This window comes from Erinaceus europaeus, chromosome 6 (genome assembly GCF_950295315.1).
Source record: "Erinaceus europaeus chromosome 6, mEriEur2.1, whole genome shotgun sequence".
Classification (NCBI taxonomy): domain Eukaryota; kingdom Metazoa; phylum Chordata; class Mammalia; order Eulipotyphla; family Erinaceidae; genus Erinaceus; species Erinaceus europaeus.
The window spans coordinates 4,866,414-4,921,212 of record NC_080167.1 but is presented as its reverse complement, the minus strand read 5'-3'; the positions used below and the strand labels follow the sequence as shown (position 1 = coordinate 4,921,212).

The following is a 54,799-nucleotide window of genomic DNA, read 5'->3' as shown; positions in this document are numbered from 1 at the left end:
AAGCAGGTCTGCAGGTGTCTATCTTTCTCTCCCCCTCTCTGTCTTCCCCTCCTCTCTCCAGTTCTCTCTGTCCTATCCAACAATGACAACCTCAATAACAACAACAACAATAAAAAACAAAGGCAACAAAAGGGAAAATAAAATAAATAAATATAAAAAACAAAAAAATTAAATAAATAAATGGGGGATGGGATAGGTAGCATAATGGTTATGCAAAGAGACTCTCATGCCTGAGGCTCCAAAGTCCCGGGTTCAATTCTCCACACCATCATAAGTCAGCTGAGCAGCGCTCTGATAAAAATAATAATAATAATAAAATAAAAATTAAAACTAAATGGGGTGAGGGAGACATGGATCGAGCCCAGTGTGTCAGAATACAGGACTTGCATGTCTGAGGCGCTAGAGTTTCCAAGTTCAGTCCCCAGCCCCACCAAAAGCCAGAGCTGAGTGATGCTGTGATCTTTCTCTTCCTCTCCTTTCCCCAAAGCCGCTCATAAACAAACAAACTGATCCGTTTTTAAATAAGCATATTTGGAAACAACAGAGATCAAGTCATATGCAGACGACCTCCGAAGGAGGGAGCTGGGTTTGATGAATGAAGCAAAAATGCACCTGGACATCCCTGGAAAAGGTGTGGCTTCTATTAGGGTAGCGCTTGCGCCTGCCACCTGATTGGCTGTTTACTGTGAGTGGGCGGGATTTATGCAAATCCAAGCATTGGGCTCTTCTCTCAGCTGGTGCAGGGATGGGCCTTGGTCAGACATCAGGACAGGGAGAGGGCAGCTCATGATAGACATCCAGTTTCCTCTGGTGTGCGGTCAGTTTCCCTGACGACAGGGAGACAGACGCCTCGGTGTCCAGACACACCCCAGGTTCGGAGAACACTCGGGTGAGATCAGCCACCTCTCAGGTCTCCTGTCCAGTACCCCAGAGTAAAGTTCTGCAAGTGGTTTTGGTGTGACTGCTTCCTGGAGCAAAGCTGCTAGGTGGGAGTGTTTTTGCATTACTGTCATAAAGCATTTTCATTTAACTGTTGCCGCCAGGCTTTCGCTGGGGCTTCACACCTGTAGGATTCCAGGACTCTGAATAGACTCTCGTCTTGTTTTCGGTAGAGGGTGAGAGACAGAGAGAGAGAGAGAGAGAGAGAGAGAGAGAGAGAAACAGCAGGATGAGACAAAGAAGGTGAGAGGCACCACAGCTCCACTCCACTGTTTGTGAAGCTTCCCCTATGCAGGGGGCTCCTACATAGTGGCCAGGGGTTCAAGGCCAGGTCCTTGTACATGGTAAAGTGTGTTCTCTCCTGGTGAGCCATCTCCTGGTCTCTACCATAAAGACTTTGACAAGTCATTTCCTGCAGTCAACTTCTACCTGAATTTAAGATTACAAGATAAGCATTTTGTTTGTCTTTTTGACCAGAGCCCTGCTCAGCTCTGGATTATGTTGGTGCTGGGGATTGAACCTGGGAACTCAGAGCTTCTGGTGGGAAAGTCTATTGTATTATCTATTATTCTTTTTTTCTTTTTTTATTGTTATAGTTATTATTGTTGTTGATGTCGTCGTTGTTGGATAGGACAGAGAGAAATGGAGAGAGGAGGGGAAGACAGAGAAGGAGAGAGAAAGACAGACACCTGCAGACCTGCTTCACCGCCTGTGAAGCGACTCCCCTGCAGGTGGGGAGCCGGGCCTCGAACTGAGATCCTTACTCTGGTCCTTGCACTTTGTGCTGCCTGCACTTAATCTGCTGTGCTACCACCCGACTCCCATTATCTAGTATTCTATCTCCCCCTCAAAATAATAACTGTGCTGAACCACCCTCTGCCAAAAAAAAAAAAAAAAGCAGAATTACACATTTTGACAGCAGGCACTTAAGGCAGCATTAGAAGTCTCTTCCTCATGAACCACTTTTGTTAGTCTCTGAGTGAAAGCCATTTGGAAGGTGGCCGGGCGAGCCCAGCCCTGCTGTGCTCTTCCCTCTCTTTCTGCACTGGTGTCTCGTTTCCAAAGTGACTGTAGCTGCCCAGGACCCCTGGGCCTCCTGTGGAGTCTCTACACAGGAGATGCTCAGAGAAGGCGGGTCATTGGGCTTTTCCTCCACGTTGTTTCCTAGGTTCTTGGTTGGTCATTTAGAAAGCAAGGAAGCACATGGCACAAAGCGCAAGGACCGGCATAAGGACCCCAGTTCGAGCCCCCAGCTCCCCACCTGCAGGGGAGTCACTTCACAGACGGTGAAGCAGGTCTGCAGGTGTCTGTCTTTCTCTCCCCCTCTCTGTCTTCCCCTCCTCTCTCCATGTCTCTCTGTTCTATCCAACTATGACAACAATATTAACAATAACAACTACAACAACAATTAAAAAAACAAGGGCAACAAAAGGGAAAATAAATAAATATAATAAAAAAAAATTTTTAAAAAAGAAAGAAAGAAAGAAAGACTCCAACCTTAGGGTGTTTTTACCATGCTCCTGTCCCTCTGAGTTAGGATCACTCAGGTTAGCCATGACAACACAGATCCTCAGGCCAGCATTGCCCGTGGCCCTGTCATGGTTCTCACAGAACAACTCCATTCTGCCTCTGACTGAATCAGGCACCAGATAGAGCAGAAGTTCCCACAGTGGCTGGACTAGCAGGCTGGGTTCTGCGTCTGTGTGTGTGTGTGTGTGTGTGTTCGTTCACATTTTATTTATTCATTTGTTGGATAGAAACAAACTAAGATGGAAGGGGGAGATAGAGAGGGAAAGAAAAAGAGAGAGACTTGCAGCACCATTTCACCACTTGTGAAGCTTTCCTCCTGCAGTTGGGGAACCAGGGGCTTGAACCTGGGTCCTTGCACATGGGAATATGTCCACCTAAACAGGTGCTCCAGCACCGGGCCCCTATGCCTGTGCTACTATGAGATGGAGAACAAACGAGACTTCTCACAGGCCGTTTCCTAGGTACTTGAGACTCTGTTGGACACACTTTGCATTTTCTTGGCTTCTGACTTTGTTTTCCCAGTGACAGAGCCAAGAAGTCCCTCTAAGGGCAGGTTAAGAAGATGTCAGCTCTAGTTGATGGTGGTGTGGGGGATTGAACCTGGCACTTCAGAGCCTCAGGTGTGAGAGAGTATCTTTGCAGAACTATTATGCTGTCTCCCCAACCCACCTGCTTCTCTTCTAATCCCACTTTTAACTGAGTTTTTAAGGGAGTGTGTGCAGAGGGAAATGATTCTAGTCCTCTGAATTAACTCCATCAGAGCCTCCTAGACCACTGTGAGCCCTAGAACGTAATGGGAGATTGTCACCTGAATTCTGATTTCTAACCTGGAATTCTCCATGTTTTAAATCCAGGTGGCCGGGAGTTGGGCAGTGGTTTAGCTGATTAAGCGCACGTGGCACAAAGCACAGGGACCTGCAGAAGGATCCCCGTTCGAGCCCGGCTCCCCACCTGCGGGGAGGTGGCTTCACAGGCGGTAAAGCAGGTCTGCAGGTGTCTGTCTTTCTCTCTCCTTCTCTCTCTTCCCCTCCTCTCTCCATTTCTCTCTGTCCTATCCAGCAACAATGACATCAGTGGCAACAACAGTGATGGCCACAACAACAAGGACAACAAAAGGGAATAAATAAGTAAATAAATAAATATTAAACAAACAAACAAACAAAAATCCAGGTGACCTAGCATGATGATATTTTAAAGTGTCTTTAATGTATGAATAATAATTGTGTTATTTTAAGTGACGTCAAGGCACATATAAGCCACAGTATTTCTCTCTCTCTCTCTCTCTCTCTCTCTCTCTCACACACACACACACACACAGTGGGGGTGAGCAGGAGGTGAGGTGTGGCTGAATGAAAACACTGATGATTCCCAAATGGTGGCAATGTGGATATCTTTTATAATTATTCTTGCATTTCTCCTGGGTGTCTGAAATATGCAATTCTTTTCTAGTCAGATCAGCAAGGGGGAGAGAAGGAGAGAGAGAGGCTACCATTTTCAAGTACCATGTCCCTGCAGTACATTTAATAGCTGCCCTTCTCCTCCTCCTCCTCCTCCTCCTCCTCCATCTTATCATGAATCATTCAGGGCTCTGAGCACTTTCAGAGATGGGGCTCTTTCCTTCCTGCATGTGAGTCCCACCCCACAGGTGCTGCCCTACCTCCTCCCCCTCTCTGCAGGGAGTTATGGGCCCCTCTGGCCACAGTGTCCAGGGGCCCGTGCTCAAAATCTCTGGCCTTTTGAGGAGTGAGTGTTTTTTTTTTTTCCAGTCAGTTTCTCTGTCCCGAGTGAAGAATGTAGCCTTTTCTCTGTTAGCTGTTCAGTGCAGGCCCAGTGTGTTTCTATGGGAAACACCCTGAAACACCAGCAGTGATCTTGATATATATAAAATCTTTATTTATTTATTGGATAGAGACAGCCAGAAATCGAGAGGGAAGGGGGTGATAGAGAGAGAGATAGGGAGAGAGAAAGGGAAAATGTACAGCCCTGCTTTGCCACTTGCAAAGCTTTCCCCCTGCAGGTGGGGACCAGGAGCCTGAACCCAGGTCCTTGCACACTGTAACATGTGCACTCAATCAGGTGTGCCACCACCCGGCCCCAGCAGTGATCTTTTGTATGTTGGTATGACAAAAAAAAAAAAAAAGAAAAAAAGAAAAAAGAAAAACCTGAATAGTGTAATGGGTCTTTTGGACTCCACCTTTCCGGGAGATGGAAAAGGCAGGGGGTGGGGGAGGGTGCTCGATGTAGGACACAGGGCTGGCATGTCTGAGGTGCCAGGTTCAATCCTGAGCACTACACATGCCGGAACAGAGTTTCTCTGCTCTCTTATAGAAAATAAAAACATGGATAAATACAACAAAGGCAACAAAAGGGAATGAATAAATATTTTTTGAAAAGCATGGATAAACAAATAAGACTGGCTAGGTAGCTCACCTTGGAGTGTACCTGCTTTGCCATGCACAGCACCCACTGTATGGGGAGAACTGCGTGCCGTGGTTCCCGCCCCCCTCTCGTTGTGTCTCTCCACCTAAAAGGGTCTGCCAGGAGAGCTGAAGTTTGAGGATGACAGAAAGAGTTTTTTGTCTAATCCAGGTCCAATACCCAACTTTGGCCAAGCCTTTGCAAGATTCCCAGGCTATGAACTGTTGTTTATTCCAGGGTAAGGAGCCAAGGGAGGCTGATATTTGCCTCAATGCAATAATAATTAATAATAACCTCTGAAAAATTCATCCACGGGGAGTCAGGCGATAGTTCAGTGGGTTAAGCGCACATGGCGTGAAGTGCAAGGACCAGCTTAAGGTTCCTAGTTCGAGCCCCCGGCTCCCCACCTGCAGGGGGGTCGCTTCACAAGCGATGAAGCAGGTCTGCAGGTGTTTATCTTTCTCTCCCCCTCTCTGTCTTCCCCTCCTCTCTCCATTTCCCTCTGTCCCATCCAACAACGACATCAATAATAACAATAATAATAACCACAACAATGATTTTTTAAAAAACAAGGGCAACAAAAAGGGGGGAAAATAGCCTCCAGGAGCAGAGGATTCCTGGTGTAGGCACAGAGCCCAGCAGTAACCCTGGAGGCAAAAAAAAAAATTTTTTTAATATATTTATTTATTTTGTTGCCCTTGTTTTTATTGTTGTAGTTATTATTGATGTCATTGTTGTCGGATAGGACAGAGAGAAATGGAGAGAGGAGGGGAAGACAGAGAGGGGGAGAGAAAGACAGACACCTGCAGACCTGCTTCACCGCCTGTGAAGCAACCCGCTTCAGGTGGGGAGCTGGGGGCTCGAACCGGGATCCTTCCGCTGGTCCTTGTGCTTAGCGCCACCTGCGCTTAACCCGCTGCGCTACTGCCCGACTCCCCCAAAAAATTTTTTTTAAATAATTTATCTATGAACTCAGGGAAATGGGACTTGAAGAAAGGCTGAGCATATGAATGTCCTCATTTAGGGACCTCACGGTGGCACACCCAGTAGAGCGCATTCATTGCACATGTTACCATGCTCAAAGACGCAGGTTCAAGTCCCCGGTCCCCACCTGCAGGGCAGAAGTCTCACGACCAGTGAAGCAGTATTCTAGGTGTTTCTTTTTCTTTGAAATAGAAATCAAATGGCTGCCAGGAGCAGTGAGTTTGTAGTGCAGGCCCCGATCCCCAGTGACAACCCCTGGTGGCAATAAAATAATGATGACAGTCAGGAATCTAAGCATTGGCAACCCCATGGATGGACCTTGAGAAATAAGCGACATCGGAACACATAGCCTAGGACCTTGCTTTTGGGTAGAAGCTAAAAACATCACATACAGGACGTGCATGACACCTGCCTCAGCCCAGGGCTGTGTTCCCAGCACAGTTAGCACAAGACTGCTAACAATACTTAGTCTTCTTTATGTGTTGTAAAGTTGCTATGATTATATCCAGAAAGTTCTTCTCATTAGAAAAACAAAACACTACAAAGGCATGGACATGAGTGATTCACAGTGACAGTCACCACCTACAAAAATTATTTGAGAAATTCTGTCTGCCAACTACCAGCCAATTTTTTCCCCCACCGGGGTTATTACTGGGGTTCTGTGCCAGCACTGCGAAACCATCGTTCCCAGGGGCCTTTTTTTCCCTTCCCCTTTCTATTCGTTATTTGATCAGACAGAGAGAGATTGAGAGAGAAGGGTAGGGACAGAGACAGAGAGAGAGAGAGACCTGCAAATCTGTTTCACTGATCATGAAGTGTCCTCACTGCAGGTGGGGAGCGGGGCCTTGAATCTGAGTCCTTGCACATGGTAATGTGTGTGTTTAACCAAATAGGCCACTGCCTGGCCTCCTACCAACTAACTTTTTAAAGAATGTGTATAGGAACCATTAACTCCAAAGATCTTTTTTTTCTGAAGTGAATTTCCCTCCTCCTTATTGGGAAGCAGGGAGAGACGCTGAGTCCTTGTCTCGGACACTTCTCACTTTTCCCTTCTTGCCAAGAGTCCTGCCTTGTGAGCATACATCCCTTTTCCATCTGCATCTCCCCCAGGCAGCTCCAACTCTGAACTGTTCTAATTTTCACCAAGAGGCCACCCAGAACTCCCCTGGGGTAATTTAGAAGTGTGGATCTGTTTGTTGATATTCATAATTACACCCGTTCAGGAGTGATTAAAAGGTTGATGTTGGATAATAAAACGCCAGCTGCCCTCTTGTCCTGGAGGGAGAGGCATTATTCTTCACTGCAGCTGCTGGCCGTCCATACTGGGCCCATCAGAAGACCCCCAGCCTGCCGTGTTGGACTCCACAGCTCTGCTCTAGTCCTTTTCAGCTCTGAGTGGAAAACATCAGATTTGCTGTTCGGCTTAGCCTTCAGCTGCCAAGAGCCTCTCAGACCTGGGGATGGTCCCCTCGAAAGGCTTCCTGGAGAGCCAGCCTGTCCCTCCTGAGTGTCCAGTTCTATGCAGGCAAACAGCTGCCTGCAGCCAGCTTGGCTGATTTCTGGTGTGTGTGACCCGATCTCCCAGCATGGCCAGGCAGAAGCCAAGCCACTGGGTGATGGAGACCTTGATGAAGAATGGAGAGCTGACGGGTGGCTTCGGGAAGGGGTCTGCTTGGGATTCCACTTGACTTCTCTTGATGCCTGTGGGTTTTTAATGCCACTGGTTTAGAAGCTGGCTTCCTAAGGAAAAGAAAAATGGGGCTGGGAGTCGGGAGGTAGCGCAGCAAGTTAAGCGCATGTGGCGCAAAGCGCAAGGACCGGCGTGAGGATCCTGGTTCAAGCCCCTGCCTCCCCACCTGCAGGGGAGTCGCTTCACAGGCGGTGAAGCAGGTCCTCAGGTGTCTAACTTTCTCTCCCCCTCTCTGTCTTCCCCTCCTCTCTCCATTTCTCTCTGTCCTATCCAACAACGACGACATCAACAGCAATCATAACTACAACAATAAAACAAGGACAACAAAAAGGAAATAAATAAGTAAATATTAAAAAAAAAAAAAAAGAAAAATGGGGCCAAAAGAAGGAAGCTTTTCTTATCCAACTGGCCAGCTTAGTCTGGAAAAGCCCAGAGAGGCCGGGCAGTAGCACACCCAGTTAAGCACACACAGTATACTAAGTGCAAGGACCCACGCAAGGATCCAGGTTTGAGTCCCTAGGCTTCACCTGCATGGGGGAAGAAGCTTCACAAGAGGTGAAGTAGGTTTGCAGATGTCTCTCTTTCTCTCTCCTTCTCTGTCTCCCCCTCCCCTCTCAATTTCTCTCTGTCCACCAGGAGTGGTGGATTTGTAGTGCCAGCACCAAAGCCAGGTGATAAACTTGGAGGCAAAAGAAAAGTCCAGAGAGCAGATCCACTCACTGGGCTCTGCGGCCACACTGTGTTGTTCCAGAACAACTCGTCTCTTTCCTCAGTACAGCAGCCTCAGACTTAGACTTTGTAATGTCAACTCCATGTCACATTCTCATATCACAAAATATTATTGTCTGCCCCCCTTCCAGGGCCAAATAGATAGCTCATCAGGTAATGCACCTGCCATGCCGAGCACACAGTATAGGTGTGAGTCCCCGCGCCACGTGGCAAGTGCTGCTGCACCAGAGGAACTTCAGTGCAATCTCTCTCCCTCTCTCCTTCCCTCTCTCTCTGAAAAAGCAGCCTGGGGCAGTGATTTGCACATGTACAAGGACCTGCCCCCCCAACACACACACACAGACACAAGTGCAAACCCAAATAAATAAGTAAGCATAGGAAAACCAAAACTGTCAGACCATCCTGACCCGCCAGGGGAGCCTTCAGGTGTCCGCTACTCCTCCACCAGGATCCAAACATTGATTTTCTTTTAAAAAAAATAGCTATTTATTTATTTATTCCTTTTCGTTGCCTTTGTTGTTTTATTGTTGTAGTTATTATTGTTGTTGGATAGGACAGAGAGAAATGGAAGGGGGGAGACAGAGAGGGGGGAGAGAAAGACAGACACCTGCAGACCTGCTTCACTGCCTGTGAAGTGACTCCCCTGCAGGTGGGGAGCCGGGGGCGGGAACCGGGATCCTTCCGCCGGTCCTTGTGCTTTGCGCCACCTGCGCTTAACCCGCTGCGCTACCGCCCGACTCCCCAAACGCTGATTTTTTTTTAAGCTTCTGCAACTGGCCTCCTGCCACTCTAGCTCTGTTGTGTGTGTACCAAACTCTCTCCCTGTGACCTCACACCTGGAGACCCTTTGCTGTGACCTGCTGTGGTTAGACTCAGAAGCAGGTGAGCCACTGGCGCGGCTGGGATCATGGCCCAATGACTTGGGTTGCTTTGGAGAATCCATGAAACCCCAGGCCTTCTGTTCTCTCTGACCTTCTAGAAGCATCACCTCGGGCGTATACTCTGTGTGCCAGTGCAGAGCATGCTGCTAGAAGTGTCTTCAGTCTTCGTGATGTACTCTGGGAGTTCAACTGGAGAGGCTTCCAAGATCACCTGTCCCATGGCACTTTAAGAAAGAAACCTATCAGGAGTCAGGCAGTAGCGCAGTGGGTTAAGCACATGTGGCGCAAAGCGCAAGGACCGGCGTAAGCACCCCAGTTCGAGCCCCCCGGCTCCCCACCTGCAGGGGAGTCTCTTCACAGGGGGTGAAGCAGGTCTGCAGGTGTCTGTCTTTCTCTCCCCCTCTCTGTCTTCTCCTCCTCGCTCCATTTCTTTCTGTCCTATCCAACAACGACAACATCAGTAACAATAATAATAACTACAACAATAAAACAACAAGGGCAACAAAAGGGAAAATAAATAAATATTTTTTTAAAATAAAAGAAAGACACCTCTCAGGGAGTCGGGCTGTAGCGCAGCGGGTTAAGCGCAGGTGGTGCAAAGCACAAGGACCGGCATAAGGATCCCGGTTCGAACCCCGGCTCCCCACCTGCAGGGGAGTCGCTTCACAGGCGGTGAAGCAGGTCTGCAGGTGTCTATCTTTCTCTCCTCCTCTCTGTCTTCCCCTCCTCTCTCCATTTCTCTCTGTCCTATCTAACAACGATGACAACAATAATAACTACAACAATAAAACAACAAGGGCAACAAAAGGGAATAAATAAATAAAATAAATATTAAAAAAAAAGAAACCTCTCATGTGACACGTTTAACCCTGTTGAGAACAGCTCAGAAAAACGCACAGCAGATCACCAGTCCAGACTGTCCCCAGTCATTGGTGTCTGTGACCTTAGAACCTGGTTGTTTTCTTGTTTGCTTGTTTACTTTTATATTTGTGATTTAGTATTGATTTACAAAATTATAATAAGTGTGTGATTCCACACCGTTCCTACCACCAGGGTTCTGTGTCCCCATTCCCTCCATCTGAAACTGCAATAGTTCTCCCAAGGTCACAGACATGGGCTGACTCTCTATCATTATCTATATCTATTTAAACTTTTTGCCCATTTTTTATGCATTCGTGCCTTCACTTCCTTTCTGAGACACCCCTACACCTATTACTGCTTCTGAGCACCCCTCCTTTTTCCCATTTCTCTCTCAGATAAGAGAAACAATGCCTGGCTTCCTCTGGTGTTTTCCATACTTCCCTTTCAGTGGTGGGATAAAAACTAGATTCCTGGTGACGCACACTACAGGTCCTGGTGGAACTGGGGTTCAGAGCCCTCTGGTCATCTTCCCCCTACCATTTACCCCTCTGGGGATACGGACCCAAATTCTTCATGGGGATGCAGAAGGTGGAAGGTCTGACTTTTGTAATTGCTTTCCCGCTGAACATGGGCGTTGACAGGTAGATCCACAGCCCCAGCCTGTTTCTGTCTTTCCCTAATGGGGCAGGGCTCTGGGGAGGGGAGGTTCCAGGACACACTGGTGAGGTCCTCTGGTGTCTGAAGGGCAGTAGAGCCTGGGTGTCTAGATGAACATTCAGGAGGTGCCCGTCCCACCCAGCACTAGTTGGCACATGTGCTCTCTGGCCAAGGCAACAAATCTCTCCCTAGCTCTTAGAGCAGAACCAGGCCTGGGTGCTGTGCCCAGGAGGGTGGGGCAGAGGGCCGGGAGGCTGCCCCCACAGTAGCCCAACCACAGCCAGTTTCTGGCCTGAGCCCAGACGGTTAGGCAGCTCCTGGCTCCTCCTCGGGAACCTGACAGGCGATTGTGTTATGAAAGCTGACACGCTGAATGGGTCCCTTTTCACGAGATTCTTCACCTGTCTCTTTATGTTAAAGTGGGAAGGAGCCAGGGGCTCGCGGGAGGATAGAGCCGCCAGGCCCGGGGAGGGGGTGGCCGTGGCAGGTGGGGTCAATATGGGGGCGGTTTCACGGGCTGGGCTGATGGAGACTTCGCCCTGAAGAAAGGGTCGCACAGAACAAATCTCTTTTGTTCCCTGTCATCTTTAAATGAGTGTCAGAGTAGGCAGGGGGCTGTGACCGTTAACCGCACAATCTCGCCTGTCTGTTGTGTGCCGTCGGCCCCACCTCTGAGGAGTTTCTCAGATTAGAAAGGGGGGCCCCTCCCGGCCCCCTCGAAACAGGCCATCTCTTGTCCTTTGTGTGCAGACTGCCCAGTGTGAAATCCGCAGTGACGCTAAATGTTTTCTAATGAATAATTGCTGAAAGGAAATGGAGGAGTAGACGTGTAATGGATTGTAGCACATTAGAGAGTTTTATCTCGCGCACAAAAATGTTGTCCTTCACAAGCCCCGTTGAATGTCGCCAGAGGCCTTTTGTGGCGGCCCCGGCTCAATGGGTCCCCTGAGAGCGCTTCCATCCCCGAGGGGAAATCAAAGGCCGCTTTTGGGGTTTCAAGATGGCAGCCATGACACGCATTGAGTGCTCCGAGGTGCGGGGTGTAAAGGGCCGTTTGAACCCGGGCAGATTTTCTCACTTACTCTCCCCACTTCTGATTTGGGAACGTGAGGCAGCTCCCCCCCCCACCTCTGTCCTGCTCCATCAGAGGCCCTCGCAGACGGCTGAGAAATACACAGGGGTCCCAGGGAGGGGTGGCCAAATCTATCACCCCGGGGCTCCCCTCCACCCTGAGAGTGGCTTCATCTGTGGCTGCAGGGACTTAGAAATGTCACCTTGTTGCGAACTTTCAAAGGGTTTCCCAGCGGGTCTGGCGGAGGGAGGTGCTGGGGACTCAGGTGGCTTTTTGGTGGGGAAGAAGGGCTGAGTCCGGAGGGTTTCTGGCCCAGCGCTGCTGGGGTTTATGCCAAAACAAATGGGAGTAGGGTGGGGGTGCCTGAAAGGACACGGAGAGATCAGCCCCAGACTTCAGTGCTGTAGCAACTCTCTCTCTCTCTCCCTTAATTACAGCGGGGTGCTAGAGTCCAGGACACCTTGGTGTGCTAACAGGTATAGACCAAACCTTCTAACACAAAGAACAGTGGCCTTCATGGGGTCTGGGGTACTGTGCTTGTCCCCCCAGGGCAAATCTCTTTAGTCCTCAGACCACAGGCCCCCCCCCACTCCTGTCCTTTTTGCTAGGGACAGTCACACTGAAGTCGGAGTCCAAGGACCAACCACACAGCTGAGTCCATCCAGGCTTGGTGCCCCATCCCCAGGCCATTCTCGGTTTGTTTATCCTGTCTGCCTGTGCTCCCCACATGGAAGCTGCTCCAGGGGAAGCCAAACCTTTCCAGTCCTCACAGGAATCAGTGGGAAGGTCTGGCAACACAGCTCACGTGGGCAGTGGGCCGCTTTGCCACGTCAACACTCCAGGTCCAGCACAGAGGAGTTGTCATGCTGTGGTGCCTGTCTCTGTCTGTCTGTCTGTCTGTCTGAAAAAGCCTGGAGCAGCGTAGTTCTTGTGAACTGGACCCCATGCAGGTGGGGAGAGGAGGCTTGAACCTTGGCCCTTGCACTAGGTAATGTGTGTGTTCACCCATGTGTGCCACCATTAGGACCCCCGCTGCAAGTTCATGTATGACCTGTTCTTAGATCACCCATTCAAATGAAATCAGTTTAGAAAATGAGACTGGGGGGGGGGGCGGTAGTGCACCGGGTTAAGCACACATTGTACTGACTGCAAGCATCTGCACAAGGATCCAGTTTCGAGCCCCCAGCTCCCCAGTCACAGCGGGGGAGGGGGGACATTTCACAGGTGACAAAGCAGGTCTATAGGTGTCTCTCTGGATCTCTCCCTCTCTATCTTCCCCTCCTCTCTTGGCCCTACCCAATAAAATAGGGGAGAAATGGCTTCCAGGAGCAGTGGATTTGTAGTGCCAGTACCAAGCCCCAGTAATAACTCTGGGGGCAAAGAAGGGGGGGGAGAGAGAAATAGAGAGAGAGAGAGAGAGCCAGCAGTCAGAGGTGCTTACTGTCAGCCATCAAAGGCTCTGCAATTCTGTCAGCACAACTAATAACTCTTCAGTGGAAGAATTACAGGAGACTGGGGCTTGGTGGTGGTGTACCTGGTTAACTGCACAAGGACCCAGGTTCAGGACCCAGGTCCCCACCTGCAGGGGAAAGCTTCACAAGCATTGACACAGGGATGCAGGAGTCTCTCTCATTCTATCTCCTTTTCCTCTCTGTTTCTCTCTGTCTCATCAATGTCTTTAAAAATCATTAATATAGGGGTCAGGTGGTAGCACAGTGGGTTAAGCGCACGTGGTGCAAAGCACAAGGACCAGCATTGGATCCCCGTTCGAGCCCCCGGCTCCCCACCTGCAGGGGAGTCGCTTCACAGGCGGTGAAGCAGGTCTGCAGGTGTCTGTCTTTATCTTCCCCCTTCTGTCTTCCCCTCCTCTCTCCATTTCTCTCTGTCCTATCCAACAACGAATGACATCAACAACAACAATAACCATGACAAGGATACAACAACAAGGGCAACAAAAGGGGGGGGCAGAAGGGCCTCCAGGAGCGGTGGATTCATGGTGCAGGCACCGAGCTCCAGCAATAACCCTGGAGGCAAAAATAATAATTAATATAGGGGCCAGGTGATGGTGCACCTGGTTAAGCGCACACATTACAGTGTGCAAGATCCCACGTTCGAGCCCCCAGTCCCCACCTGCAGGGAGAAAGCTTTTTGAGTGGTGAAGTAGGGCTGTACATGTCTCTCTGTTTCTCTCCCTCTCTGTCTCCCCTTTTCTTCACCATTTCTGGTTGTCTCTATCCAATACATAAATAAATATGATTGAAAAATAATAATGGGGGGCTGGGCTGTAACACAGTGGGTTAAACACATGGATCCCAGTTCGAGCTCCTGGCTCCCCACTTGCAGGGGAGTCGTTTCGCAGGCAGTGAAGCAGGTCTGCAGGTGTCTGTCTTTCTCTCCCCCTCTCTGTCTTCCCTTCCTCTCTCCATTACTCTCTGTCCTATCCAACAACAATAATAACTACAAAAAAAAAATCAAAGACAACAAAAGGGAATAAATAAATAAATCTTTTTTTAAAAAGTAAGAAGAAGCAAAGAAGAGAAAGAAAAAGCATCCTTATATTCGATGAAGGGCTTTTCAACTTGAGCTTGAATTTGAGAACTTCATTTTTTTTCTCTCCTTGGTTTATTTTATTTCAAATGATTTATTGGACAGAAGCGGAAATCAAGCAGGCAGAAGGAGGAAATAGGGGAAGAGACAGGGAGACAACTGCAGCTCTGCTTCACTGCTTGTGAAGCTTCCTGACTAAAGGTAGGGGCAGGGAAGGGAGCTTGAACCCCAGTCCTTGCACACTATAACACATGTGCTTAAATAGGTGTGCCCCATCCAGCTGCGTTCCCCTACAGTTCCCACCTGTCTGGCTATCTCCTCTTATAACAAACCCAAGATCCAGAAATATATATACATATATAATTTTTTTCCTAGTGGAGCTAAGACAAGGAATCCAGAACTGAAATACTGAAGCAAAGGGAAGCCCAGACCGAAACCAACACCTCAGACGCTGGCCCCTGCAGACCAGGCCCTGGTAGCCTCCCACCTGTAGGACTCTGCCAGAGAGCTCTGGGCTGCAGAAGACCCAGGACGACCACAGGGCTCACTGGCTACTGACAGGCCATGTTCAGTGTGTTCAGTGACACTGAGGAGGACAGGCACGAGGGCTTGAGGTGCTGTCACCGTGCTGGTTCTAAGTGTCTCCTCCTCCTCCTCCTTTTTTTTTGCCTCCAGCGTTTTCGCTGGGGCTTGGCTGGCACTATATATCCACTACTACTGGTGGCCATTTTTCCATTTTATCTGCTAGGACAGAGAGAAATTGAGAGGGGATCAGGAACAAGAGAGGGAGAGAGCATCCCCCTGCAGGTGGGGAGCCAGGGACTTGAACCCAGGCCCTTGCACTTAGTACTATGTGTGCTTAAATGGGTGTGCCACCACCCGGCCCCTGGTTCAAAGTGTTTCCCACGGTTCTGTACACATCAGCAGCCTGGTGGTGTGGGTACAATGACAATTCCATCTCACTGCCACAAGGCAGAGCCTTGGAGAGAATTTTCCACAGGCCGTACTGCCAGAAAGTGAGAGAGTGGGGGGTTTGAATCTGCTCAGGCTTGTGTACAAAGTCCTGGTGTCTAATCATTGTGCCACACTGCCCTGTTGCACAAAACAAAAGCAGATACAAACAGCAAGCCTTCCTACGGACACAGCGGAGCCCCCAACCCATCCAGCGGCAGCCTGGGAGAGCAGGGCCTTCCCGGTGTGGGGAGAGAATGTTGGTCACCTGCTACCCAGCTCCTTCTTAAGAAAAAAATGCCAAATAGATGCACAGTGCAGATGCCACTGGAGTCTTTGCATTTTCAAATAAAATCCACATCTATTGAAATCCCTATGAAATCTTAGGACCTCGCCTTGACAGACCCACACCCCTGGGTAATTCCCAGTCCCAGAAAGTCCCAGAAGCAGCCCTCCCCCAGGGTCACCTCCACTGAGTGACAATTATCATGATTTTCCACTGTCAATTAGCTGGGCTTGTCCCCAGATTTTCTGTCAGCGGATGCCTCCAGCCTGTGTGCTTTTGTGTCTGGATTCTCTCCTGGGCACAATGTCCCTGCCAGCTCAGGGGGGACTACTCCACTGTGGCGCTGCTGCCCGTCCCTTCTCCCGCTGAGAGAAAGTTGGACGGCTTCCAGTGCGGAGACATTTCTGAATACGCGGAGCCTAAGCCCCCATGTCCTCGTCTTTCTGCAGGCTGCTGTTTACATTTCGCTTGTGTAAATACCGGAGAATGGCATTGACGGACCCGAGGGTGGAGACAGGGTTAACTTCATTAGAAAATGCCAGGCCAGGGGGGCGTGTGGGGGTGCGTCGGATTAAGCACACATAGTATAAAGTGCAAAGATCCCGGTTCAAGCCACCGGCTCCCCACCTGCATGGGGGGGAGGTCGCTTCACAAGCGGTGAAACAGGTCTGCAGGTATCTTTCTCTCCCCCTCTCTGTCTCCCCCTCCTCTCTCGATTTCTCTCTGTCCTATCCAACAACAACAATAATAATATCAACGACGCTAAACAACAAGGGTGACAAAAAGGAAAAAAATGGCCTCCAGGAGCAGTGGATTCATAGTGCAGGCACTGAGTCCCAGCAATAACCCTGGAGGCAAAAAATAATAATAAAGAAACTGCCAGGCCATCTCCCCCCACCACCACCCCGTGTCCCTTCCAGTACCACTGGTCGGTCACCAGTGAGAATCCTGTGCTCTGCTTGGCCCGTCTGGTATGTGGCATGGTCAGCCTTTCTCACTGGCATAGTTCCATTGGCATCCACACCCCTGGCAACCAGCAATGCCAACACTTATCTCCGTGCCTCTGGGCTGTCTGTCCACCAGTCATCTCTTTCGATGACTTTATTCAAGGTTCCTGGCCCGTTTCAGTTGACTTTTCTCCCTCCCTTGAGCTTCAGGAGTATTTCATTCAGGACAAAAATGCTTTGAGCATCTATACTTCATAAATATCTTGTGGTGTGGCTTAAAAAAAAAAAGAGAGGGGAGTCGGGCGGTAGCGCAGCAGGTTAAGCGCACATGACACGAAGTGCAAGGACCGGCTTAAGGACCCCGGTTCGAGCCCCCGGCTCCCCACCTGCAGGGGAGTCGCTTCACAGGCGGTGAAGCAGGTCTGCAGGTGTCTATATTTCTCTCCTCCTCTCTGTCTTCCCCTCTCCTCTCCATTTCTCTCTGTCCTATCGAACAACAATGACATCAATAACAACAACAAGAACTACAACAAGAAAACAAGGGCAACAAAAGGGAATAAATAAATAAATATTTTTTAAAAAAAGAGAGAGACAGGTTTGATAAAAGAATGGGTCCTGAGGGGCTGGGCAGTGGTGCACCCAGTTGATTATATGTGTTACAGTGCTCAAGGATCCAGGTTCAAGCCCCACCTCCCCACCTGCAGGGGGGAAGCTTCACAGGCAGTGAGTGAAAGAGGACTGCAAGTGTCTCTCTGTCTCTTTACCTCTCTTTTAAAAAATATATTTTTTAATTTATTTATTATTGGATAGCGACCGAGAGGAATTGAGAGGAGAGGAGGAGATAGAGAGGGGAGGAGACAGAGAGACACCTGCAGCCTTGCTTCGCTATAGCTTTCGCCCTGCAGATGGGGACTAGAAGCTTGAACCCAGGTCCTTGTGCACTGTACATTACAGTGTGCTCAACCAGGGGCACTACCACCTGGCTCTTTCTCTTTCTATCTCCCCGTCCCCTCTCAATTTCTTTCTTTCTCTATCCAATACATATACTAATTAATTAATTATTTTGAAATCATGTGTCCAGAACACTGCTGTGGCATAGGTAAAACTGAGGCTCCAGTTTGGTAGGAGCACACAAATCCTGCACCCCAGCTCCTCAGCGGCTCTCTGAGAGATTCTGTATTTGCTGAGACCCTCTTTCTCTTTCTGGTGTGGGTGGTGTTTGGGGCTCGGACTTCACTACCCAGACTGACTTTTGCAGATAGAAACAGAGGAGAAAGTGAAGGACCCCACAGCACCAAAGCCTCTCCTCCTCCAATCCCCTCTCACTGGTGCAGTGAGTCGGGGGCCAGGATCTGGCTGGGGTCTCGTGCATGACAATGCAGACAACCACAGTCTCATTTGCTCAGTCCGTGTCCTAAGAAAACTTTGCAGGGGCCGGGCGGTGGCACACCCAGTTAAGTGCACATAGTACGAAGCACAAGGACTCGCACAAGGATCCGGGTTTGAGCCCCCAGCTCCCTACCTGCAGGGGGAGATGCTTCACAAACTGTGAAGGAGGTCTGCAGGTCTCTCTCTTTCTCTCTCCTTCTCTATCTCCCCCTCTCCTCTCAATTTATCTCTGTCCTATCCAGTTAAGAAAAAAAGGAAAAAAATGGTCTCCAGGAGCTATGCTGGCACCAAGCCCCAGTGATGACCCTGAAGGCAAAACTTTGCTTTTCTCTGGATGAAGATGTTTTCCTGTTTTCTGTTGCTTTATAGACATTTCATTTACATACAAGGTTTAAGTTCCATCTCAAGTATGTCTGCATAGGTATTATATATGCAGAGGTACTGTGTATTTTTTAAAATTTCTTTATTGGGGATTAGTGATTTACAGTCAACAGTAAAAAACAATCGTTTGTACATGCGTAACATTTCCCAGTTTTTCACATAAGAATACAACCCCCACTAGGTCCCCCTCTGCCATCATATTCCAGGACCTGAGCCCTCCCCCCCCACCCCAGAGTCTTTGACTTTGATGCAATACACCAGCTCCAGTCCTGGTTCTCCTTAGTGTTTTCTCTTCTGCTCTTATTTTTCAACTTCTTTGAGTGACATCATCCCATATTCATCCTTCTCTTTCTGACTTATCTCACTTCACATGATTCTTTCAAGCTCCATTCAAGATGAGGTAAAGAAGGTGAATTTTAATAGCTGAGTAATATTCCACTGTGTATATAGACCACAACTTTCTCAGCCACTCATCTGTGGCTGGACACCTGGGTTGTTTCCAGGTTTTGCCTGTTATAAATTGTGCTGCTATGAACACAGGTATGCACTGATCTTTTTGGATGGGTCTGTTTGGTTCCTTGGAACATGTCCCCAACTCCTAGTAGTCTTAATAAAACTGTGCTCTCCCCTGCCAGAGGAATCTCTTGGGTAGCCTTTTCTGTTATCATCTAGATCATTACTGCTGTCATTTCAGTAGGCATTGCTGCTATTGTTGATTCATCATGGGGAAAAAATATGTTGAATGCAGTCTTCAGCATTTCTTGTTATACTTAAAGTACAGCATTATACAGCAAATATGAAAATGTGTGATTCTGTACACAGGTTATGTAAACCTTGGCTTACCCAAAATGTCACTACAAACCTTTCTGTACAGCAGAGTTTAGTATCATACTACTCATGGCAGTTGGTCCTCGGACTTTTAATTCACACTTTGTAAGATGCTCAGAAGCTTTCTGAATCATGATAGGAAGATTAAGGTCATTTTTCTCCTTTGTTTTCTCCTCTTAAGACTACAGACTTGGGGAGTCGGGCAGTAGCGCAGCAGGGGCAAAGCTCAAGGACCTGCGTGAGGATCCAGGTTCAAGCCCCAGCTTCCAACCTGCAAGGTGGTTGCTTCACAGGCAGTGAAGCAGGTCTGCAGGTGTCTGTCTTTCTTGCCTCCTCTCTGTCTTCCCCTCCTCTCTCCATTTCTTTCTGTCCTATCCAACAACAACGACATTAATAACTACAACAACAATAAAAAAACAAGGGCAACAAAAGGAAATATATATATATATATATATATTTATTAAAAGACTGCAGACTTACTTCACTGCTGTCGCCCCTCACTGTACTTGGTGTTGATAATCACACCTTTCTGGGACCAGGTGGTGGTGCACCTGGTTGAGCACACGTTACAGTGCTCAAGGACCCGGGTTTGAGCCTCCGGTCCTCACCTGCAGAGGGAAAGCTTTGCAAGTGGTGAAGCAGGGCTGCAGGTGTCTCTCTCTCTCCCTCTCTATCTCCCCTACCCTCTCGATTTCTGGCTGTCTCTATCCAATAAATAAAGATAATAACAAAAATTTTTAAACCACACCTTCTTTTATATTTATTTATTTTCCCTTTTGTTGCCCTTGTTTTTTATTGTTGTCGTAGTTATTATTGTTGTTGTTATTGATGCCGTTGTTGGATAGGACAGAGAGAAATGGAGAGAGGAGGGGAAGACAGAGAGGGGGAGAGAAAGACAGACACCTGCAGACCTGCTTCACTGCCTGTGAAGCGACTCCCCTGCAGGTGGGGAGCCGGGGGCTCTGCCCGCTTCCTGTCACTGCCATCCCATGTCCCCGCAGAGGGAAGAGGCGCGGCGGGAACACATCCAGCTGCACATGGAGGGCGCGCTCAGGGCGCGCGACCGCGTCGGGGTGCAGGACTTCGTGTTGCTGGACGCGCACACCAGCGAGGCCGCCTTCCTGGACAACCTGCGCAAACGCTTCCACCACAACCTCATCTATGTGGGTGCCTGCCCCTCTGTGGGTGCCCTGCAGGCCCGGGCCGGGGCGACGGGGCGGGGCGGGGCAGGGGTCCGCCTTGAGGACTCAGGATTGCAGCCCCAGGAGGGACGCACAGGGTCAGCTCACAGGTCACCCCAGCCTTTGTGTTAAGGCCTTTTATTATTATTATTGAGAGGGATGGGGGATAGATAGATACACCTGCAGACCTGCTTCACTGCTTGTGAAGCTTCTCCACTGTAGGTGGGAAGTGAGGGCTCAAACCAAGGTCCATGTGCACGGTGATATGTGCATTTATCCAGGTGCACCACCGCCTGGCCCCTGTGTTAAGGTTTAAATGAACACCAGAGACCAGTTTGAACATGCCTGCCCCCGACTCCCCAATGGGGTTCTTTTATTGTTCATTTATATATATTTTTTCTTTTCTTTTTTTTTTCTTTGGCTTGTTTTTTAAAACAACAGTCTCCACCCTTGGCTGTATGTCTGTCCTCACCTTAGCTTCAGGATAGCAGAGACCCCACCTGCCTTTGTTTTTCTGATGGAGACAGAAGTAGGGAGATGAGGGAGAGAGAGAGAGAAAGAAAGAGAGAGACCTGCAGCCCTGCTCCACTGCTTGTGAAAGCACCCCCCCCCCCCACGGATGGAGGCCAAGGGCTTGAACCTGGTTCCTAGCACCCAGTAACCTGTGCGCTCAGTCTGTTGCACCACTGCTGCGTGTGTCCCTGGTGCTGAAGGGGCCTGTGGATGTGCAGTGCGAGGTTCCTTTGCTGTGGCCCTGGAAGCCCTCATTGGAGCCCGGTCCATTCTAGACCTACATCGGGACCCTCCTCGTGTCTGTGAATCCATACCAGGAGCTCGGGATCTATACCGTCAGCCAGATGGAGCTGTATCAGGGCGTCAACTTCTTTGAACTTCCACCACACGTGTGAGTAGCACCCAGAAGGTCCAGGAAGCAGAATGTTTCTATATTTGTTCCATCTCTTTCTTCTTCCTACTCATCTATCCATCCATCCACCCACCCACCCACCTGTCCATCCACCTGTCCATCCATCCATCTGCCTGCCCATCCATCCATCCATTCATCCATCTACCTGTCCATCTCTCCATCCATCCACCCACCCACCTGTCCATCCACCCGTCCATCCATCCATCAGCCTGCCCATCCATCCATCCACTCATCCATCTACCTGTCCACCTCTCCATCCATCCATCCATCCATCCATCCATCCATCCATCCATCCACCTATCTATCCATTCATCCATCCATCCACCCACCTATACATCCACCTATCCATCCATCCATCCATCCATCCACCCACCCACCTATACATCCACCTATCCATCCATCCATCCATCCATCCACCCACCCACCTATACATCCACCTATCCATCCATCCACCCACCCACCCACTCCACCCACCCCACCCACCCACCTATCCATCCACTTATCCATCCATCCATCCATCCATCCACCCATCCATCCACCCACCCATCCACCCACCCACCCACCTATTCATCCATCCATCCACCCACCCACCTATACATCCACCTATCCACCCACCCACCCACCTATTCATCCATCCATCCACCTATCCATCCATCTCCCTGGAACATGTTCATTAGGTTCTGAATTTCAATTATTCTTGTAAACACAAGTCACTCCAAGTAGTAGACAACATTGGCAGGTCCTGCTCAGATCTCAGCTTAATTTCGTGAGAGGTAGGATCTTCCTGTTAAATGAGAAAGAAATCTGTGAGGCTTCTTCTATGGGGAAATCATTGCTGGAGTGCCACCTGCCGGTGCCTGTGAGTCACTGCAGCCAGAGAGAATGCCCACAGAGACTTTAGCAAGGCTCTATCTAGATGCCTAGGACATGCACCTGTCAGCCTGGTTCACGTGTCATTTGTTGAATTCCCAAACTCCCCCTCCCCCAGTTGACTTCTGGGTGGATGGTTGGGCTTGCCTTCATCTACTTTGGGACTCAGCTAATCCACTTCCCACAGCATCTATTAACGTATTTTAAAGAATTTCATATATATATATATATGTATATATATATATATATATATATTCCGTTCTGCTGCCCTTGTTGTTTTGTTGTTGTAATTATTATTGTTGTTATTGATTTTATCATTGCTGGATAGGACAGAGAGAAATGGAGAGAGGAGGGGAAGACAGAGAGGGGAGAGAAAGATAGACACCTGCAGACCTGCTTCACAGCCTGTGAAGCGACTCCCTGCAGGTGGGGAGCTAGGGGCTCAAACCGGGATCCTCACACTGGTCCTTGTTCTTTACACCACCTGCGCTTAACCCGTTGCACTACTGCCCGACTCCTTATTAATATATTTTAATGTATTTATTTTCCCTTTTATTGCCCTTGTTTTTCATTGCTGTTGTAGTTATTATTGTTGTTGTTGTTGGATAGGACAGAGAGAAATGGAGAGAGGAGGGGAAGACAGAGAGGGGGAGAGAAAGACAGACACCTGCAGACCTGCTTCACCACCTGTGAAGCGACTCCCCTGCAGGTGGGGAGCCGGGGGCTTGAACCAGAATCCTTACTCCGATCCTTGTGCTTTGCGCCATGTGCACTTAACCTGTCGCTCCTCCTATTAACATTTTTATCAGCATATAACCTTGGGAGAATTTCACACCTTGGTTTCTCATCTTGGAGATAAAACTCTTCTGCCAGGTTTTACCGCCATGGTTCCTAAAGGTATCATAGAAGTTTTAGAATCCTTTAGAGTGCCCTGTATGCACAATTAGGACTCTGGCTTTTGAGAAATTGGCCTCTTTTAAAGATTTATTTATTTCATGAGAGAGAAGCGGAGAGAGAGCTCAGCTCCAGTATATGCTGGTACTGGGGTCTGAACCTGGGGCAGCGGGGGCCTCAGGCATCTGTGTCTGCTGCACCATCACTGGGCTTTCTCTCCATTTCAAGACTTAGCCACGAACAAGAGAGAAGGACCCAGAGCCACTCGCCGGCATGTGGACCTCATGTTTCCAAGTCCCGTGGCCTTTCCCTGTGTCTCCCCCTGAGCTGCGAAGGACCTCTGCAGATCTATCAACTTACTTTCTATTTTGTCATTGCCAGGGCTTCACCCATCTGGGCTGATTCTTTCAGACAGAGGCAGAGATAGAGACAGAGAGATAATCACAGTACCAAAACTTCACCAGTGAAATAGGGACTAGGCTTCACCCTGGATCACATCTGTGTGGACGAATTATCTTGATGGTTCTACTGAGTCATTTGATACTTAGATATGTAACTGTCAAATTATTTAGTATGGGGAGTCGGGCAGTAGCACAGCAGGTTAAGTGCATGTGGCGCAAAGCACAAGGACCAACTCAAGGATCCCGGTTCGAGGCCCCGGCTCCCCACCTGCAGGGGAGTCGCTTCACAGGCGGTGAAGCAGGTCTGCAGGTGTCTGTCTTTCTCTCCCCCTCTCTGTCTTCCCCTCCTCTCTCCATTTCTCTCTGTCCTATCCAACAATGACATCAGTAACAATAACTACAACAATAAAACAACAACAAGGGCAACAAAAGGAAATAAATAAATAAACAAATAAATTTTAAAAAATTATTTAGTATGTAAGATGCTATTTCTACCTGCAGTTCCTAGAAGTTCTCTTTGGGATATACTTTGGTCATTGATTCATTCATTGATTTTTTTTAAAAAATGTATTTATATTTTATTTATTATTGGATAGATACAGAGAGAAACTGAGAAAGAGAGGGAAATAGAGAGGGAGAGAGACAGAGAGACACCTGCACCCCTGCTTCACCACTTGTGAAACTTCCCCCTGCAGTTGGGGACCAGGGGCTTGAACCCGGGTCCTTGTGCACTGTAGTGTGTGCGCTTAGCCAGGTGCGCCACTGCCTGGTCCCTGATTTTTCTTTTTCAGATAAGTTTGATTTAAAAAATTTCCATTTATTCCCAAATTATTTTTTATTTGATAGGACAGACAGAAATTGAGAGGGGGAAAAATTAAAACAAAATAAAAGAAATTAAGAGGGGAAGGGGGAGATAGAGAAGGAGAGAGAAAGACTAGGAGAGACACCTGTAGCCCTGTCTACTACTCACGAAGTTTTCCCCCTGCAGATGGGGGCTAGAGGCTTCAACCCAGGTCCTTGCCACTGCTAATGTGTGCCCCACCGGCTGGCCCTAGTTCTCAGATTCTCAAAGTCACTCTAGTTTTGCTATCTCCTACAGTGTCCATGTGATGGCTGGGTAGGTGGGGTCTGTTCTCTGGGCCCCTGAGCTGCAGTCAGGATCGGCTTCCTGGAGGCAGCATCCTCTGCCCTTCTGGGCTGTGTTAGTGGGGTTGACAGCCCAGGGCAGGACTCTGACGCCCCTCCCCACCCCTCCCTTTCCCATCCCTCCACGGCAGCTATGCTATCGCGGACAATGCTTACCGCATGATGTGCTCGGAGCTCAGCAATCACTTCATCCTCATCTCCGGGGAGAGCGGGGCCGGCAAGACCGAGGCCTCCAAGAAGATCCTGCAGTATTTTGCGGTGACCTGCCCCATGACCGAGTCTCTGCAGGTGGCCCGTGACAGGCTGCTGCTCTCCAACCCCGTGCTGGAGGTATGCTATCCGTGGAGGAGGGCCTCTGTCACTGAGGATGGGACTCTGAAGCCCGCAGGCCTGGATGCCCATCCTAGAGCCGCCCACACTGCAGAGGCCACGTTCTCAGCTGGTTCCCACTTTGAGGGTTGGGGCAGCTCTACACACAGCACCCCCTCTCAGAGGTTTGGGAATAAAGGAGACAGAGCACAAAGCACTCAGGACCTGGGTTCAAGCCCCTGGTCCCCATCTGTAGGGGAAAGCTTCACGAGGGGTGAAGCAGGGCTGCAGGTGTCTCTCTGTCTCTCTCCCCCTCTCTATCTCCTCCTTTCTCTCAATTTCTGGCTGTCCCTATTCAACATATAAATAAAGATAATAAAAAAATACTTTATTTCCCCCTCTATTTTTATTCTCCCATCTGTGAAAGTCGGTGTCTGCCATTGAAGGACTTTTCCCAGCATGCCCTTGGGTTGATCAGCTTCCTCTGGTTTGGGGTCAGGAATGTGGATTCAAGGACACTGGGTGACTAGTGGCTTCAGCCTCTCATTACCCCCTCCCCACACCCCCATGCCCCCCAGGCTTTTGGAAACGCCAAGACTCTCCGGAATGACAACTCCAGCCGATTTGGGAAATACATGGACATCCAGTTTGATTTTAAGGTACCCTGACTGGCCTCCTTTTATTTATTTATTTAAAACTTAATACTTTTTGTTTTGTTTTTAAATTATCTTTATTTATTTATTGGATAGAGACAGCCATAAATTGAGAAGGAAAGGGGTGATAGAGAGGGAGAGAGACAGAGAGAGACACCTGCAGCCCTGCTTCACCACTCGTGAAGCTTTCCCCCTGCAGGTGGGGACTGGGGGCTCGACAAGGTGCGCCACCACCTGGCTCCCTCTTATTATTATTATTTTTTAATTTTTCATTTGATATTAATAGTTTCTTACAAGACTATAAGACGAGAGTGTTCCACACTGTCCAAAGCTCCTTCTTCTTCTTATTATTTTTTAATTTTTCATTTGATATTAATAGTTTCTTACAAGACTATAAGACGAGAGTGTTCCACACTGTCCAAAGCTCCACACCACACCACACCCACCAAGATTCTTTATCTCACCCTCCTACCTCCCACAGATAACCACACAAGTCTTACAGTTTGTTTTCTTCTGTTTTGTTTGATTTTTTTTGACAAGTTCATGGTAATCATATCTCTAGATTCCACATATGAGTGAAACCACCTGGTAGTTGTCTTTCATCTTTTTATTTCACTAAGCATCATCACCTCCAGTTCCATCCATCTTGTCCCAAAGGATGCAATGTCATCTTTTTGATGGCAGAGTAGTATTCCATGGAATATATATCCCATAATGTCCTTAGCCACTCATCTGATGATCTGACCTGCCTCTTAACTGGCTCCCGGGGCCCCAACCTGAAGCACCCCCAGGGAGGGAAAGTGCTTAGTGACTGAGATGGAAGAGCCTCTCTCGGCTTCCTGCCAGATGGGGGAAACACAAGAGTTCACGGTGAGCTCAGGGCAGAACCCCCAAAGTCTGCTAAACACCAGGTGTTGGAATGGGGGGGAGTGTCCTGGGAACCTTAATCCGCTGCTGGGGGGAGGTGGGGATGCTGGGAGGACCTTTCAAGAAAGCACTGTCTCCTGAAGGTGCTCACAGGGTTAAAAATAGAAACACACACCCCTGCTGCCCCCGCCCCAGATTCCCGCCTGGGTGTGTGACACGGAGGGAGAGAACTGTGCCCTGCAAGGGGTGGCCGTGACAGCAGCACATGGCCACCACAGAGGGACCCGAGGGACACTGTCCCACACGAGAGCGTCACCATACCTTGCCCAGGGTGTGTCCATCCACAGCCCGGGCCCAGGGATCTATTTTTGGGGGGGTGCCGAGTCTGCCCGGCCAAGCAGGCCTGGGGAGTGAGGGGGGGCGATGGTGACAGGCTGCGTCCTGCCCGCAGGGCGTCCCCGTGGGCGGCCACATCATCAGCTACCTGATCGAGAAGTCGCGGGTGGTGCACCAGAACACAGGCGAGCGCAACTTCCACATCTTCTATCAGCTGCTGCAGGGCGGCGGCCATGAGCTGCTCAGCCGCCTGGGTCTCGAGCCGGACCCCCAGCTCTACCGCTACCTCTCACAGGTGGGGGACCCCGTGGAGTGGGGCCATCAGAACTGGGGCGGGGGCTGCTGTAGGAGGTTCCCATCACCAGTTCTACCATCTGGCTTCTTTCTTCTTTCTCCCTTCCCCTCTCCGTGATTTCCTCTTTCCTTACTTCCCTGACTTCTGTCTTCGTCCGTCTGCCTGTTTCCTTCCCCTCTCGTGCTCTTCCTTGATTTAGCATGGCGTTTCACTGTTATCAGATCCAAGCTGGGGAGGCAGCATCACGGTTCTGCAAGACTCTCTTGCCTGAAACTCTTGAGGCCCCAGGTTCAATTCCCAGCAGCACCATCAGTCAGAGCTGAGCAGTGACAGTGCCCTGGTCTTTCTCTCTTTACTTCTCTCATGAAAATAAAAAAAAGCCAGGTTCCCGGTTCGAGCCCCCGGCTCCCCACCTGCAGGGGAGTCGCTTCACAGGCGGTGAAGCAGGTCTGCAGGTGTCTGTCTTTCTCTCCCCCTCTCTGTCTTCCCCTCCTCTCTCCATTTCTCTCTGTCCTATCCAACAACAAAGACAGACAACAAGAATAACTACAACAATAAAACAACAAGGGCAACAAAAAGTGAATAAATAAATAAATATAAAAAAAGAAAAAAATGCCAAAAAAAGAAAGAAATATTACAAAATTCTTGTATTTCTGCACCTCTGTGTAATATCCCACCCACCACACACAACACACTCCACCTACCCCCTTCCCTCTCCACTTCTCAACCCCCACTGCTCTTGAGCCCACTTTCTCTGACAGAGAGGCAGAGACAGGGAAAGACACCATAGCACAGAAGCTTCCCCTGGTGGGGGAGGTGGGCAGGGGACACCAGGCTCAAAATTGGGTTGAGTTCATGGCAAAGCAGGCCCCTCCCAGGTGAGCTGTCTTGCTGGCCCTGCCTCATGTTTTGGTGGTATTTGTGGGGACAAACATCATCCATTTATTTATCATGCCTGGCAAGAACCATTGCAAAGAACAAGCAAACAAAACAACCACACAAACATCTGACCAAAACCACACACGCAGATATCAGCACCAACATAAGCCTTTGGAAGTTTTCCTAGATTCAAGGTAAATTCAGAATACATTTGGGGAAGTCGGGCGGTGGCGCAGCGGGTTAAGCGTACATGGCGCAAAGCACAAGGACCGACATAAGGATCCCGGTTCGAGCCCCCGGCTCCCCACCTGCAGGGGAGTCGCTTCACAGGCGGTGAAGCAGGTCTGCAGGTGTCTGTCTTTCTCTCCCCCTCTCTGTCTACCCCTCCTCTCTCCATTTCTCTCTGTCCTATTGTAACAACAGTGACATCAATAGCAACAATAACTCCATAATTAATTTTAAAAATTAAGTGATTAATTAATAATTAAATAAATAAAATTAAAAACAAAATACATTTGGAAAAGGTGGGGGCAGAGCAGTGACTCACCCAGTTGAGCACAGACATTACCATGTCCAAGGACCTGAGTTCAAGGCCCTGCTCCCCACTTGAAGGGGGGAAGTTTTATGAGTGGTGAAGCAATGCTGCAGGTGTCTCTCTCTTTCCCTCTCTATCTCCCCATCCCCTCTAAATTTCTTCCGTTTCTGTCAACAAAAGAAAAAAAATAAATATTAAATAAATAAAGGGCAGCAATGTGCTTGAAAATTAGAGGAAGGGGTCAGGCAGTGACACATCTGGTTAGTGCACACCATTACCACACATAAGGACCCAGGTTCAAGTCCCTGGTCCCCATCTGCAGGGGGAAAAGCTTCACGAGCAGTGAAGCAGGGCTGCAGGTATCTCTGTCTCTCTCCCTCTCTATCTCTCCCTCCCTTCTCAATTTCTCTCTGTCCTGTCAAATACTAAAGAGAAAGAGAGAAAGGAAGAAAGGAAGAGAAAGAAAGAAAGAAAGAAAGAAAGAAAGAAAGAAAGAAAGAAAGAAAGGAAAGAATAATGGTGTCTCTTCACAGTTGACAACATCCTAGAACAAGCTTGTCGTGCTTGTAGAGAGAAAACTGTTGATTTAGAGCCGGGGATTTCCACACCCGACTTCCCCTAGGGAAAATGTGTCCAAGTGACCGAGGGCTCTGCCCCCAGGGTCACTGTGCCAGAGAATCATCTATCGACGACAAGAATGACTGGAAAACCGTCTCCAACGCCTTTTCCATCATCGACTTCACTGAGGACGACCTGGAGGTAGGGGCCTGGGGCCGAGTAGCCAGACTCCACAGAGGCAAGCCCCGCCCGACTCCTGGCGCTGTTGGCTCTCAGACCAGTGTGGCCGCTCTCAGTACAAGCAGGTCCCAGCCTTGTGGGGGGTGGAGGATGACAGCACATCAGAATGAAAACTGGGCCAGGCCTGGGAGTCTGCCCTGTGGAGACCCCTGCTCCCCACCACCATCCTCTGCTGGCCTCAGAGGCTGACTCTGGACAGGGGGGCTCCTGGGGTACCAGCCATCAGTCAGGAGCGCTGTTGGTCCTCCCTGCCCCATGTCTGTGCCCACCTTCTAGAACCTCTTTGGAATAATTGCCAGCGTCCTGCACTTGGGGAACATACGTTTTGAAGAGAACCCACAAGGCTGTGCCATTATCCCCCACAGCCATGAGATTAAGTGGGTCGCCAAGGTGAGACCCCCACAGAGCGGGAGCCCCCGGGGAGTAGACAGGGGCCTCAGGGCCGTGAGCATTGGGGTGGTCTTCGTGGGTGGGAGGCAGTCAGATACCCGCATCCTGGTGGTTAAACACACTGTTCTCTCAGCTGACTGCGGTGAGGAAGGTTTATGTAGGAGAAGGGGAGAGGGGTTTGACTGAGAGAATATCGGGGTTCACTGGGTGACTCTCTGGTTCCCAGCTCCTGGGGGCCCCGCCGTCCATCCTCCTGGAAGCTCTCACCCACAGAAAGATCGAAGCCCAAACTGAGGAGGTGAGGCACTGGGGTGGTGCCTTGTAGTAGGTAAGGGGGCAGGGGGGCACCCTGAGGGAGACCACAGCCCCACCATGACCCAGCTCCTGCAAGGATCCCCAGCCTCCGTCTCCCGCCACCTCACAGCCCAGCTGTCTGCCTCCCACTTGCCTTGGTATTCCCTCTGCCAAGGAGCCTTCCCTCCCCACCTCACCCACCCCGCACCCCCCGCCAGGAGCCTTGTCACAACTGTGTCTCCTTCAAGGGATTCCCTTCCACTTGCCACCCACAGAGGCTGGGGCAAGCTGGTCTGGGTCAGGGCTGTCTGCTTCTCAGAGCCTGGCTCACGGGACCCTCAAGAAATAACTGTAGTTTCAGGCAGTACAGCAGGGAACTCACATGCCTGAGGCCCTGGATTGGATCTCACTGTGTTTACCACAACTGACAGTGCTCTGGCCATCCGCATACACGTACAGCTGTTTATTTATTTTTTTTAATTCCTTTATTTGATAGGACAGATAGAAATTGAGAGGGTAGAGGGACCAGATGGAGGTGCACTCACTTAAGCACACTCAGTACTATGCGCAAGGACTCGAACAAGGATCTCGGTTTGAGCCCCCATTCCCCACCTACAGGGGGAACGCTTAGGAGGGGTGAAGCAGGTCTGCGGGTGTCTATCTTTCTCTCTCCCTCCTTATCTCCCCCTACTCTTTTAATTTCTCCCTGTCCTATCCAGAAAATGGAGGGAAAAAATGGCCTCGAGGAGCAGTGGATTTGTAGTGGCACCGAGCCCCAGCAATAACCCTGGAGGCAAAATCCTAATGATGATGATAATAATATTAAAAGAAATTGAGAGGGAAATAGAGAGGAAGAGAGACAGAGAGACATGTGCAGACCTGCTTCACTGCTCATAAAGCTTTCCCTCTGCAGGTGGGCAGCAGGGGCTTGAACCTGTGTCCTTGTGCATGATACCGTGTGCATTCAACCAGGGGCACCGCCACACAGCCCCCTACACATCAAGCTATTTTTAAAGTGTATTTTGTTTGCGTCACTTGAGAGCGAGAGAACTCGGAATACCTCTGGGGTACACGCAGTGCCGGGGATAGAACTGGCAACCTCCAGCTGTCTCACCTGCCACAGAGGCTGTGTTCTCTCTTTTTATTGTATTAGACAGGACAGAAAGAAATTGAGAGGGGTGAGGGAGATAGGTAGAGAGACGACAGAGAGACATCTGCAGACCTGCTTCACCACTTGTGAAGCTTCCCCCCTGCAGGTGGGGAGTGGGGGCTTGAACCCGGGTCCTTGCACTTGGTGGTGTGTGCACTCAGCCGGGTGCACCACCTCCACCCGCCCCCCCCAAAGATCTTGAAGACGAAAAGTCATAGCGGTGACGTGGGTAACCCGGGGGTGAGGGCCGTACAGGGGGGCGTACAGCAGTGAGAGAGTGTGGCAGCGTGGAGGACGGGTCCCCCAGATGACAGGGCCCTGGCCCTAGGTGGTGTGTCCCCTGACTCTGGCCCTGGCCCTGTATGCCCGGGACGCTGTGGCCAAGGCCGTGTACGAGCGGGCCTTCACCTGGCTGGTGAGCAAAATCAACTCGTCGCTGGTGAACAAGGTGGGTCTGAGCGGCCCCACTCCGCCCACACCCTCCACCTCAGACAGAAGCCCAAGGGTGTGTGTGACTTCCCACTAGGACTTCACCAAGAAAACTGTCATCGGCTTGCTGGACATCTACGGGTTTGAAGTTTTTGACAAGAATGGGTGAGTCTGTCTGCTTGTCTTTTTTTAAAATAGTAAATATATATATATATATATATGTACTACATGTATATGATAGAGACAGAGAGAAATTGAGAATAGAGGGGAAGGGAGAGAGACAGAGAGACACCTGCAGCCCTGCTTCACCACTCATGAAGCTTTCCCCCTGCAGGTGGGGACCAGGGACTTGAACCCAGGTCCTTGCACACTGTAATGTGAGCACTCAACCAGGTGCGCCACCACCTGGCTCCCTCAGCTTCTCTTTAAGGTCTGGCTTAAGGCTTCCCCCAACCTGCTGGGGTCCATTTTCCCCTCCCCGGAAAGAGTCCGGGTTTGCACAGCCTGTCACCTGCAGACTGTTAGAAGCCGAGAGGCCGCTTGGCAGGTACAGATGTCTCCCAGCCGGACTCCTACCGTTGTCGTCACTTGGTGGGGAAGGGCTTTGCACGCGGTAGGTGCAGGTCTGCTGGGTGGGTCCCCCTGGAGGTTGAGGCCCCGAGTCCTGCAGTTTTGAACAGTTCTGCATCAACTACTGCAACGAGAAGCTGCAGCAGCTGCTGATTGAGAGGACGCTGAAGGCAGAGCAGGCAGAGTACAAGCTGGAGGGCATCGAGGTGAGGCTGGGGGCGCCCCTGGTCTGCCTGCCTCTTGGGGGGCTCCTGAGAGGCAGAGAGCACCTTTTTTTTTAGCATTTTGGTTTTTTAAGTATTTTTTTTCTTTTGACTTTTATTGGATACATCAGAGAGAAACTGAGAGGGGTGGAGAAGTTAGAGAAGGAGAGAGAAAGAAAGAAACCTGCAGACCCACTTCACCCCTCCTGAAGTGTGCCCCCTAAAGGTGGGGAGTGGGCGCTTGAACCCTGGTCATTGCACACGGTAATATGCACTTAACTCAGTGCGCCACTGCCCGACCCCCAAAGTATGTTTTGTTGTTGTTGTTGTTGTTGTTTTTAAATATTTATTTATTTCCTTTTTGTTGCCCTTGTTGTTTTTATTGTTGTTGTAGTTGTTGTTATTGACGTCGTTGTTGTTGGATAGGACAGAGAGAAATGGAGAGAGGAGGGGAAGACAGAGAGGGGGAGAGAAAGACAGACACCTGCAGACCTGCTTCACCGCCTGTGAAGTGACTCCCCTGCAGGTGGGGAGCCGGGGGCTCGAACCAGGATCCTTCTGCTGGTCCTTTCGCTTTGCACCACGTGCGCTTAACCCGCTGCGCTACCACGCAACTCCCCAAAGCATGGTTTCTTATGATGTCAGCAAGAGGTCAGACTCTGAGAGCGTTAGCTACCCTTGAGGAGGCAGATTCCAAAGCCGTCTGGGCCACATCACTCTGAGCCTTTTGGGGACTGCTTTTGTCTCTGTCTCTGCAGTGGGAGCCAATTCAGTACTTCAACAACAAGATCATCTGTGACTTGGTGGAGGAGAGACACAAAGGGATCATTTCTATCCTGGTAAGAAAAGGGTGTCAGGCTCAGGAGGTAGCACACCTAGCGATGCACGTGTCACCATGTGCAAAGACCCTGGTTCAAGCCCTTGGTCCCCACCTGCAGGGGGAAAGCTTCACGAGTGGTTCAAGCAGGAGTGGTGAAGCAGGGCTGCAGGTGTCTCTCTGTTCCCTCTCCCTCTCTATCTCTCCTCTCTTGGCAATTTTTCTCTGTCAATATCCAATAATACATAAATAAATGGGCTTTTTTTTTAAAAGTGAGGGAGAGCGCCAGGTGGTGGTGTACCAGACAGAACGCACATATTGCCATGTGCAAGGACCCAGGTTCAAGCCCCCAGTCCCCACCTGCAAAAGGAAAGCTTCATGAGCAGTGAAGCAGGGCTGCAAGTGTCTCTCTGTCTCTTTCCTTCTCTGTCTCCCTGATTCCCTGTTGATTTATCTCTATCTCTATCCAATTAAAAAAAAAAATTTTTTAAGGGCCACCTTAGAGTCAGGTGAAGGTGTTCTCAAGCAAAAGTGTGTGTTTTCTAGACCATAAAGTGATGTTTTCTTGCTGGGAGCTCTAGGCTGAGCCTCCCTGTCATTTTGGCCTGGCAGGAGACAGCAAGGAAAGACCTTCCTAACCAAAGCAGGCATGTCAGGGCTGGGAGAGCTCTCCCAGCAGAGTGCATGCCTTGTCATGTGGAGACCCCTGGGTTCTAGCCCTGGTACCACATAGGAGCAGCGGGGCACTGGGGGAAGCTCCATGGGTGGTGGAGTGGTGCTATGCTGTGATTGGCTGAGAGAAAATGAGTGTGAGGGGAGCCACAGCTGCTCCCTGGAAGTGGAATCTGATGGAGTCACCCACGGCCTACAGGCTCACCAACCAGAACTGGACGCCATTTCATCTTGTCCTGTTGCCACGTCTGGTGGTTGGGTGGCTTTCGGATGGATGGTATAGGGTGCCTCGGACCAGGGTTTGTCTTTCTCTCTTTTCAATAAAGATTTATCGGTTTATTTATTATGAGAAATAGAGAGAAGCAGAGGAGGAAGAGCAGAGCACTGTGTAGCTCTGGCAAAAGTCGGAGTCGGGGACAGAACCTGTAGCCACTGGGGCCTCGGGCACGCGGGTCCAGAGCCCTCACTGTCCTCTCCCTCCTGAAGGATGAGGAGTGCATCCGGCCTGGGCCCGCCACGGACCTGAGCTTCCTGGAGAAGCTGGAGGAGAAAGTGGGCCGGCATGCGCACTTCCAGACGTAAGTGGGGCCCGGCCCGCAAGGGAGCTGGTGACCTCCTGGGGTGGGGCTGCCTGTGAGCACAGCGGCAGCTTTCCATGGAGACATCGCACCACAGCACTGCACACCCTGTACCACACATGCAACACACATACCACAGACACACCACACACCACACCATACACCACACACACATACTTCATTCAGACACCACACACATACCACAAGCACCAGACACACACCAGACACTACACACACACCACAGACACCACACACACCAGACACTACACACACACCACAGACACCACACACACCACAGACACTACACACACACCACAGACACCACACACACCACAGACACTACACACACACCACAGACACTACACACACCACAGACACTACACACACACCACAGTAACCATACACACAGCACAAATACCACACACACACCACACCACACCACAGACACCACACACACACATCCCAGCACACCCTGTACCACACACACCATACAACACACACCACACCACACCACAGACACCACAGACACACATATACCACAAACACTACATACTACTCACCGCACACATCACCACACCACAAAGACACACACCATACACCACACAAACCTCTTATGCACACAGACCACAGACACCACACACACAGCACACCCCACACTACAGCACACAACATAAACCACACACACACCCATGGTGCATTCACACATTCAATAATTTACACCATAAAACAAGAACAGTTTAGACCTTGCCATCACATGGGTGAATGACACAAGTAAGAGAAGTCAGGAGGCCAAGCAGTGGCGCACCTGGTTGAGCGCACACACGTTACAGTGCACAAGGACCCAGGTTCAAGCCCCTGGTCCCCACCTGCAAGGAGAAAGCTTCAAGAGTGATGAAGCAGGGCTGCAGGTGTCTCTCTGTTTCTTTTCCTCTCTATCTCTCACTCCCCTCTTAAATTTCTCTCTGTCTCTGTCCAATAATAAATAATAAAGTAAATAAAAATTTAAAAAAAGAGAGAGAGAAGTCAGGCCCCAGAGAATATCCCAGCTGATTCTATTCCCATCAAAACCATTTTAAACCACCCTGTCCTGCTAGACACCAGGCCGTGAGCAAAGGGGCTCCTGCCAGCCCTCAGTGCCAGTCACATCCTGCCTTTGACCTGGTAAAAATGCCAGGTGTGAAACCATGTCCTGGGACCGCCTAGAAAAACAGAGTTTCCGGGAGCTGGGCGGTGGCGCAGCAGGTTAAGCGCAGGTGGTGCAAAGCAAGGACCGGCATAAGGATCCCGATTCAAGCCCCCGACTCCCACCTGCAGGGGAGTCGCTTCACAAGCGGTGAAGCAGGTCTGCAGGTGTCTGTCTTTCTCTCCCCCCTCTCTGTCTTCCCCTCCTCTCTCCATTTCTCTCTGTCCTATCCAACAATGACAACAATAACAAAAATAACTACAACAACAAGGAAAAACAACAAGGGCAACAAAAGGGAATAAATAAATAAATAAATATTTAAAAAATGACGGGCCAGGCGGTGGTGCACCTGGTTAAACACACACGTTACAGTGCACAAGGACCCAGGTTCAAGCCCCTGGTCCCCACCTGCAAGGGGAAGGCTTCACAAGTGGTAAAGCAGGACTACAGTTGGCTCACTGTCTCTCTCTCCCCCTTCCTCTCAATTTCTCTCTCTCTCTCTCTCTCTATATATATATATATGTGTGTGTGTGTGTGTGTATGTATGTATGTGTATATATATATAATAAACATTGTTTTAAAAAGACAGAGGTTCTGGCACCATGCACACATGTTTCTGTGGCCTGTCGATGTGTTTGCTGTCAGGGTGTCACTGGGGCTCTGAGCTGGCATTATGCCACCGCTCCTGGGGAGCATCTCTCTCTCTCTCTCTCTCTCTCTCTCTTTATAAAGTGTGAGAGACAGGGCCGAGATAGAGAAGAGACCCCACAGAGCAGTTGTAGTGCTCGTGAAGCATTACCCAGACATGGCGCTCCCACACAGGGCCAGGGGCTCACGCCCGGGCCCCTCCCATGGTGTGCACTCTACCCGTCTGCTCTCTACCACCCCCCTGGTCAGCTCCATGTATCCGTTTCCTGCAGCCGGAAGCTGGCGGATCCGAAGGGCAGGAAGCGGATTGGCTGGATGGACTTCTGTCTCTTCCACTACGCGGGGGAGGTCACCTACTGCACCAGAGGTAAGCGGTGTCCCCAGGGCCCAGGGCAGAGGTCAGGGCAACCTGGTGTCCCCAAGGACACACTGGAAGGCACAGGCTTCCTTAGTCCTCTGCTCTGCTCCACTGTGTTGAGATGACGCCCAGGCTGTGTCTTAGCAGCTTTGGCTGTACAGTTCTGCCATGTTGGGGGTGTTTTACTGTATTCCAGTCATTGCTAGGGCTTCATTACTCTGGGGTGACTTTTTCAGCTAGCAGGAGAGAGAGAGAGAAGCAGAAAGAAAGGGGCCGGGTGATGGAGCACATGTTACAATGTGCAGAGGACCCAGGTTCGAATCCCCGGTCCCCACCTGCAGGGGAAAGCTTCACAAGCAGTGAAACAGGGCTGCAGGTGTCTCTCTGTCTCTCTCCCTTCCTATTTCCCCTTCCCTCTCCATTTCTGGCTGTCTCTATCCAATAAATAAATAAAGGTAATTTTTTCCCTTTTTTTATTATAAAGTGTCCCATCCGCATAGGAACTCTGTTTCTTTATTTTTTTTATTTTTAATATTTATTCCCTTTTGTTGCCCTTGTTGTTTTATTTGCTGTATTTATTTGTTGTAGTAGTTATTATTGATGTCGTTGTTATTGGATAGGACAGAGAGAAATGGAGAGAGGAGGGGACAACAGAGAGGGGGAGAGAAAGACAGACACCTGCACACCTACTTCACTGCCTGTGAAGCGACTCCCCTGCAGGTGGGGACCTAGGACTTGAACCGGGATCCTTACGCCGGTCCTTGCACTTTGCACCATGTGCTTAACCCGCTGCACTACTGCCCAACTCCCTAACCATTACTGTCATTATTTATACCCCAGGGCTGTAATGCTTCCCTGTGAGGCCCTGGGACTTGAACCTGCACAGGGCAAAGCAGAAGCCTCCACACGCCCCCGACTTCATTGTAGAGCCTTCTCCCTACCCCCCTCCTGCCATGCCCTGTAGACACTAGCAGTCACTCCTCACCCTTCAGGTCACAGAACACTGGGATACTTGGTAAATGTTATGTTACACATATTCCACCAAAGGTGAATTTTATTGATGACTCAGCACTCAGCTGTCCAGGAAGCCACATTCTGGGGGTGGAAATGGCCTGACTGCCATGAGCCCTGGTGCCCAAGCTTGGCTGTTCGCAGAGGCAGGGCTGATGTTTCTGAACATGGTCACCATGTCCCCTCACTGTGGGGGTGGGATGGGGGAGGTTTTTGCAGCTGGCGGAGGGCTGTGTGTGTACCCAGTGTAAAGATTCTCCCTCCTACAGGGGCCAGCTGGTGGCACACCTGGCTAAGTGCATGCGTTACAGTGTGCAAGGACCTGGGTTCAAGCCCCTGGTCCCCACCTGCAGGGGGGAAGCTTCACAAGTGGTGAAGCAGGTCTGCAGGGGTCTGTCTCTTTCTCCCTCCCCTCTTAATTTCTCTCTATCTCTCACCAATAATAAGTAAGAAAGAAAGCATACTAAAAAAAATCTCCCTCCTGTGACAGCTCTTCAGGGCTCAGGGAGCGGTGTTTGTACCCTAAACTCAGCTCTGAGGAGCCTGCCTTCGACCAGGGACAGGAAGGACACACACACACACACACACACACCTGCCGGTGCCCAGCAGCTTCCTGGTGGCTCCAGTCCCGGGAGGTGCTGTGAGGTATGAGATCACCTCACCAGAAAACCCAGCCCCCAGTGTCCCTTGTGGCAAGACTGGCCTAACTCCAAAATTCTTTCTAGAGTTTCCTTTTTTTTTTTTTTCCCTCCAGAGTTATTGCTGGGCTCGGTGCCTGCACCATGAATCCACCGCTCCTGGAGGCCTTTTTTTCCCCCTTTTTGTTGCCCTAGTTGTTGCAGCCTCGTTGCGGTTATTATTGCCATTGTTGACATTGCTTTGTTGTTGGATAGGACAGAGAGAAATGGAGAGGGGAGGGGAAGACAGAGAGAGAGGGGAGAGAAAGACAGACACCTGCAGACCTGCTTCACCGCCCGTGAAGCGACTCCCCTGCAGGTGGGGAGCCAGGGGCTCGAACCGGGATCCTTACGCCGGTCCCTGCGCTTTGCGCCACGTGCGCTTAACCCACTGCGCCACCGCCCGACTCCCTAGAGTTTCCTGTTATGGGGTCTGGGTAGTGGCACACTGACTAAATGCAGATAGTACTAAGCACAAGGACCCATGCAAGAGTCTGGGTTCAAGCCCCCTTCCCCACATGTAAGGGGGAAGGTTTGCTAGTGGCGAAGCAGGTCTGTAGGTGTCTCTCTCCCTCTCTATCCCCCCCCTCAATTTCTCTCTGTCCTGTCCAATAAAATGGAAAAAATGGCCACCAGGAGCAGCGGTTTTGTAATTCTGGCAATGAGCTCCAGCAATAACTCTGGAGGAAAAGAAAACAGAATTTTCTTTTATAATAGAACCTTTTTTTTTTTACCCTTCAAGTTTTATTATTGGTGATTTAGCAGTGGCTTGCAAAATTATAAGATTTTAGGGATACATTTCACATATGTTGTGTGTGGGTTGGGGGGATGATTCAGCACACCTTGCACCAAATGCCTACGTTGGCCCTTTCCCTCTCTGAATCACCACAGTTCCCAAGTCCCTGTCCATTTCTGAGGCTTATTTGTGGTCTGTTTTCTGCGTGAATGAGATCATCCTGTAGTGTCTCCCTCCGCTTCTTTCAATTAACTGGGAGTAGAACGTTTTTAGTTGAATGACACTGTTTTCTTTCTTTTATCTTATTCATTTATTATTTATTTACTTATTTATTATTTATTTTATTTATTGCCTCCAGTCACTGGGGTTCGGTGCCTGCACTATGAATCCACCGCTTCTGGTGGCTTTTTTTTCCTTTTTTTTTTTAATTAGGACAGAATGAAATGGAGAGAGGAGGAGGAGGAGACAGAGAGGGAGAGAAGACAGACACCTGCAGATCCTCTTCACTCATGAGGCGTTCCCCCTGCAGGCACAGAGCCAGGACTTGAACCTGGGTCCATGCTCATATCCTTTTGAGCAGCAGCATGTGCGCTTAACTGGGTGCACCACCACCAGTCCCTGCCCCCCAATGACATTTTTTTAATGAACGGGAGAAACCGGCACACTGTCAGCTCTGGATGTGAAGTGCCAAGGATGGAGCCCAGGCCACAGGCGTGCAGGTCCTGTGCTCTCCCCAGCCCTGCCATGTCCTTTTGCAGTTGAGAGAGACTTGCAATGTCTTAGGCAGAGCCACTGATTCAAATGTGCTTTCTTCCCTGCCCTGCAGGGTTCTTGGAGAAAAACAATGACCTCCTCTACAGACACCTGAAAGAGGTGAGCAGGGGATTGATTCCACATGTCCCCCTGCTGAGCAGGCATCACTGTGACAGGGACATGGGGAGGCCTGGCCATCTGTATGGTCCTGTCTGCCTTGCTTTGTGGGGGATGCCAGCTTGAGAGGGCTCAGTGGACACTTAAGGTCACCCGTGTGAACAGGGACTCCAGGGGGCGGGTGACCAATGTCCCAGGAGTCCTATTGGCTCTGAGGGTCAGTGGTGGGGTAGATGGTCCTGGATCCCAGGGGGCAGAGGGCACCGAGGTGGCCAAAGGTCAATCTGTAGGTAAACAACTTCTCTTTTTAATTATCTTTATTTATTTTGGGTAGAGACTGCCAAAAATTGAAAAACTGAAGGAAGGGAGAGACAGAGAGATAGAGAGGCAGAGAGACACATGTAGCACTGCTTCATCACTTGTGCAACTGGGGACTGGGGACTTGAACCTGGGTCCTTGAACATTATAATATGCGCTCTCAACCTCATGTGCCACCACCCAGCCCCTGGCAAACAGCTTTTCCATCAGTGAAATCACTATGAGTGAAAACAAACAGGAAGGGCAGAGGGCTGAGGGGTCATTTCTCAGCTTGTGTGGGGAAGCGGTATTCTGCTTGGACCTTAGTGAGAATGCTGGTGGTCTTGGAGCAATGGGGGGGGGGGTCCCTCCATGGGAGGAAGCCATGTGTGCAGAAGTCCCAAGGCCAAGACATGTGTTTGGGGCAGACAAGTGTCAGGGGAAATGGTAAAGGTTAGACAGTGTCAGGGGGAGGTCCCAGGGAGGAGAGATCTTCTCCTGGGGTTCTGGCAACACACTGGGGTGACAGGAAGCAAGGCAGAAGAGCCAGATCCAGATCCAGGAAGGTAACACCCGAAATCCCATCAGCAAGTGGGGCAGTTAGCCAGCGGGGAGACTGGAGGCGTTTTCAGGCCTTTCTCTTGTGTTAGAGTTGCTAACTGTCCTGTGCTGCACAGGGTTCTGTCTCCTGATTTTGGTTTAGAGTCAGAACCCAGAGGGTGGGTTTCCCGTGGCCACAGCCTCCCGTGTGGGCTGGGTCCCATGTGTCCGCTTGCAGGTGCTCTGCAGGTCCAGGAACCCCATTCTCAGCGAGTGCTTCCTTCCGGCTGAGCTGAAGAACCGGAGACGGCCGCCCACGGTAAGCAAACAAGCAAGTGGGGTGCCCTGCCACCTCCCCTCCCAGGCCTGCTGACCATCTGCTGACTGAGCCCACAGCAGAGTTGCCTCTAGCACTTGGCATCCGGTGCTGGCCTGCAGGGCACTTCTCGGTAGCTGGGGACGAGGTCCTGTCCCCAAGGGTGCTCAGTGGAGCATCAGGTAGAGAGGAGCTGGTGCCCAGGGAGCTGGAGCTGGAAGGTGGAGCTCACCGGCTGAGGGGACAGTGCTAGCCCAGGCCGGGGGAACTAGAGCCTTCCTGGAACCTGCAAGGTCACAGGCAGGACGCGATGTCAGGATTTGGAGTGTAAGGGAGCAGGTCCCTGTGCCCCAGCTAGTCTACTCTGAATTGTCAGAGACAGCAGTGAATCCTAGAGGCATCTCCCTCTGCCTCACTCACCTGCTCGCTCTCTACAGGTGGGGACTCAGTTTAAAAACAGTCTGAGCAGCCTCCTGGAGATTCTCACTGCCAAGGAGCCCTCCTACATCCGGTGCATCAAGCCCAATGAGCAGAAAGAGCCCAGTGAGTCCTGACTTGTGATGACTGAGCTCAGGGAAGCACAGGTTGGCAGCCTTGGGCTTGATCCCTGGCACCATGGAGAACACCAAGGGAGCCCCCATGGAGGGTGGGCAGGGCTGTGGGGGTCTCTCCTCTCTCAGCACCCTGCACAGCACCCAGGGAGCCCATGGAGGGTGGGCAGGGCTGTGGGGTCTCTCCTCTCTCAGCACCATGGACAGCACCCAGGGAGCCCATGGAGGGTGGGCAGGGCTGTGGGGGTCTCTCCTCTCTCAGCACCAGGCACAGCACCCAGGGAGCCCCATGGAGGGTGGGCAGGGCTGTGGGGTCTCTCCTCTCTCAGCACCAGGCACAGCACCCAGGGAGCCCCATGGAGGGTGGGCAGGGCTGTGGGGTCTCTCCTCTCTCAGCACCAGGCACAGCACCCAGGGAGCCCCATGGAGGGTGGGCAGGGCTGTGGGGTCTCTCCTCTCTCAGCACCAGGCACAGCACCCAGGGAGCCCCATGGAGGGTGGGCAGGGCTGTGGGGGTCTCTCCTCTCTCAGCACCACGGACAGCTCTCCTCCTTCCTTCCCGGCTTCCCCCCAAATAAATATATATCATAAAAAGATATTGGAGTAGAGAGGCTTTTCAAGAGAAACCAGTGCACCACCACCTGGCCAGCTGGTTCAGTGCACACACTACAGTGCTCAAAGACCTGGGTTCAAGTCCCTAATTCCCACCTGCAATTGGGGAGGTTTCACAAGCGGTGAAGCAGGTCTGCAGGTGTCTCTCTCCCTTTCTATCTCCCTTTCCTCCTTAGTTTCTCTCTGTCTCTATCCAATAATAAATAAGTAAATAATCTTTAAAAAGCGGTGGGGAGAGAGAGCTTAATGGTTATGCAAAGACACTCTCATGCCTGAGGCACCACCATAAGCCAGAGCTGAGCAGTGCTCTGGTTAAAAAAGAAGAAGAAGAAGAAGAAGAAGAAGAAGAAGAAGAAGAAGAAGAAGAAGAAGAAGAAGAAGAAGAAGAAGAAGAAGAAGAAAGAAAAAAATAAGAAACCAGAAATCTAGAGTTTTCTATAAAAGCTACCCAGGCCCAACAGACTCTTGGTTGGTGACCTCTGCTTGGCCTTGGCTGAGTGATGAGCAAGGAGTCTTACCACCACTCTCCCATATTTTCAAAGGCAAATTCGACGACTTCCTCATCAGACACCAGGTCAAGTACCTGGGGCTGATGGAGCATCTGCGGGTCAGGAGGGCCGGCTTCGCGTACCGGCGGAAGTACGAGCATTTCCTGCAAAGGTAACGTCTGCTTTGTGGGCCTGAAGCCAGTGGTGCACAAGCCCTGCTCTGTGTTAGCCTCTGAGTGACCCAAAGGCAGCTCAGCTGCTGTGACACCCACGAGATACCTTTCGGTAGCGTGGGAGATGGACAGTCGCCCCTCGTTTATCCTGGTTAATCAGCTTCAGACTCTACCGCGATGAGTGAATTTCCGCAAAGTAGGATTCTTTATTTATAAATCGGGTATTTTCATAGTTAGAGCATAGAAAACCTGTTTATGACCTTCTAAATCCAGGTTTTTAGCACTATGAGAACCGTCCAGACATGAAGTAACATCCCATTAGCTTGCTTCCTTGTTGAGAGAGACAGTAGCCATTGCACTGGATCTTCTCTTCATCTTTACCAATGGAGCGAGTGGTAGACTCATTCAAGTAATGGTGGGCAACCTCCACAATTTTTTGCCATCTTTGATCATCTCCAAGATTTTCACCATCTCCCAGAAGGTGAGCATCTTCCTCTGGTGCGCGGTTTCATCGGCAGAAGGCTGAGAAGCAGCAGCACATTTAGGTATATCGTGGGGCTTAGACGGAGGCTCTCAGGAATCACAAACACTTCCAAGAGCAAAGATGCTTCTGATACGTAGCCATGTAGAAGCGAGTCTGAGAGAAACCCCGCTCTGATGGGCTTGGTCTCCCCACCCCCGATTTCACATACACACACACGCGCACACACACGCACACACGCATGCGCATGCACACGCACGCACACACACATGCACACACACGCACACGCGTACACACACACACAGCAGTGGAGCAGCTGTACCCGGCGTTGAAGGGTTTGCAGGGAGGGGCCGGGTGGTGGCGCACCTGGTCGAGTACACCTGGTCGAGTACACATGTAACAGCATTCTCACCTGCAGGGAGGAAGCTCCGTTAAGGGATGAAGCAGGGCTGCAGGGCTGTGGGTGTCTCTCTGTCTCTCTCGCTATCTTCCATCTCAATTTCTCGCCGTCTCTAGCAAATAAATACTGTAAAAAAAATGTCCTTAATCAAATAAAATAAGAGAAGACTGGTCTTGATGAGAAAGACCACAACCGCTCAGCTCTGGCATACGGTGCTGCCAGGGGGGTCGAATCCTGGCCCTCAGGCACAAAAGCCCATGCTCTAATGGTCTGAGAGATCTCTTCACCCTCGTTTCTCTCCACTGTCCCTGGCCATGGTGTATGGCAGTCTGGAGGAGGTTGGCGTGATGGGGCCCCCAAGTGGCCAGTGTGCCCCCTGAGGAGCGAGGCTGACTTGAGGAGCTGCTGTGAGTGGGCCACCCTCCCCTGTGCCTAGGTACAAGTCCCTGTGCCCAGACACCTGGCCACACTGGCACGGGCCCGCGGCAGAGGGCGTGGAGCGGCTTGTCAAGTACATTGGCTACAAGCCTCAGGAGTACAAGTTAGGCAGGTGAGAGGAGCCCCTGCCCGCCGAGAGAAAGCTTCAGGCATCACCACATCTGGGGGAGTGTGTCGGGGGAGCCTGCCCGCTGAGGACCCAGCAGACACACCCATCTTTGCCCCGGATTGCACGGGGTTCAGCTCACCCTGCAGGCCAAGGGGGGGGGTGCACCCAGATGGTCTAATGGGTGAGACAGTGAGAGAGACAACAGTACCCCCATGAGAACAAGCTGCAGCAGACGCCGTGCACGGTCGCCTCCAAATCTCAGGCCTATGGTTTTCTGAGCACCGGAAGCAGGATAGGGGAGTGCAGGTGATGGGGGGGGCCACAGCCGTCAGACCCCCCAGGAAAGGCAGCCCTGCCCACGCAGAGCTTCAGGTAGGAGATAGGCCTCACGGCCATGATGCATCGCCGCCCCCTGGTGGCCACACTGAGACATTCCTTTCCCAGTGGGCGGGAAGGTAGCAGTCCATGTCGGTGGGTCCAATTTAGCTCTGCTAGCTGGTGTGATCCTCTTTCGGCCACCCTCTGCCGTCGCCCTACGCCCTCTGAAACAGCTGCGGCTGAAGAGGCTCTCTCCGTTTCCCAGGGCTGCCGGCACATTGTCACAAGTCATCTGAGGTCAAAGCACAGAAAGGTGTTGTCATGGTCTGAGAGGCTGAGGGTTCAAAGCCAAGGTGCTGGCGAGGTTGCACCCTCAGAGGGTTCTGCGGGGGCCCTTCCTGCCACCCAGCTTGTGGTCTCACTGCCTGTCATCACCTGGCCTCTTCCCTGCGTTGCTGCGTCCTTCCCGTCTCTTACAGGGACACACAGTTGGGCTATGGGGCCACCTCGGTGCCACAGGGTCCCACTCTTAGTAGCTGTGAATGGTGGAGAGTCTGTTTGGGGGGGGGTAGGGTTCCCCCCAAAGACGGCAACTGACTAACCAAGCTTCTTTCCGCTCCTAGAACCAAGATCTTCATCCGCTTTGCCAGGACTCTGTTTGCCACTGAAGATGCCTTTGAATTTAGTAAGCACCAGCTAGGTATGGCCCTTTCTTCTGCCCTAACATCAACAGACTATGGAATGAACGAGCTTGGCGCGGGGCGTTGGCTAAGTTAGGAGCATTGGCTTTGGACATCAGGGGGAGGAGGGGTTAGGAGATGGGGGGAGCCTGTGGTGGTGAGTGACTGAGGGACGTCAGCAGCTCACCTGCTGCTCCAGTTCTGGCTCAGCTCCAACTCCACAGTGACCCAGCAGGCCCTTCACTGAATGAAGATTTTTAAGACTCTAGAAGTTTCCAATGTTGGGAGTCAGGCGGTGGCGCAGTGGGTTAAGCGCAGGTGGTGCAAAGCGCAAGGAACAGAGTAAGGATCCCGGTTCGAGCCCCCGGCTTGCCACCTGCAGGGGAGTCGCTTCACAGGTGGTGAAGCAGGTCTGCAGGTGTCTCCCCCTCTCTGTCCTCCCCTCCCCTCTCCATTTCTCTCTCTGTCCTATCCAACAACAATAAAACAACAAGGGCAACAAAAGGGAAAATAAATAATAAAAAAAATATTTTTAAAAAAAGTATCCAACATTGAAAGTGGGAGCTTCATGGAAGTAGATAGCATAATGGTTATGCAGAGACTCTCATGCCTGAGCTTCCAAAGTCTCGGATTCAATCCCCCGCACCACCATAAGCCACCGCTGAGCAGTGTTCCAGTAAAAAAAAAAAAAAAAAAAAAAAGTGGGAGCATGAGTGCCTGCAGCTGGGTGTTTGTTATGTATGGCAAATGGGGTACAGGATGCGACTGCAAACTCTCAGGGAGGGGGCGGGTGGTGGTGCACCCAATTGAGCACATTACCATGCCCAAGGACACAAGTCCAAGTCCCTGCTCCCCATCTGCGGGGGGAGGGGAGGGAGGCTTCATGAGTAGTGAAGCAAGTACTACAGGTGTCTCTCTGTCTCTCCCTCCTCTATTTTAAATATATTTATTGGGGGTCGGGCGGTAGCGCAGCGGGTTAAGCGCACGTTGCACAAAGCGCAAGGACCGGCATAAGGATCCCAGTTCGAACCCCTGGCTCCCCACCTGCAGGGGAGTCGATTCACAGGCGGTGAAACAGGTCTGCAGGTGTCTATCTTTCTCTCCCCTCTCTGTCCTCCCCTCCTCTCTCCATGTCTCTCTGTCCTATCCAACAACAACTACATCAATAGCAATGATAATAATAACCACAACAATGGTAAAACAACCAGGGTAACAAAAGGGAAAAAAATGGCCTCCAAGAGCCGAGGATTCGTGGTGCAGGCACTGAGCCCCGGCAATAACCCTGGAGGCAAAACAATAAATAAATAAAAACATATTTATTATTAGAAAGAGACAGAGAGAACTTGAGAGGTGAGTGGGGGGGTAGAGAGAAAGAGACAAACATCTGCAGCCCAGCTTCACCACTCGTGAAGCTTTCCCCCTGCAGGTGGGGACCAGGAGCTTGAACCCTGGTCCTTGTGACTGTGATGTGTGTGTTTAACCAGGTGCGTCACCACCTGCGCCCTCCGCCCCCACTGCCTCCCTCTTCAATTTTTCTGTCCTATCCAGTAAAATGACAGGATAGGAGTGTTGTGCAGGCACTGAGAGCCCCAGCAATAACCCTGGCGGGGGGGGGGGATATTACAAACTCTGGGGGAGGACTTGTCCACTGAAAGTCAGTCTAGTCAGTTGACAGATCTCGAGCTTTCTGGGTGCTGGCTTTGTTCTCCGTCCTCAGCCCACGTCACTGAATTCCCAGAACAAAAGCAAGGAGTGAGAGTCCTGGTGTTTCACATCCTGGGAAACTAAAGCATGGAGCTGTTGGTAGCCTACTGAAGGAGCCATGGCTGGGACAGACCGGGTCTGCTGGAGTCCCGGCCCTGTGCAGGGCCCTTGAACTGTCTAACCTGGAACCTGGCTGAGGGAGGGTTCAAGTGTTAAACACCTGAGTCTGTGTCTCTAACCAACTGGGGGTGAGGGTGGGGACAGGTGGAGCCGTGGGGGGGGGACGCTCTGGGGGGAGGTGTTTGTTCCCACTGTGGGGGAGTCGATCTACCTACGGCCCAGATGGGGGGCAGGAGGAGAGGAAGTTCCAGCAGTTTCAGGGAGCCAGGGCCTAACACCAGCACATGCCCACAGCCATACCACCAACGGTCCCTTCACCAAACTCTGCTTTGTTTCAGTTGCAAGAATCCAGGCCACATACAAAGGCTGCCAGGAGAGAAGAACTTATCTGACCAAGAGACAGGCTGGTGAGCACCAGGCCTGAGCCCAAGGGTTGTGGGTGCCACACGGCGTGGGTGCCCATGTGGAGGCTGTGTCCTTGCCGCCTCCGGGCCCACCTCTGGGCCTCTCCCTTTCCCTCCGCTAACCAGAGATGGTAACACAGGGGCGTGTACTGAGTCTGCAGGCAGCACACCTTGTGTGAGTTGAATGAATTCTCTGATGAGAGACACTGAGACCAGAGCCCTGCTCAGCTCTGGCTTATGGTGGCGCTGGGTAAGGACTGAACCTGGGACCTCAGAGCCTCAGGCATGAAAGTCGGCTGTGTGACCATCATGTGGTCTTCTCGGCCCTTACAGAGTATTCCATCCCAGAGGACAGGTGGTGGTGCGCCTGGTTGAATGCATAGGTAACAATTCCCAAGGACCACACGGAGATAGTCACACAATAAACTCGCCCAGGGATGCATTTCTCACAAGTGACAAGATTGTACACTCTCATGTTTTGGGCACTCAGTGTGTGTAGTGATTCATTTTCACAGCTGCATAGTACTCCACGGTGCTGGTGGTTGGCACAGCCTCAGACTTTGTCTTGAAGCTTCCGGGGGTGCCCTCTGTATTCTTGTCACCCCAGGAAGAAGTATGTATGTATGGGGGGGTTGGACTAAGCACCTGTGGAGTGCACGGCCAAATCTGAAGTGCCCTGTTGTACTCGAATGCGACCTTGCTCTCCTTGTAATGCCAGCGTTAAACTTGCAGCCATCAGACTTGAAACCAACTGGCGGAGGGTCCTAGCACAGAAGGAGGCCAACAGGAGAAAGTGGGCCGTGGGGATTATAAGGAAGTGAGTTCTGGGCGGGGGCCAGGGGGAGGGGCCTGAGGCTGATGCACCGCCGGGGCTGGGTGGCCATGGACTCGGTTGGGTTTGGGGGGACTAGGAGCCATGTGCCTCTTGGGATGTCAGCACTTGGGAATTCAACCGTCTCTTTCCTTTGATGGTGACCCCCCCAATTCGTGGGGGGGTCGTCTCTTTCCTTTGATGGTGACCCCCCCAATTCGTGCGTGTTTCTGGTTCCTCTTATATGGGGTGAAACAGAGTCCGATGTCCCCTGATGTCAGGCAGCTCAAGCAGGCGTCCTGCGAGTGCAGGGTCATGACAGACAGTAGAGGGGCGGTGGGGAGATTCATCCCCCCCCCCACACTGCATCCATGGCTGCCCTGGATAATCTAATCATACAGGTCAGAGCCATCAGATAATTTGATCTGTTGGAGCAATCTGGGAACCCACTGGGGGTGAGGGGCGTTGCTTACTGACAACTAAGTGAAGATACTGGACAGTGTGAGCAGAGAACAGGCCTTTGGGGCAGCCTGGGGGCCTGGGGTGATACAGCTGGGCCTCCCGCACCGAGCAAGCAGGGAGGGAGGGCAAGCCCAGAGGACTGACAAGACCCCACCTGGCCCAGGTTCATAAAGGGGTTCATCACCCGCAACAAGCCCCTCAGTGCCGACAATGAGGACTTCATCGGCTTGGTGCAGAAGAATTACATCTTGAACCTTCGGTACCACGTCCCAAAGAACGTGTTGGACAAGAGCTGGCTGAGGCCGCCCGGCATCCTACAAAACGTAAGGGTCTAGCCGGGACTCCAACCGCCAGTGAGGACACACAGCTTAACTCGGGCCTCCCTGGGCTTCCCCTGGGCTGCCTTGCAAGTCAATTCCAGGCAAGTGGCTTGGACGAGAAGTTGAGCTCATGAGCTTGCCTGCCATCTTCTCGCTGAGCAGAGAAAGCCGATGTAGGTCTGTGTGCACAGCCCCTTGAGTGCCTTTCCTCGTGACGTGGCCATCCAGGTGACTCTGCTCTGCTCACAGGAAAGCTGTCTGGGCTGCAGAGTGGGGCGAGTCAGTGGACACCATTCCTCACCCGGGAGCCAGGTCCTCTGCTGCCTCAGGCGTGTTCCAGTTTTAAAAGCGCTAGTTTAGGGACCAGGCAGAGGCACACCTGGTAAAGTGCACACATTACTGTGCACAAGGACCGGAGTTCAAGCCCCTGGTCCCCACCTGCAGGGGGACAGCTTCACAAGTGGTGAAGCAGGGCTGCAGGTATAACTCTCTCCCTCTCAATTTCTGTCTCCTATCAAATAAATCAGTAAAAAATAAAAAAAGAAACCTCTAAAAAAATAAGATTTACCTTATTTAAAAAAAAAAAAAGCGCTAGTTTAGCAGGAGTGGAAAGTTAGCACGAAACCTGGCAGCCAGAGAGGTGACACAGCAGTGCAGCGTGGGGGCTCAGACACGACTTGCACAGGCCAGGGTGATTCTATGGTTCAATCTGTTTCTGTTCCGGCGGCCACAGATAGGGGGCATGAACGAGATGAGTGGAGGGGGGTCTCAGTCTGCGAGTGGAAAAGTACTTTCTTCCCCACAGGTCTCCGATCTGCTCAGGGCAATGTGCATGAGGAACCTGGTCCGGAAGTACTGCCGGGGAATCTCGGCCGAGAAGAGGGCTCTGGTACGGGAGGGGCAGGGTGGCGCCTTCACCCACCCTCCCGCCTAAAGCTGGGGCCGCACTGGCTCCCATGCCTTGGACACAGCCTGACTCCCTGGCACAGACCCCTTGTTTGTCCTGTGACCGCTCTCAGGGAACACCAGCCCGGTGGGCCCTTCCTTCCCTGCAGGAGTGGGGGCATCCCTGGCTCTGCGGTCGAGGCAGGAGCCCACCTGTGGGCATGGCCAAATACCCAGCACGACTTGACGCACCGGCAAGCAGCAGGCTGCAGCCTGTCAGATCTCTCACCCGACAGAGTTCCCTAAAATGCCTGAAGCTCCACTTCCAGAAGCCAGTGCCAGTCAGAGGACGCAGCAATTATCAGCCCCGGTCTCGCCCCTAGACTTGTTAGGGCTTTGCCGACTAGTACACAGGAGCTGACTCCCAGAGCTGCCCCAGGAAGGTGGCACCCCATGGCCCCGGCTCTGCCCCCACCCCACCCTCCACCCCCCCCCACACTCTGTACTGTGTGTTGTCTGTGCCAGATGCAGCAGAAGGTGGTGACGAGTGCCGTGTTCAGGGGGAGGAAAGACGGTTACGTGCAAAGCTTACATCAGCCCTTTGCCAGCAGTCGGATCGGTAAGCACGTCTCCACAGATGTGCCCAGTGGAGAGCACGGGGCCTACCAACCTGAGGCCCCAGGTTCAAACCTTGGCACCACATATGCCATCTCATAAAAAACAAGTCGGGGGAGCCGGGCACAGAAAGTTAAGCGTACGTGGCAAAAAGCACAAGGACCGGTGTTAAGGATCCCGGTTCGAGCCCCCAGCTCCCCACCTGCAGGAGAGTCACTTCACAAGCAGTGAAGGTCTGCAGGTGTCTTTCTCTTCCCCTCCTCTCTCCATTTCTCTGTCCTATCCAATAACAACGACATCAATAACTACAACAATGAAAAACAAGGGCAACAAAAGGGAAAATAAATAAAATATATATTAAAAAAAAAGTCAAGGTGGTCGGGCGGTGGAGCAATGGATAAAGCATTGGGACTATCAGGCATGAGGTCCTGAGTTCAATCCCCGGCAGCATATGTATCAGAGTGATGTCTGGTTCTTTCCCACTCTCCTATCTTTCTCACTAATAAATATTTAAAAAAAGAAAAGTCAGGGGGTTGGAGCGATGGCAGTGGAACAAACCGGTAACGTGCCAAGGACCTGGGATGGAACCTCCAGTCCCCACCTGCAGGGGGAACCCTTCACAAGCTGTAGGTGTCTGGAATAAAAAGGAGACACTGCTGTGGGAGGGCTGACCCCCATCTACAATGCTGGCGGCAAAACAAAGGGGGCTGGCTGGCTGGCTGGCTGGCTGGCGGTGCACCCCAGTTAAGCACACGTTACCACGTGCAAGGGCCTGGGTTCAAGCCCTGGTCCCCACCTGCAGTGCTGCAATTGTCTCTTTCTCTCTATCTCCTCACTCCCTTCTCAAAACAAGGGGGAAACGGGCCACTAGGAATGATGGTGGTGATGGCTTCCTTATGCAGGCACCAAGCCCGACTCTGGCGCGTCCTGACCGCCATTTCCCCAGTCGAGGTCTTGGTCACAGGGAGACCTACAACGCGCAGGGCCGGCGGCTTTGGCACCTGGGCAGTGCTGAGCGGTGACTGTGCTCCACTTCTCTTCCCAGGTGACGAGGACATTAATCCCAAAATAGTTCAACTCATCAGCTGTGAGAAAATCCAGGTAAGGAGATTTGTCTGGCCGCCCCCCTCAGACAGAATTCCCAAGGCAGCTGTGGGCTGTGGTTTCCACGTGGGGGCTCCAGGTGGTAACTGTGACTGGCGTTGGGCCTCTGGTCCTCATCTGCCCCCAAGGAGCTGGGCCTGGTTTTCTGTGGAGCTGATGGGAAGCGGGGCTGTTCAGGGCTGCAGCTCCACCGCTCAAAGGAGCAGCACAGCCGTGGGCCGTGGGCTTGAGCGCATGAAGCTGGATGCTTCTCTCCTCATGGGAGTGTCGCCGTGGTAGTGCCCTCCAACTGTGAGGGCTTTCGCTGGGAGCAGACACTGGAGGGAGGCTGGAGGCCGCAGGCAGAGCCAGGGATCCCAGCCTGCCCTGCAGAGGGCCGGCACAGGGAAGAAACTCCTGCGTCAGGAAGACAGGACCCACGCACCCTGCCTCCCCAGAGGCGAGCTTCCCCTTGTGGTGACGGTCACCTCCTTGCAGTATGGGATCCCGGTCATTAAATACGACCGGAAGGGCTTCAAGGCACGGCAACGACAGCTCATTCTGACTCGGAAAGCAGCCTACGTGGTGGAACTGGCCAAAATCAAGCAGCGGATCGCATACTCGGCTCTCAGAGGTGAGCGTGCGCCACCTCAAGACTCCACTGTGGGCCCCTCGGCGCTGAAGCCCTCGCTGGGGGCCATGAGCAGGGGCTGCCCGTGTCTTGTTCTGGGCACATGCCAGCGGCACCCCCTTCTCTAGAGTCCCCAGGTTATGCAGACACCCACCCTCGTGGCCCCCAGACACGCCTGTGTGGGGCCTCTGTGTTGATGCCGGGTGGTCCGGTCCCTGACCGCTAGCCTTGGATCTGTCCTCAGGTGTCTCCACCAGCAGCCTGAGTGATGGGCTCCTAGTCCTCCACGTCTCCGGAGAGGACAAGCAAAAGGTAGCCAATGGGCTCAGTGAGCAGAGGAGACAGACAGCACAGGGGCTGTGCAGAGAACTTGTATGCGGGGGACTAGGCAGTGGCGTACCTGGTTAAGTGCACATAGTACCACATGCAAGGACCATGGTTCGAGCCCCCCACTCCCCACTCTGCAGGGGGACATTTCACAAGTGGTGAAGCAGGTCTGCAGGTGTCCCTCTTCCTCTCATCCAAGACAAGAGGAAAGAAAAAAAGGAAAAACACCCATGAGGAACAATGGATTCGTACTGCTGGCACTAAGGCCCAGCAATAACCCTGGCGGCGAGAAAGAGAAAAAGAGACAGCAGGTTTCATTTCCAGCACGCAAAGCCAGAGCTGAGCGAGGCTGCGCTATTCAAATAAGACAACACCCCATCGGCAGTGTTTTCCACGGAAACCAACCACTGACACCTGTACCCCCTTTCTCAGGGCGATGCCATCTTACAGTGTGAACACATATTTGAGGTCGTCACCAAACTCGTCATGCTGGCCAAGAAGGAGAACCTTGTCAGTGTTGTCCAGGGCAGGTAGGCGGCAACTCCACGCTCAGTGATGGGTCTGTTCATCCGAGCAGACCCATCACTGCCTCTCGTGGGGACAGCCGGGCCCTCAGTGCCCTGCCCCCCTGACTTAAAGAGGCTGCAGAAGCAGAAAGGAAATCAGTGTCCTTCCCAACCCATGTTCAAAGGAGGTGCCCGTGGGCCCGGGGTGGCATGAGCCAAGGCTGGCTGCGGTGGACACCCTCTGCCGAGGCCTTTTCTTGGGACAAGTTAACTGAGCACAGCAGGTCTGGGCTTTACCTAGAGACTAGGGGAAGTGCTCAGACGTCTAGGGGAAGTGCTCGGACAGGATGAAAAACAGTGCCCGGCCTAGAGTTCTCTCAACAGCTCCGCTATCGGTGCCCACTCCCATCTCCCAGGGACAGGGTGGTTAACTAGGGCACCCTCGCTCTCCACGGCTACTCAGGAGGCTGGCTGCTCCGGCCAGGGTGAGCCCGTTTCTATGTGGCAGAACGAGCTCTTTGCGACTCAGCTGGAAGAGTGGAAGCGGCCCCTGAGTAACGGGAACACCAAGCCGGTGTAGAAACACTCTAGAGACAGTGGGAGGCTCCTAGCTGCAGACAGTTTCCGGTAACGGCTGAAATATTTTAATGAAGTCTGTAACAGAGCCAGCATCCCGTCCTCAAGCCAGAAGAGCTCCAGCAGCGCATCTCTTTGGAGATGTGCGGGCTGAGGGGGGCTGGCTGGCTGGCTGGGGGAGTCAGAAATCCATTGTTTTGTGTCTCTTTAAGTTTACAGTTCTCTATCAGTCCCGGAAAAGAAGGCACAATCGTCTTTGACACTGGACCAGAGGAACAAATCTATAAAGATAAAAACGGACAGTTAGCAGTGGTGAGTGGCTGTCTGGGAAAGGAGGAGGCAGAGGAGGCAGCTTTATGTGAGAACAGGGTTTAAACTTCACCCCTCCCAGGGGGACTGAGACCATCAGATACTTTACTTGCCACAGCTGAGAAACAGGGAACAGTAGGTGTGAGAGGTCTAGATGCAGACACTAAGTGAAAAGGCACAGACAGTAAAGTCTGCCTGCGTTGCTGAGCTGTCGGTAAAGCAGGACTGGTCCGGGTCCAGAGCTCCGTGAGTGCTGATGGCTCGGCGCCCTGTCAGACTGCTCTGGAGTCTCTGCATGAGCTTCACAAAAGTACAGGCCCATGGCCTAGCAGCTATCGGGGCAAATTGAATGGCACTTTTTTCGGTCCACTCTTTAGTCCCAGGAGGAGGAGAGGTTCGTCACCAGGGCTCTACTGCGCTGGGTCAGCTTTTCCAGGTGGGAAGGGAGACACTAGGGGCTGGGCAGTGGGCACCGGGTGAAGCACACAGAGTACAAAGCATCAGAACCTGAGCAAGGATTCCAGTTTGAGCCCCCAGCTCCCCACCTGCGGGGAGGTCGCCTCACGGGTGGTGAAGTAGGTCTGCAGGTGTCTGTCTCTCTCTCTCCCCATCTCTCTCAATTTCTCTGTCCTACCAAAAAAAAAAAAAAAAAAAGAAAATCAAAAAGATCGCCTTCAGAAGCAGTGAATTTATAGTGCAGACACCGAGCCCCAGCAATAACCCTGGAGGCAAAAGAAAAAAAGGGGGGGGGGAGACACCAGTGAAGCACCCCCCACCCCCACCCAAAAGGGCCATGGAGGCTTAGGGTGCTGTGCCCGGGTCACACATAAAGCAGGCGCCATCCTGTTGAGAAGTTACACATTTAACACCCAGGGGGG

General features: G+C 51.4%; 1 protein-coding gene across 1 annotated transcript; it reads left to right on the top strand.

Annotated features, from left to right (window-relative positions):
• The first annotated feature begins 20,079 nt into the window (after positions 1-20,079).
• On the top strand, positions 20,080-54,129 carry MYO1H (myosin IH). Its single transcript, XM_060192564.1, has 30 exons — positions 20,080-20,253; positions 21,060-21,175; positions 24,639-24,837; positions 25,395-25,475; positions 26,788-26,967; positions 29,042-29,140; positions 29,456-29,569; positions 29,796-29,867; positions 31,342-31,461; positions 31,540-31,607; positions 32,113-32,218; positions 32,974-33,054; positions 34,191-34,282; positions 36,386-36,480; positions 39,722-39,768; positions 40,841-40,921; positions 41,356-41,461; positions 42,624-42,741; positions 44,060-44,173; positions 45,112-45,188; positions 47,331-47,399; positions 48,129-48,213; positions 48,833-48,992; positions 49,795-49,878; positions 50,400-50,493; positions 51,535-51,590; positions 52,071-52,206; positions 52,448-52,515; positions 52,963-53,060; positions 53,825-54,129. The coding sequence occupies exons 1-30, from the start codon at positions 20,080-20,082 to the stop codon at positions 53,985-53,987; spliced, it is 3,153 nt and encodes a 1,050-aa protein (XP_060048547.1). The 3' UTR covers positions 53,988-54,129.
• Positions 54,130-54,799: the final 670 nt, after the last annotated feature.

Bases quoted from the DNA above. Each gene is read 5' to 3' on its own strand.
- MYO1H (XM_060192564.1), top strand. From the start codon at position 20,080: ATGTCCCCGCAGAGGGAAGAGGCGCGGCGGGAACACATCCAGCTGCAC. The intron at 29,570-29,795 runs GTGAGACCCCCA...TCTGGTTCCCAG, and splicing joins AGATTAAGTGGGTCGCCAAG to CTCCTGGGGGCCCCGCCGTC. The intron at 33,055-34,190 runs GTAAGAAAAGGG...TCCCTCCTGAAG, and splicing joins AAGGGATCATTTCTATCCTG to GATGAGGAGTGCATCCGGCC.